This window comes from Oncorhynchus clarkii, chromosome 13 (assembly GCF_045791955.1).
Source record: "Oncorhynchus clarkii lewisi isolate Uvic-CL-2024 chromosome 13, UVic_Ocla_1.0, whole genome shotgun sequence".
NCBI classification, from domain to species: Eukaryota; Metazoa; Chordata; class Actinopteri; order Salmoniformes; family Salmonidae; genus Oncorhynchus; species Oncorhynchus clarkii.
Genome location: NC_092159.1, coordinates 61,634,439 through 61,706,527, shown reverse-complemented (window position 1 = coordinate 61,706,527; position 72,089 = coordinate 61,634,439). Strand labels below are relative to the sequence as shown.

At 45.6% G+C, this 72,089-nt stretch overlaps 1 protein-coding gene across 1 annotated transcript; it reads left to right on the top strand.

The window, feature by feature from the left end:
* The first annotated feature begins 22,983 nt into the window (after positions 1–22,983).
* On the top strand, positions 22,984–60,195 carry LOC139424099 (rho GTPase-activating protein 44-like). Its single transcript, XM_071175795.1, has 21 exons — positions 22,984–23,025; positions 23,182–23,304; positions 24,641–24,717; positions 25,116–25,227; positions 27,651–27,727; positions 27,883–28,000; positions 30,078–30,146; positions 31,028–31,109; positions 31,257–31,384; positions 33,228–33,339; positions 37,327–37,408; positions 38,542–38,622; positions 40,112–40,231; positions 40,758–40,849; positions 41,145–41,328; positions 45,481–45,501; positions 47,026–47,223; positions 50,925–51,494; positions 55,084–55,229; positions 56,595–57,023; positions 59,997–60,195. The coding sequence occupies exons 3-21, from the start codon at positions 24,674–24,676 to the stop codon at positions 60,185–60,187; spliced, it is 2,856 nt and encodes a 951-aa protein (XP_071031896.1). The 5' UTR covers positions 22,984–23,025; positions 23,182–23,304; positions 24,641–24,673; the 3' UTR covers positions 60,188–60,195.
* The last annotated feature ends 11,894 nt before the right edge of the window (positions 60,196–72,089 follow it).

The window sequence follows — 72,089 nt, the reverse complement described above, 5'->3', positions numbered from 1 at the left end:
GTCAAAGACAGGATTATGTCGAGGCACAGATCTGGGGAAGGGTACCAAAACATTTCTGCAGCATTGAAGGTCCCCAAGAACACAGTGGCCTCCATCATTCTTAAGTGGAACATTTTGGAACCACCAAGACTTTTCCTTAAGCAGAGTTCCTCTGTGGAGATGGGAGAACCTTCCAGAAGGACATCCATCTCTGTAGCACTCCACCAATAATACCTTTATGGTAGAGTGGCCTGACAGAATCCACTCCTCAATAAAAGGCACATGACAGCCCGCTTGGTGTTTGCCAAAAGGCACCTAAAGACTCCCAGACCATGAAAAACAAGATTCTCTGGTCTGATGAAACCAAGATTGAACTCTTTGGCCTGAATGCCAAGCATCACGTCTGGAGGAAACCTGGCACCATCCCTACGATGACGCATGGTGGTGGCAGCATCATGCTGTGGGGATGTTTTTCAGCGAAATGGAGCGGGAGACTAGTCAGGATCGAGTGAAAGATGAATGGAGCAAAGAACAGAAAACCTGCTCCAGAGCACTCAGGCCCTCAGAAAAGTGTCCTTGAGTGGCCCAGCTAGAGCGCTCAGGCCCTCAGACAAGTGTCCTTGAGTGGCCCAGCCAGAGCACTCAGGCCCTCAGACAAGTGTCCTTGAGTGACCCAGCCAGAGCGCTGACTTGAACCCGATCGAACATCTCGGGAGAGACCTGAAAATAGCTGTGCAGCGACACTCCCCATCCAACCTGACAGAGCTTGAGAGGATCTGCAGAGCAGAATGGGAGAAACTCCCCAAATACAGGTGTGCCGAACTTGTAGTGTCATACCCAAGAAGACTTGAGGCTGTAATCGCTGCCAAAGGTGCTTCAACAAAGTACTGAGTAAAGGTTCAGAAGACTTATGGAAATGGGATATTTCAACAAAAAATGTTTTATACATTTACAACATTTCTAAAACCTGTTTCTGCTTTGTCATTATGGGGTATTGTGATGTCATTATGGGGTATTGTGATGTCATTATGGGGTATTGTGATGTCATTATGGGGTATTGTGATGTCATTATGGGGTATTGTGATGTCATTATGGGATATTTGTGTTTGTAGATTGATGAGGGAAGAAAACAATTTAATCCATTTTAGAATAAGGCTGTAATGTAACAAAATGTTGAAAAAGTCAAGGGGTCTGAACACTTTAAGGATGCACTGTATGTAATTTCATACATACATGTAGATGCATTTCCATAGATAGAGGATGTGTAGTCTATATTGAGTCATCAGTCGACCCAGGTAGAACAGTGAACAGATGGTACAGTAGAGATTAAACCTGGACGCACACGCACAAACACACACACACACACACACACACACACACACACACACACACACACACACACACACACACACACACACACACACACACACACACACACACACACACACACACACACACAGCATGGTATAGTAGCAGTAAGACATGCATAGACCTGCATGGTTTCATCATGTGCCCTCTCCTCACCTATCTCCTCTCCTCTCCTCTCCTCTCCTCTCCTCTCCTCTCCTCTCCTCTCCTCTCCTCTCCTCTCCTCTCCTCTCCTCTCCTCTCCTCTCCTCTCCTCTCCCTCAGCACAGCTCAGCGCATAGGACTGCCAACATTAACCCTACTAGGTTGCGTCCTTAATGGCAAGCTGATTTACATGATGATCCATAGTCCTATAGGTCCAAGCAGTTCCATCACTTCCTGCTTTCCAGGCATGTTGTTTCATCGCTGGCCCATGATAGGCTGATTAAGTGTACCAACGTTGATATCCTGAGAGGAAATGTGTCTGTGGTATACAAAGCACTTCAAAGAGCAGCATGGACGTCTGACTGTCCCTGAACAGATCTGTGCTGATAGGACGTCTGACTGTCCCTGAACAGATCTGTGCTGATAGGACGTCTGACTGTCCCTGAACAGATCTGTGCTGATAGGACGTCTGACTGTCCCTGAACAGATCAGTGCTGATAGGCCGTCTGACTGTCCCTGAACAGATCTGTGCTGATAGGACGTCTGACTGTCCCTGAACAGATCTGTGCTGATTGGACGTCTGACTGTCCCTGAACAGATCTGTGCTGATAGGCCGTCTGACTGTCCCTGAACAGATCTGTGCTGATAGGCCGTCTGACTGTCCCTGAACAGATCTGTGCTGATAGGACGTCTGACTGTCCCTGAACAGATCTGTGCTGATAGGCCGTCTGACTGTCCCTGAACAGATCTGTGCTGATAGGACGTCTGACTGTCCCTGAACAGATCTGTGCTGATAGGTCGTCTTTCCTTTGATCCCAGCTGGAAGGATCCTGAGAGGCTGTGTTCACTGGGAGCTCAGCCAGCTGTTCATGGTGCTGCTGTCCCCTGTGTTGATAAACTCTACATTCTAGGAATGTTATTGTAGCTCTCACACTGTCTCCTGTGTTGATAAACTCTACATTCTAGGAATGTTATTGTAGCTCTCACACTGTCTCCTGTGTTGATAAACTCTACATTCTAGGAATGTTATTGTAGCTCTCACACTGTCTCCTGTGTTGATAAACTCTACATTCTAGGAATGTTATTGTAGCTCTCACACTGTCTCCTGTGTTGATAAACTCTACATTCTAGGAATGTTATTGTAGCTCTCACACTGTCTCCTGTGTTGATAAACTCTACATTCTAGGAATGTTATTGTAGCTCTCACACTGTCTCCTGCTTGCCGTGTTCAATTAATAAACCTCCTCCACATAGACCAGAGGGGAAGGACTAACACCTGCTGTTAACACAGACCCTCCACATAGACCAGAGGGGAAGGACTAACACCTGCTGTTAACACAGACCCTCCACATAGACCAAAGGGGAAGGACTAACACCTGCTGTTAACACAGACCCTCCATATAGACCAGAGGGGAAGGACTAACACCTGCTGTTAACACAGACCCTCCACATAGACCAGAGGGGAAGGACTAACACCTTCTGTTAACACAGACCCTCCACATAGACCAGAGGGGAAGGACTAACACCTGCTGTTAACACAGACCCTCCACATAGACCAGAGGGGAAGGACTAACACCTGCTGTTAACACAGACCCTCCACATAGACCAGAGGGGAAGGACTAACACCTGCTGTTAACACAGACCCTCCACATAGACCAGAGGGGAAGGACTAACACCTGCTGTTAACACAGACCCTCCACATAGACCAGAGGGGAAGGACTAACACCTGCTGTTAACACAGACCCTCCACATAGACCAGAGGGGAAGGACTAACACCTGCTGTTAACACAGACCCTCCACATAGACCAGAGGGGAAGGACTAACACCTGCTGTTAACACAGACCCTCCATATAGACCAGAGGGGAAGGACTAACACCTGCTGTTAACACAGACCCTCCACATAGACCAGAGGGGAAGGACTAACACCTGCTGTTAACACAGACCCTCCACATAGACCAGAGGGGAAGGACTAACACCTGCTGTTAACACAGACCCTCAACATAGACCAGAGGGGAAGGACTAACACCTGGTGTTAACACAGACCCTCCATATAGACCAGAGGGGAAGGACTAACACCTGCTGTTAACACAGACCCTCCACATAGACCAGAGGGGAAGGACTAACACCTGCTGTTAACACAGACCCTCCACATAGACCAGAGGGGAAGGACTAACACCTGCTGTTAACACAGACCCTCCATATAGACCAGAGGGGAAGGACTAACACCTGCTGTTAACACAGACCCTCCACATAGACCAGAGGGGAAGGACTAACACCTGCTGTTAACACAGACCCTCCACATAGACCAGAGGGGAAGGACTAACACCTGCTGTTAACACAGACCCTCCACATAGACCAGAGGGGAAGGACTAACACCTGCTGTTAACACAGACCCTCCACATAGACCAGAGGGGAAGGACTAACACCTGCTGTTAACACAGACCCTCCATATAGACCAGAGGGGAAGGACTAACACCTGCTGTTAACACAGACCCTCCACATAGACCAGAGGGGAAGGACTAACACCTGCTGTTAACACAGACCCTCCACATAGACCAGAGGGGAAGGACTAACACCTGCTGTTAACACAGACCCTCCACATAGACCAGAGGGGAAGGACTAACACCTGCTGTTAACACAGACCATCCCTCCTCTAGACTGTAACACCTGCTGTTAACACAGACCCTCCTCTAGACTGTAACATGAGGCTGTTAACACAGACCCTCCCTCCTCTAGACTGTAACATGAGGCTGTTAACACAGACCCTCCCTCCTCTAGACTGTAACATGAGGCTGTTAACACAGACCCTCCCTCCTCTAGACTGTAACATGAGGCTGTTAACACAGACCCTCCCTCCTCTAGACTGTAACATGAGGCTGTTAACACAGACCCTCCCTCATCTAGACTGTAACATGAGGCTGTTAACACAGACCCTCCCTCCTCTAGACTGTAACATGAGGCTGTTAACACAGACCCTCCTCTAGACTGTAACATGAGGCTGTTAACACAGACCCTCCTCTAGACTGTAACACCTGCTGTTAACACAGACCCTCCCTCCTCTAGACTGTAACACCTGCTGTTAACACAGACCCTCCTCTAGACTATAACACCTGCTGTTAACACAGACCCTCCCTCCTCTAGACTGTAACATGAGGCTGTTAACACAGACCCTCCCTCCTCTAGACTATAACACCTGCTGTTAACACAGACCCTCCTCTAGACTGTAACATGAGGCTGTTAACACAGACCCTCCCTCCTCTAGACTGTAACATGAGGCTGTTAACACAGACCCTCCCTCCTCTAGACTGTAACATGAGGCTGTTAACACAGACCCTCCCTCCTCTAGACTGTAACATGAGGCTGTTAACACAGACCCTCCTCTAGACTGTAACACCTGCTGTTAACACAGACCCTCCTCTAGACTGTAACATGAGGCTGTTAACACAGACCCTCCCTCCTCTAGACTGTAACATGAGGCTGTTAACACAGACCCTCCCTCCTCTAGACTGTAACATGAGGCTGTTAACACAGACCCTCCTCTAGACTGTAACATGAGGCTGTTAACACAGACCCTCCCTCCTCTAGACTGTAACATGAGGCTGTTAACACAGACCCTCCCTCCTCTAGACTGTAACACCTGCTGTTAACACAGACCCTCCTCTAGACTGTAACACCTGCTGTTAACACAGACCCTCCCTCCTCTAGACTGTAACATGAGGCTGTTAACACAGACCCTCCCTCCTCTAGACTGTAACACCTGCTGTTAACACAGACCCTCCTCTAGACTATAACACCTGCTGTTAACACAGACCCTCCCTCCTCTAGACTGTAACATGAGGCTGTTAACACAGACCCTCCTCTAGACTGTAACACCTGCTGTTAACACAGACCCTCCCTCCTCTAGACTGTAACATGAGGCTGTTAACACAGACCCTCCTCTATACTGTAACATGAGGCTGTTAACACAGACCCTCCCTCCTCTAGACTGTAACATGAGGCTGTTAACACAGACCCTCCTCTAGACTGTAACATGAAGCTGTTAACACAGACCCTCCCTCCTCTAGACTGTAACATGAGGCTGTTAACACAGACCCTCCCTCCTCTAGACTGTAACACCTGCTGTTAACACAGACCCTCCTCTAGACTGTAACATGAGGCTGTTAACACAGACCCTCCCTCCTCTATACTGTAACATGAGGCTGTTAACACAGACCCTCCCTCCTCTAGACTGTAACATGAGGCTGTTAACACAGACCCTCCCTCCTCTATACTGTAACATGAGGCTGTTAACACAGACCCTCCCTCCTCTAGACTGTAACATGAGGCTGTTAACACAGACCCTCCCTCCTCTATACTGTAACATGAGGCTGTTAACACAGACCCTCCCTCCTCTAGACTGTAACATGAGGCTGTTAACACAGACCCTCCCTCCTCTAGACTGTAACATGAGGCTGTTAACACAGACCCTCCTCTAGACTGTAACATGAGGCTGTTAACACAGACCCTCCTCTAGACTGTAACACCTGCTGTTAACACAGACCCTCCCTCCTCTAGACTGTAACATGAGGCTGTTAACACAGACCCTCCCTCCTCTAGACTGTAACATGAGGCTGTTAACACAGACCCTCCTCTAGACTGTAACATGAGGCTGTTAACACAGACCCTCCTCTAGACTGTAACACCTGCTGTTAACACAGACCCTCCCTCCTCTAGACTGTAACACCTGCTGTTAACACAGACCCTCCCTCCTCTAGACTGTAACATGAGGCTGTTAACACAGACCCTCCTCTAGACTGTAACATGAGGCTGTTAACACAGACCCTCCTCTAGACTGTAACACCTGCTGTTAACACAGACCCTCCTCTAGACTGTAACATGAGGCTGTTAACACAGACCCTCCTCTAGACTGTAACACCTGCTGTTAACACAGACCCTCCTCTAGACTGTAACATGAGGCTGTTAACACAGACCCTCCCTCCTCTAGACTGTAACATGAGGCTGTTAACACAGACCCTCCTCTAGACTGTAACACCTGCTGTTAACACAGACCCTCCTCTAGACTGTAACATGAGGCTGTTAACACAGACCCTCCTCTAGATGGTTGTTTCCACTACAGTATCTTAATTGTGTTGATACAGTACAGTATATTAGTTGTGTTGATACAGTACAGTATATTAGTTGTGTTGATACAGTACAGTATATTAGTTGTGTTGATACAGTACAGTATATTAGTTGTGTTGATATAGTACAGTATATTATTTGTGTTAATACAGTACAGTATATTATTTGTGTTGATACAGTACAGTATATGAATTGTGTTGATACAGTACAGTATATTAGTTGTGTTGATACAGTACAGTATATTATTTGTGTTGATACAGTACAGTATATTAGTTGTGTTGATACAGTACAGTACAGTATATTAGTTGTGTTGTTACAGTACAGTATATTAGTTGTGTTGATACAGTACAGTACAGTATATTAGTTGTGTTGATACAGTACAGTATATTAGTTGTGTTGATACAGTACAGTACAGTATATTAGTTGTGTTGATACAGTACAGTATATTAGTTGTGTTGATACAGTACAGTATATTAATTGTGTTGATACAGTACAGTATATTAGTTGTGTTGTTACAGTACAGTACAGTATATTAGTTGTATTGATACAGTACAGTATATTAGTTGTGTTGATACAGTACAGTATATTAGTTGTGTTGATACAGTACAGTACAGTATATTAGTTGTGTTGATACAGTATAGTATATTAGTTGTATTGATACAGTACAGTATATTAGTTGTGTTGATACAGTACAGTATATTAGTTGTGTTGATACAGTACAGTACAGTATATTAGTTGTGTTGTTACAGTACAGTATATTAGTTGTGTTGATACAGTACAGTATATTAGTTGTGTTGATACAGTACAGTATATTAGTTGTGTTGATACAGTACAGTATATTATTTGTGTTAATACAGTACAGTATATTAGTTGTGTTGATACAGTACAGTATATTAGTTGTGTTGATACAGTACAGTACAGTATATTAGTTGTGTTGATACAGTACAGTATATTAGTTGTGTTGATACAGTACAGTACAGTATATTAGTTGTGTTGATACAGTACAGTATATTAGTTGTGTTGATACAGTACAGTATATTAGTTGTGTTGATACCATACAGTATATTAGTTGTGTTGATACAGTACAGTATATTAGTTGTGTTGATACAGTACAGTATATTAGTTGTATTGATACAGTACAGTACATTAGTTGTGTTGATACAGTACAGTATATTAGTTGTGTTGATACAGTACAGTACAGTATATTAGTTGTGTTGATACAGTACAGTATATTAGTTGTGTTGATACAGTACAGTATATTAGTTGTGTTGATATAGTACAGTATATTAGTTGTGTTGATACAGTACAGTATATTAGTTGTGTTGATACAGTACAGTATATTAGTTGTGTTGATATAGTACAGTATATTCGTTGTGTTGATACAGTACAGTATATTAGTTGTGTTGATACAGTACAGTACAGTATATTAGTTGTGTTGATACAGTACAGTACAGTATATTAGTTGTGTTGATACAGTACAGTATATTAGTTGTGTTGATACAGTACAGTACAGTATATTAGTTGTGTTGATACAGTACAGTATATTAGTTGTGTTGATACAGTACAGTATATTAGTTGTGTTGATACAGGACAGTACAGTATATTAGTTGTGTTGATACAGTACAGTATATTAGTTGTGTTGATACAGTACAGTATATTAGTTGTATTGATACAGTACAGTATATTAGTTGTGTTGATACAGTACAGTACATTAGTTGTGTTGATACAGTACAGTATATTAGTTGTGTTGATACAGTACAGTATATTAGTTGTGTTGATACAGTACAGTACAGTATATTAGTTGTGTTGTTACAGTACAGTATATTAGTTGTGTTGATACGGTACAGTACAGTACATTAGTTGTGTTGATACAGTACAGTACATTAGTTGCGTTGATACAGTACAGTACAGTATATTAGTTGTGTTGATACAGTACAGTATATTAGTTGTGTTGATACAGTACAGTATATTAGTTGTGTTGATACAGTACAGTACAGTATATTATTTGTGTTAATACAGTACAGTATATTAGTTGTGTTGATACAGTACAGTATATTAGTTGTGTTGATACAGTACAGTATATTAGTTGTGTTGATACAGTACAGTACAGTATATTATTTGTGTTAATACAGTACAGTATATTAGTTGTGTTGATACAGTACAGTATATTAGTTGTGTTGATACAGTACAGTATATTAGTTGTGTTGATACAGTACAGTATATTAGTTGTGTTGATACAGTACAGTATATTAGTTGTGTTGATACAGTACAGTATATTAGTTGTATTGATACAGTACAGTATATTAGTTGTGTTGATACAGTACAGTATATTAGTTGTATTGATACAGTACAGTATATTAGTTGTGTTGAATATAAATAGGGATACTGAACATACATTATGAGTCTGTGTTCATGTCATCGTCATGTATGAAGATACCAGTGGAAGTAGAAGTGTCTTTTTTCGATTTTGGGAAATTATCTGCAATCTTAGTCTCCACAATCACACATCCAGCATTGTACACCTTAATCAATCTTACCCTCTCTCTCTCTCTCTCTCTCTCTCTCTCTCTCTCTCAGCACAGCTCCAGCTAACAGAGCAGTTTTCCAACAGGCTGGTTCTGATTAGAGTTATTGGTGTATTCTGGAATGACCCCGTTCCCATGCCTCTCTGCTCTCTGTGTTCTCCGTTATTCGTTCTGTGCTCTGTGCTCTGTTCTCTGTAGGACTAATCAGCGTTCTCCTCTTGACTCTGTTCTCTGTAGGACTAATCAGTGTTCTCCTCTTGACTCTGTTCTCTGTAGGACTAATCAGTGTTCTCCTCTTGACTCTGTTCTCCGTAGGACTAATCAGTGTTCTCCTCTTGACTCTGTTCTCTGTAGGACTAATCAGTGTTCTCCTCTTGACTCTGTTCTCTGTAGGACTAATCAGTGTTCTCCTCTTGACTCTGTTCTCTGTAGGACTAATCAGTGTTCTCCTCTTGACTCTGTTCTCTGTAGGACTAATCAGTGTTCTCCTCTTGACTGTTCTCTGTAGGACTAATCAGTGTTCTCCTCTTGACTCTGTTCTCTGTAGGACTAATCAGTGTTCTCCTCTTGACTCTGTTCTCTGTAGGACTAATCAGTGTTCTCCTCTTGACTCTGTTCTCTGTAGGACTAATCAGTGTTCTCCTCTTGACTCTGTTCTCTGTAGGACTAATCAGTGTTCTCCTCTTGACTCTGTTCTCTGTAGGACTAATCAGTGTTCTCCTCTTGACTCTGTTCTCTGTAGGACTAATCAGTGTTTTCCTCTTGACTCTGGAACTATAGGACTAATCAGTGTTCTCCTCTTGACTCTGTTCTCTGTAGGACTAATCAGTGTTCTCCTCTTGACTCTGTTCTCTGTAGGACTAATCAGTGTTCTCCTCTTGACTCTGGAACTGTAGGACTAATCAGTGTTCTCCTCTTGACTCTGTTCTCTGTAGGACTAATCAGTGTTCTCCTCTTGACTCTGTTCTCTGTAGGACTAATCAGTGTTCTCCTCTTGACTCTGTTCTCTGTAGGACTAATCAGTGTTCTCCTCTTGACTCTGGAACTGTAGGACTAATCAGTGTTCTCCTCTTGACTCTGGAACTATAGGACTAATCAGTGTTCTCCTCTTGACTCTGGAACTATAGGACTAATCAGTGTTCTCCTCTTGACTCTGTTCTCTGTAGGACTAATCAGTGTTCTCCTCTTGACTCTGTTCTCTGTAGGACTAATCAGTGTTTTCCTCTTGACTCTGGAACTGTAGGACTAATCAGTGTTCTCCTCTTGACTCTGGAACTATAGAACTAATCAGTGTTCTCCTCTTGACTCTGTTCTCTGTAGGACTAATCAGTGTTCTCCTCTTGACTCTGTTCTCTGTAGGACTAATCAGTGTTATCCTCTTGACTCTGGACCTGTAGGACTAATCAGTGTTCTCCTCTTGACTCTGGCCCTGTAGGACTAATCAGTGTTCTCCTCTTGACTCTGGCCCTGTAGGACTAATCAGTGTTCTCCTCTTGACCCTGTTCTCTGTAGGACTAATCAGTGTTCTCCTCTTGACTCTGTTCTCTGTAGGACTAATCAGTGTTTGATGGGGCTATGGGCCGACGAGGTCTTCTGTATCGGGTATCAAACCAACACAGGGTTTGATGGGGCTATGGGCCGACCAGGGGTTCTGTATCGGGTATCAAACCAACACAGGGTTTGATGGGGCTATGGGCCGACCAGGGGTTCTGTATCGGGTATCAAACCAACACAGGGTTTGATGGGGCTATGGGCCGACCAGGGGTTCTGTATCGGGTATCAAACCAACACAGCGTTTGATGGGGCTATTGGCTGACCAGTGGTTCTAGTTGGTAACATATTTGGCCCTTTTGTTGGCCATGTATTTTTGGCTCATTGTTGAATACTAAAACAGAAACAGTATTATAATCTTACTCTAAACTCATTCTCTGTTTTACCGACAAGATAAAGTCTAATTTTGTTCTTAAATAACTGAGACATAATGGCTATGATGCTGATTGGCCTGTAGCTGGCACAGAGGTCTGGCTGGGGCACAATACAAGGAAGTGGCTGTGCAGACTGAGACAGAGACAGGGAGGAGTAGTAGTGTAGTAGTGGAGAGAGAGAGAGAGAGAGAGAGAGAGAGAGAGAGAGAGAGAGAGAGAGAGAGAGAGAGAGAGAGAGAGAGAGAGAGAGGAGGGAGAGAGGGAGGTGTAGTAATGTAGTGTGGAGAGAGAGAGGGAGGTAGTAATGTAGTGTGGAGAGAGAGAGAGAGGTGTAGTAATGTAGTGTGGAGAGAGAGAGGGAGGTAGTAATGTAGTGTGGAGAGAGAGAGAGAGGTGTAGTAATGTAGTGTGGAGAGAGAGAGGGAGGTAGTAATGTAGTGTGGAGAGAGAGAGAGAGAGAGAGAGAGAGAGAGGTGTAGTAATGTAGTGTGGAGAGAGAGAGGGAGGTAGTAATGTAGTGTGAGAGAGAGAGAGAGAGAGAGAGAGAGAGAGAGAGAGAGAGAGAGGGAGGTGTAGTAATGTAGTGTGGAGAGAGAGAGGGAGGTAGTAATGTAGTGTGGAGAGAGAGAGAGAGGTGTAGTAATGTAGTGTGGAGAGAGAGAGGGAGGTAGTAATGTAGTGTGGAGAGAGAGAGAGAGGTGTAGTAATGTAGTGTGAGAGAGAGAGAGAGAGAGAGAGAGAGAGAGAGAGAGAGAGAGAGGGAGGTGTAGTAATGTAGTGTGGAGAGAGAGAGGGAGGTAGTAATGTAGTGTGGAGAGAGAGAGAGAGGTGTAGTAATGTAGTGTGGAGAGAGAGAGGGAGGTAGTAATGTAGTGTGGAGAGAGAGAGAGAGGTGTAGTAATGTAGTGTGGAGAGAGAGAGGGAGGTAGTAATGTAGTGTGAGAGAGAGAGAGAGAGAGAGAGAGAGAGAGAGGTGTAGTAATGTAGTGTGGAGAGAGAGAGGGAGGTAGTAATGTAGTGTGGAGAGAGAGAGAGAGAGAGAGAGAGAGAGAGAGAGAGGTGTAGTAATGTAGTGTGGAGAGAGAGAGAGAGAGAGAGAGAGAGAGAGAGGTGTAGTAATGTAGTGTGGAGAGAGAGAGGGAGAGAGGTAGTAATGTAGTGTGGAGAGAGAGAGAGAGGTAGTAATGTAGTGTGGAGAGAGAGAGAGAGAGAGAGAGAGAGAGAGAGAGGTGTAGTAATGTAGTGTGGAGAGAGAGAGAGAGAGAGAGAGAGAGGTGTAGTAATGTAATGTGGAGAGAGAGAGAGAGAGAGAGAGAGAGAGAGAGAGAGGTGTAGTAATGTAGTGTGGAGAGAGAGAGAGAGAGAGAGAGAGGTAGTAATGTAGTGTGGAGAGAGAGAGAGGTGTAGGAATGTAGTGTGAGAGAGAGAGAGAGAGAGAGAGAGAGAGAGAGAGAGAGAGAGAGAGAGAGAGAGAGAGAGAGAGAGAGAGAGAGGTGTAGTAATGTTGTGTGGAGAGAGAGAGAGAGAGAGGTGTAGTAATGTAGTGTGGAGAGAGAGAGGGAGGTAGTAATGTAGTGTGGAGAGAGAGAGAGAGAGAGAGAGAGAGAGAGAGAGGTGTAGTAATGTAGTGTGGAGAGAGAGAGAGAGAGAGAGAGAGAGAGAGAGAGAGAGAGAGAGAGGTGTAGTAATGTAGTGTGGAGAGAGAGAGAGAGAGAGAGAGAGAGAGAGAGAGAGAGAGAGAGGTGTAGTAATGTAGTGTGGAGAGAGACATTGTAAATACAACCCATATTCATGTTTATTTTTTTTCCCTTTTTTTACTTTAACTATTTGCACATAATTATGACATTTGAAATGTCTTTATTCTTTTGTAACTTCTGTGAGTGTAATGTTTACTGTTCATTTTTATTGTTTATTTCACATTTGTTTATTATCTATTTCACTTGCTTTGGCAATGTTAACATATGTTACTGTCTCAGTGGTGGGCCACAAAGCTTGACTGGGAAGCCAACCTACACTCAGTATACAGTAGTCTGGTCCACCCATCACAGAATGTAATGTTGACTTGAACATAATTCTGTGTTCTACAGGGCATTCTAGTCATTCTAATTCTTTGTTCTACAGGGCATTCTAGTCATTCTAATTCTTTGTTCTACAGGGCATTCTAGTCATTCTAATTCTATGTTCTACAGGGCATTCTAGTCATTATAAATCTATAGTCTACTACAGGCCTAGAGTATTGGCCGGGTCCACTGGTCAGACGGGCCGGCCGCCGTGGTGCTTCCTGCTGTGTCAGCCAGCAGCCCATACACACAGAAAGTACCCGTGTCCCCCTTAGCTCTGATTGGACAGTTTGGTCAGGCTGCCTTGGAATGCTGAGGCAGATTGTGGTGTGTGAGCTCCTTACAGAACGGAATGGAGAGAGAGAGAGTTTTCATTCATCCTGTTTTGTTAAGAACACACAGCTTGTGTTCCAAATGGAACCCTGTTCCCTATATAGTGCACTATTTTAGACCAGGACCCAGAGATTCCCTATATTGTGCCCCACTTTAGACCAGCACCTGTCCATGGGCAGTACGGCTCATACAAGGCTACTTAGAAAGGGACTAGGTTGCCGTTTGGGATGCAGACATAGCGAGGCATCATGGACCAGCACACATTGTGCCCTCAATACTTCTGGAACAGATGACTCTGTTTATCATAGCATTCATATGCCTAAATTAACTGTTTGTTGGCATGTTGTGCTTTATCATGTCATTCTCAACATGATGAACAAGCCGTTTCTTCAGTAAATGTGCTCTCAGTGTAAGAGCTCCTCTCATCCGACATGCATCTGTGAAAAAACAAAGGGCCATTTTATTCATCATTAAACGTCAGGGAGTTCCAACCCGAACGTCCTCAGAGATCAGTCCTACTTCCTGGTCATCATGTTTCATAGCACCCTAGTGGTGGGTGCTGTTCTAAGCTGATGGGTCATTCAGTGTTCTGGCTCACTGCTCTCATCTGACTGATGCACTACCCTTCAGTCATGGGGTCTATCTCAATACTCTAGAAGGGGCTTCCTCTTCTCGTCTCCTTTCCCCCATGTACTCTGATGAGCTGAACGTGGACAGAAGAGTCTTTTAGTAGGCTGTGTAATAGGCAGCCATCCTTCATATTGCTTAGACACATCCTGTGTTTTCAGATCAGTAGAACCCTCAGTGGAAAAGGTTCTACCTGGAACCAAAAGGGTTCTACCTGGAACCAAAAGGGTTCTACCTGGAACCAAAAGGGTTCTACCTGGAACCTAAAGGGTTCTACCTGGAACCAAAAGGGTTCTACCTGGAACCAAAAGGGTTCTACCTGGAACCAAAAGGGTTCTACCTGGAACCAAAAGGGTTCTACCTGGAACCAAAAGGGTTATAACTGGAACCAAAAGGGTTATAACTGGAACCAAAAGGGTTATAACTGAAACCTAAAGGGTTCTAACTGGAACCAAAATGGTTATAACTGGAACCTAAAGGGTTATAACTGGAACCAAAAGGGTTATAACTGGAACCAAAAGGGTTATAACTGAAACCTAAAGGGTTCTAACTGGAACCAAAAGGGTTCTAACTGGAACCAAAAGGGTTATATCTGGAACCTAAAGGGTTCTAACTGGAACCAAAAGGGTTCTACCTGGAACCAAAAGGGTTATAACTGGAACCTAAAGAGTTATAACTGGAACCTAAAGGGTTCTAACTGGAACCAAAAGGGTTATAACTGGAACCTAAAGGGTTATAACTGGAACCTAAAGAGTTATAACTGGAACCTAAAGGGTTCTAACTGGAACCAAAAGGGTTATAACTGGAACCTAAAGGGTTATAACTGGAACCTAAAGGGTTCTAACTGGAACCAAAAGGGTTATAACTGGAACCTAAAAGGTTATAACTGGAACCAAAAGGGTTATAACTGGAACCAAAAGGGTTATAACTGGAACCAAAAGGGTTATAACTGGAACCTAAAGGGTTATTACTGGAACCTAAAGGGTTCTACCTGGAACCAAAAGGGTTATAACTGGAACCAAAAGGGTTCTAACTGGAACCTAAAGGGTTATAACTGGAACCTAAAGGGTTATAACTGGAACCTAAAGGATTATAACTGGAACCAAAAGGGTTATAACTGGAACCAAAAGGGTTATAACTGGAACCAAAAGGGTTATAACTGGAACCAAAAGGGTCTAATCAGCAGGGTGTCTAATCAGCAGGGTTCTAATTAGCAGGGTTCTAATCAGCAGGGTCTAATCAGCAGGGTCTAATCAGCAGGGTGTCTAATCAGCAGGGTCTAATCAGCAGGGGTCTAATCAGCAGAGGTCTAATCAACAGGGTGTCTAATCAGCAGGGTCCAATCAGCAGGGTTCTAATCAGCAGGGGTCTAATCAGCAGGGGTCTAATCAGCAGGGTCCAATCAGCAGGGTTCTAATCAGCAGAGGTCTAATCAGCAGTAGTCTAATCAGCAGGGGTCTAATCAGCAGGGTTCTAATCAGCAGGGGTCTAATCAGCAGGGTGTCTAATCAGCAGTGTCTAATCAGCAGGGGTCTAATCAGCAGGGTCTAATCAGCAGGGGTCTAATCAGCAGTGGTCTAATCAGCAGGGTCTAACCAGCAGTTGTCTAATCAGCAGGGTTCTAATTAGCAGGGTTCTAATCAGCAGTTGTCTAATCAGCAGGGGTCTAATCAGCAGGGTTCTAATCAGCAGTTGTCTAATCAGCAGGGGTCTAATCAGCAGGGTTCTAATCAGCAGTTGTCTAATCAGCAGGGTTCTAATCAGCAGTTGTCTAATCAGCAGGGTTCTAATCAGCAGTTGTCTAATCAGCAGGGTCTAATCAGCAGGGTTCTAATCAGCAGGGTTCTAATCAGCAGTTGTCTAATTAGCAGGGTTCTAATCACCAGGGTTCTAATTAGCAGGGTTCTAATAAGCAATTGTCTAATTAGCAGGGTTCTAATCAGCAGTTGTCTAATCAGCAGGGTTCTAATCAGCAGGGTTCTAATCAGCAGGGGTCTAATCAGCAGTTGTCTAATCAGCAGGGTTCTAATCAGCAGGGTTCTAATCAGCAGGGTTCTAATTAGCAGGGTTCTATTCAGCAGTTGTCTAATCAGCAGTTGTCTAATCAGCAGGGTTCTAATCAGCAGTGATCATTGAGATTGACATTGACATCATTGATATCAGTAGACTGTATTCACTGCTCTGTTCGTCCGTCCTGTTTGTTTCTCTGCTGCAATTGGACTTGAAGCATCTGCTGTTGGCAGCTTGGAAAATTAGTTCATTATTTATTTATTATTATTTAGTTTATTTATTGACTTGAAGCATGAGGCAGATCCATGGCCTGAGGGGATGTTCATAGGGGCACAGTCCCCCCCCCCCCACACACACACACACCATCCAAACACTCGCCTTCTGAGATTAGAGACCTAGATTGTGTTCAGTAGGAAACACTATAACTACATTAGTTAACGGGGAAAAAAGTACACGGTTCAAATCTTCTTTGACAACTTCAGGTAGTATCTCCCCGACAGGACACGACGCTGATCGCTGAAATATGGAAACCTTTGTCCTCTATCCTGCTCAGCCTAGTCAACAATACCCTTTCAGTTTGATACGGATACACACAAATAAATAAGTCATTCAAAACAGCTGGCCTTGCTTCCATTAAACTGGATCGAACTGCTCAGTTTTTCATTAGAGTTGGATGGGTTCACTCTTACCACTCCAATACTCTAAAACACATGCGCCCCAGAGAGCTATAGAGCTCTTATAGACATATATAGCTCCCTGTATAGCTCTTATAGACATATATATAGTTGGGCAAAAAAGTATTTAGTCACCAATTGTGCAAGTTCTCCCACTTAAAAATACTTATTTTCCACCATCATTTGCAAATAAATTCATAAAAAATCCTACAATGTGATTTTTCTGGATTTTTTTTCTCATTTTGTCTGTCATAGTTGAAGTGTACCTATGATGAAAATTACAGGCCTCTCTCATCTTTTTAAGTGGGAGAACTTGCACAATTGGTGGCTGACTAAATACTTTTTTGCCCCACTGTATCTCACCATACAGCTCTTATAGACATATATATATCACCATACAGCTCTTATAGACATATATATATCACCATATAGCTCTTATAGACATATATATCTCACCATACAGCTCTTATAGACATATATATCTCTTCATAATGGTCTTATTACCAGGTTTTTAGAAATGTTTGCAAATGTACATAGCCCCCCAGAATGATAAAATACAAATATTAATGATAATATAGCTCCCCATATTGCTCTTATAGCCATATATACAGTACATTCTGAAAATATTCAGACCCATGGACTTTTTCTACATTTTGTTGCATTACAGCCTTATTCTAAAATGGATAAAATAGTTTTTACCCCCCCATCAATCTACACACAATACCCCATAATGACAAAGCGAAAACAGATTTTTAGACATGTTTGCAAATGTACAGTCGTGGGCAACAGTTTTGAAAATAACACAAATATTCATTCTCACAAAGTCTGCTGCCTCAGTTTGTATGATGGTAATTTGCATATACTCCAGAATGTTATTAAGAGATCAGATGAATTGATATTAATTGCAAAGTCCCTCTTAGCCATGCAAGTTAAATGAATCCCCAAAAAACATTTCCACTGCATTTCAGCCCTGCCACAAAAGGACCAGCTGACATCATGTCAGTGATTCTCTCGTTAACACAGGTGTGAGTGTTGACGAGGACAAGGCTGGAGATCACTCTGTCATGCTGATTGAGTTCGAATAACAGACTGGAAGCTTCAAAAGGAGGGTGGTGCTTGGAATCATTGTTCTTCCTCTGTCAATCATGGTTACCTGCAAGGAAACACGTGCCATCATCATTGCTTTGCACAAAAAGGGCTTCACAGGCAAGGATATTGCTGCCAGTAAGATTGCACCTAAATCAACCATTTATCGGATCATCAATAACTTCAAAGAGAGCGGTTCAATTGTTGTGAAGAAGACTTCAGGGAGCCGAAGAAAGTCCAGCAAGCACCAGGACCATCTCCTAAAGTTGATACAGCTGCGGGATTGGGGCACCACCAGTACAGAGCTTGCTCAGGAATGGCAGCAGGCAGGTGTGAGTGCATCTGCACGCACAATGAGGTGAAGACTTTTGGAGGATGACCTGGTGTCAAGAAGGGCAGCAAAGAAGCCATTTCTCTCCAGGAAAAACATCAGGGACGGACTGATATTCTGCAAAAGGTACAGGGATTGGACTGCTGAGGACTGGGGTAAAGTCATTTTCTTTGATATATCCCCTTTCCGATTGTTTGGGGCATCCGGAAAAAAGCTTGTCCGGAGAAGACAAGGTGAGCGCTACCATCAGTCCTGTGTCATGTCAACAGTAAAGCATCCTGAGACCATTCATGTGTGGGGTTGCTTCTCAGCCAAGGGAGTGAGCTCACTCACAATTTTGCCTAAGAACACAGCCATGAATAAAGAATGGTACCAACACATCCTCCGAGAGCAACTTCTCCCAACCATCCAGGAACAGTTTGGTGACGAACAATGCCTTTCCATTATGATGGAGCACCTTGCCATAAGGCAAAGGTGATAACAAAACATTTATATTTTGGGTCCATGGCCAGGAAACTCCCCAGATCTTAATCCCATTGAGAACCTGTGGTCAATCCTCAAGAGGCGGGTGGACAAACAAAAACCCACAAATTCTGACAAACTCCAAATGGGTTGCCATCAGTCAGGATGTGGCCCAGAAGTTAATTGACAGCATGCCAGGGCTAATTGCAGAGGTCTTGAAAAACAAGGGTCAACACTGCAAATATTGACTCTGCATCAACTTCATGTAATTGTCAAGAAAAGCCTTTGACACTTATGAAATGCTTGTAATTATAATTCAGTATTCCATAGTAACATCTGACAAAAATATCTAAAGACAGTGAAGCAGCAAACTTTGTGGAAATTAATATTTGTGTCATTCTCAAAACTTTTGGCCACGACTGTATATATAAAAAACTGAAAAATTACATTTACATAAGTATTCAGACCCTTTACTCAGTACTTTGTTGAAACACCTTTGGCAGCGATTACAGCCTCGAGTCTTCTTGGATATGACACTACAAGCCTGGCAAGCCTGTATTTGAGGTCCTGAGCGCTCTGGAGACGGTTTTCATCAAGGATCTCTCTGATCATCTTTCCCTCAATCCTGACTAGTCTCCCAGTCCCTGCCTCTGAAAAACATCCCCACAGCATGATGCTGCCACCACCATGCATCACCGTAGAAATGGTGCCAGGTTTCCTCCAGACGTGATGCTTGGCATTCAGGCCGAAGAGTTCAATCTTGCTTTCATCAGACCAGAGAATCTTGTTTTTCATGGTCTGAGAGTCTTTAGGTATCTTTTGGCAAACACCAAGCGGGCTGTCATGTGGCTTTTACTGAGGAGTGCCTTCTGTCTGGCCACAGAGGAACATGGGAGAACACAGTGGCCACTTCAATGTTACAGATATTTTGTTGGTAACCCTCCCCAGATCTGTTCCTCGACACAATCCTGTCTCGGTGCTCTACAGACAGTTCCTTCAACCTCATGGCTTGGTTTTTTTCTCTGACATGTACTTTCAACTGTGGAACCTTATATAGACAAATCATGTCCAATCAATTGAATTTACCACAGAGCTCAATTCCAAGTCTCACAGCAAAGGGTCTGAATAGTTACTTTCTTATGTACATTTAGAAAAACACTGTTTTCGCTTTGTCAATATGGGGTATTGTGTGTAGATTGATGAGGGAATCATAGTGGACAGAGCATAGTGGTGGCTGCGTCATGTTATGGATATGCTTGTAATCGTTAAGGACTGGGGAGATTTTTCAGGATAAAAAATGGATGGATCTAAGCACACAATCCTAGAGGAAAACCTGGTTCAGTCTGCTTTCCACCAGACACTGGGAGATGAATTCACCTTTCAGCAGGACAATAACCTAAAACACAAGGCCAAATATACACTGGAGTTGCTTACCAAGAAGACAGTGAATGTTCCTGAGTGGCCGAGTTACAGTTTTGACTGAAATGTACTTGAAAATCTATGGCAAAACCTGGAAATGGTTGTCTAGCAATGATCAACAACCAATTTGAAGAGCTTGAAGAATGATGGGTAAATATTGCACAATCCAGGTGTGGAATGCTCTCAGAAACCCAGAAAGACTCACAGCTGTAATCGCTGTCAAAGGTGCTTCTATATGTAAATAACATATTTATACATTTAATTTTCAATAAATTTGCTAAGATTTCTAAAAGCATGTTTTCACTTTGTCATTATGGGGTATTGTGTGGAGATGGGTGAGAGAAAAAGACATTTAACCCATTTTTAATTGAGGTTGTAACAAAACAACATGTGGAGTAAGTCAAGGAGTATGAATACTGTCTGAAGGCTCTGTAACTTGATTAAAATAACTACATAAAGTACTGAAGGAGATTCCCCAGAGGCTTGTTGAGTGTGTTCTTGTTAAATCATTCAAACCCTCTCCACCCTAACCCAATCCTGACTGGTATGTTTTCTCCTTCTATCCTCTCCACCCTAACCCAATCCCAACTGGTATGTTTTCTCCTTCTATCCTCTCCACCCTAACCCAATCCTGACTGGTATGTTTTCTCCTTCTACTCTTTCCACCCTAACCCAATCCTGACTGGTATGTTTTCTCCTTCTATCCTCTCCACCCTAACCCAATCCCAACTGGTATGTTTTCTCCTATCCTCTCCACCCTAACCCAATCCTGACTGGTATGTTTTCTCCTTCTATCCTCTCCACCCTAACCCAATCCTGACTGGTATGTTTTCTCCTTCTATCCTCTCAACCCTAACCCAATCCTGACTGGTATGTTTTCTCCTTCTATCCTCTCCACCCTAACCCAATCCTGACTGGTATGTTTTCTCCTTCTATCCTCTCCACCCTAACCCAATCCTGACTGGTATGTTTTCTCCTTCTATCCTCTCCACCCTAACCCAATCCTGACTGGTATGTTTTCTCCTTCTATCCTCTCCACCCTAACCCAATCCTGACTGGTATGTTTTCTCCTTCTATCCTCTCCACCCTAACCCAATCCTGACTGGTATGTTTTCTCCTTCTATCCTCTCCACCCTAACCCAATCCTGACTGGTATGTTTTCTCCTTCTATCCTCTCCACCCTAACCCAATCCTGACTGGTATGTTTTCTCCTTCTATCCTCTCCACCCTAACCCAATCCTGACTGGTATGTTTTCTCCTTCTCTCTCCACCCTAACCCAATCCTGACTGGTATGTTTTCTCCTTCTATCCTCTCCACCCTAACCCAATCCTGACTGGTATGTTTTCTCCTTATATCCTCTCCACCCTAACCCAATCCTGACTGGTATGTTTTCTCCTTCTATCCTCTCCACCCTAACCCAATCCTGACTGGTATGTTTTCTCCTATCCTCTCCACCCTAACCCAATCCTGACTGGTATGTTTTCTCCTTCTATCCTCTCCACCCTAACCCAATCCTGACTGGTATGTTTTCTCCTTCTATCCTCTCCACCCTAACCCAATCCCAACTGGTATGTTTTCTCCTATCCTCTCCACCCTAACCCAATCCTGACTGGTATGTTTTCTCCTTCTATCCTCTCCACCCTAACCCAATCCTGACTGGTATGTTTTCTCCTTCTATCCTCTCCACCCTAACCCAATCCTGACTGGTATGTTTTCTCCTTCTCTCTCCACCCTAACCCAATCCTGACTGGTATGTTTTCTCCATCTATCCTCTCCACCCTAACCCAATCCTGACTGGTATGTTTTCTCCTTCTATCCTCTCAACCCTAACCCAATCCTGACTGGTATGTTTTCTCCTTCTATCCTCTCCACCCTAACCCAATCCTGACTGGTATGTTTTCTCCTTCTCTCTCCACCCTAACCCAATCCTGACTGGTATGTTTTCTCCTTCTATCCTCTCCACCCTAACCCAATCCTGACTGGTATGTTTTCTCCATCTATCCTCTCCACCCTAACCCAATCCTGACTGGTATGTTTTCTCCTTCTATCCTCTCCACCCTAACCCAATCCTGACTGGTATGTTTTCTCCTTCTATCCTCTCCACCCTAACCCAATCCTGACTGGTATGTTTTCTCCTTCTATCCTCTCTACCCTAACCCAATCCTGACTGGTATGTTTTCTCCTTCTATCCTCTCCACCCTAACCCAATCCTGACTGGTATGTTTTCTCCTTCTCTCTCCACCCTAACCCAATCCTGACTGGTATGTTTTCTCCTTCTATCCTCTCCACCCTAACCCAATCCTGACTGGTATGTTTTCTCCTTCTATCCTCTCCACCCTAACCCAATCCTGACTGGTATGTTTTCTCCTTCTATCTCCACCCTAACCCAATCCTGACTGGTATGTTTTCTCCTATCCTCTCCACCCTAACCCAATCCTGACTGGTATGTTTTCTCCTTCTATCTCCACCCTAACCCAATCCTGACTGGTATGTTTTCTCCTTCTCTCTCCACCCTAACACAATCCTGACTGGTATGTTTTTTCCTTCTCTCTCCACCCTAACACAATCCTGACTGGTATGTTTTCTCCTTCTCTCTCCACCCTAACCCAATCCTGACTGGTATGTTTTCTCCTTCTATCCTCTCCACCCTAACCCAATCCTGACTGGTATGTTTTCTCCTTCTATCCTCTCCACCCTAACCCAATCCTGACTGGTATGTTTTATCCTTCTATCCTCTCCACCCTAACCCAATCCTGACTGGTATGTTTTCTCCTTCTATCCTCTCCACCCTAACCCAATCCTGACTGGTATGTTTTATCCTTCTATCCTCTCCACCCTAACCCAATCCTGACTGGTATGTTTTCTCCTTCTATCCTCTCCACCCTAACCCAATCCTTACTGGTATGTTTTCTCCTTCTAGGGCAGAAAAAACTGAAGTGTTAAGCGACGATCTTCTGCAGGTAAATAAGTGTGTGTGTGTGTGTGTGTGTGTGTGTGTGTGTGTGTGTGCGTGCGTTCCTGCCTGTTTTTGTGTGTGTGTGAGTGCCTATGTGTGTGTCTGATTTCTGACCTTCTTGTTAGCATGGTGTCTGATACGTGTTGCTGTGCTGGTCTAGGTGGAGAAGCGGTTGGACCTGGTCAAACAGGTGACCCACAGCACTCACAAGAAGCTGACCGCCTGCCTGCAGGGCCAGCAAGGGGCTGAAGAGAGAGAGAAGAAATCAGTCAAGTCTCCCTCGGTAAGGACCTATCAGATTCTTCTTCATTTAATGTGTCAGTGAGTCCTGTCCTATTCAAATAAACCAGGAATAAATAAAAGTCCATAATATCCCCATTCACAGTGACAGAGGAACATGTTCTGCTACCTTGTGTGGTGATATGATATGGTATGGTGATATGATATGGTATGGTATGATGATATGGTATGGTATGATGATATGGAATGGTGATATGATATGGTATGATGATATGATATGGTATGGTATGATGATATGGTATGGTATGATGATATGGAATGGTGATATGATATGGTATGATGATATGATATGGTATGGTGATATGATATGGAATGGTGATATGATTTGGTATGGTGATATGATATGGAATGGTGATATGATATGGTGATATGATATGCTATGCTATGGTGATATGATATGGTATGGTGATATGATTTGGTATGGTGATATGAAATGGAATGGTGATATGATATGGTGATATGATATGGTGATATGATATGGTATGGTGATATGATTTGGTATGGTGATATGATATGGAATGGTGATATGATATGGTGATATGATATGGTATGGTGATATGATTTGGTATGGTGATATGATATGGTATGGTGATATGATATGGAATGGTGATATGATATGGTGATATGATATGCTATGGTGATATGATATGGTATGGTGAAATGATATGATATGGTGATATGGTATGGTGATATGATATGATATGATGATATGTTATGGTGATATGTTATGGTGATATGTTATGGTGATATGATATTGTATGGTGATATGATATGGTATGCTGATATGGTATGCTGATATGATATGATGATATGATATGGTGATATGATATGGTATGGTGATATGATATGGTGATATGATATGGTGTGGTGATATGATATGGTGTGGTGATATGATATGGTATGGTGATATGATATGGTGATATGATATGGTGTGGTGATATGATATGGTGATATGATATGGTGTGGTGATATGGTGTGGTGATATGATATGGTATGGTGATATGATATGGTGATATGATATGGTATGGTGATATGATATGGTATGGTGATATGATATGGTGATATGATATGGTGATATGATATGGTGATATGGTATGGTGATATGATATGGTGATATGATATGGTATGGTGATATGATATGGTGATATGATATGGTGATATGATATGGTGTGGTGATATGATATGGTATGGTGATATGATATGGTGATATGATATGGTGTGGTGATATGATATGGTGTGGTGATATGATATGGTGATATGATATGGTGTGGTGATATGATATGAAATACCATATGTTAATACTTGCTGTCTTGTATCAGAAAAAGCTTCCACTAACCATCCTGGCACAATGTATGGTAGAAGGAGCTGCTGTGTTGGGGGACGACTCTCTACTAGGGTGAGTCCCTGTATACGCACTCGCTCACTCACTCGCTCACTCACTCACTCACTCACTCACTCACTCACTCACTCACTCACACTCTCACTCACACTCTCACTCACGCACGCACGCACGCACGCACTCACTCACTCACTCACTCACTCACCTTTTTTATGTTGATTCTACCATAATTCCACTCTGTCCTCTTTGACCTTGTTCTCTATCTGATGCATTCTGATTAGCTGAAGCCGGGTCCTAGCCGACGTGATTGGCTATGGCTGCGTCCTATCTGACGTTGTGATTGCTTGTGGCCGGATCCTAGCTGATGTTGTGATTGACTGGGACCTAGCTGACAATGTGATTGGCTGTGTGCAGGGACCCATATGATGTTTTGATTGGCTCTGTTCCCCTAACAGGAAGATGCTGAACCTGTGTGGGGAGACAGAGGAGAAGCTGGCCCAGGAACTGATTCAGTTTGAGTTCCAGATAGAGAAAGATGTGGTGGAGCCTCTCTATGAGCTGGCTGAGGTGAGTCCTACTGTCACTATGATGAGGTGAGTCCTACTGTCACTATGATGAGGTGAGTCCTACTGTCACTATGATGAGGTGGGTCCGACTGGCTCTATGATGAGGTTAGTTCTACTGTCACTATGATGAGGTGAGTCCTACTGGCTCTATGATGAGGTGAGTCCTACTGGCTCTATGATGAGGTGAGTCCTACTGTCACTATGATGAGGTGAGTCCTACTGTGACTATGATGAGGTGAGTCCTACTGTCACTATGATGAGGTGAGGCCTACTGTCACTATGATGAGGTGAGTCCTACTGTCACTATGATGAGGTGAGTCCTACTGTCCCTATGATGAGGTGAGTCCTACTGTCCCTAATGATGAGGTGAGTCCTACTGTCCCTAATGATGAGGTGAGTCCTACTGTCCCTATGATGAGGTGAGTCCTACTGGCTCTATGCTGAGGTGAGTCCTACTGTCACTATGATGAGGTGAGTCCTACTGTCCCTATGACGAGGTGAGTCCTACTGTCACTATGACGAGGTGAGTCCTACTGTCACTATGACGAGGTGAGTCCTACTGTCCCTATGATGAGGTGAGTCCTACTGTCACTATGATGAGGTGAGTCCTACTGTCACTATGATGAGGTGAGTCCTACTGGCTCTATGATGAGGTGAGTCCTACTGTCACTATGATGAGTTGAGTCCTACTGTCACTATGATGAGGTGAGTCCTACTGTCTCTATGATGAGGTGAGTCCTACTGTCCCTATGATGAGGTGAGTCCTACTGTCCCTATGATGAGGTGAGTCCTACTGTCTCTATGATGAGGTGAGTCCTACTGTCACTATGATGAGGTGAGTCCTACTGTCACTATGATGAGGTGAGTCCTACTGGCTCTATGATGAGGTGAGTCCTACTGTCCCTATGATGAGGTGAGTCCTACTGTCACCATGATGAGGTGAGTCCTACTGTCTCTATGATGAGGTGAGTCCTACTGTCTCTATGATGAGGTGAGTCCTACTGTCTCTATGATGAGGTGAGTCCTACTGTCCCTATGATGAGGTGAGTCCTACTGTCACTATGATGAGGTGAGTCCTACTGTCACTATGATGAGGTGAGTCCTACTGTCACTATGATGAGGTGAGTCCTACTGGCTCTATGATGAGGTGAGTCCTACTGTCTCTATGATGAGGTGAGTCCTACTGTCACCATGATGAGGTGAGTCCTACTGTCTCTATGATGAGGTGAGTCCTACTGTCCCTATGATGAGGTGAGTCCTACTGTCACCATGATGAGGTGAGTCCTACTGTCTCTATGATGAGGTGAGTCCTACTGTCACTATGATGAGGTGAGTCCTACTGGCTCTATGATGAGGTGAGTCCTACTGTCACCATGATGAGGTGAGTCCTACTGTCACCATGATGAGGTGAGTCCTACTGTCTCTATGATGAGGTGAGTCCTACTGGCTCTATGATGAGGTGAGTCCTACTGGCTCTATGATGAGGTGAGTCCTACTGTCCCTATGATGAGGTGAGTCCTACTGTCACCATGATGAGATGAGTCCTACTGTCTCTATGATGAGATGAGTCCTACTGTCTCTATGATGAGGTGAGTCCTACTGTCCCTATGATGAGGTGAGTCCTACTGTCACCATGATGAGGTGAGTCCTACTGTCTCTATGATGAGGTGAGTCCTACTGTCTCTATGATGAGGTGAGTCCTACTGTCTCTATGATGAGGTGAGTCCTACTGTCTCTATGATGAGGTGAGTCCTACTGTCTCTATGATGAGGTGAGTCCTACTGTCTCTATGATGAGGTGAGTCCTACTGTCTCTATGATGAGGTGAGTCCTACTGTCCCTAGCCATACATTATTTGAAGTTATAATTGTTATAATTGTCTGTCCAGAGGCTGCCCACAACATTCACCGTTACTATCTCTGACTGAACATGATCGTTAAGACACAATGTCAGCATGTTCATTATTGTCTATTAACGTCAGTATGGTGGAATATTCCTCCCCATGTCCACTCCCAGATAACCAGTAGATAACTGAATGTAGTGGAGATATTAACGTCAGTATGGTGGAATATTCCTCCCCATGTCCACTCCCAGATAACTAGTAGATAACTGAATGTAGTGGAGATACATTATGTTCATTATTGTCTATTAACGTCAGTATGGTGGAATATTCCTCCCCACGTCCACTCCCAGATAACTAGTAGATAACTGAATGTAGTGTAGATATTAACGTCAGGATGGTGGAATATTCCTCCCCACATCCACAACTAGTAGATAACTGAATGTAGTGGAGATACCTGATAGAGGAGGGTTGATGTGTTCCCTGTCTCTTCCCAGGTGGACATTCCCAGATAACTAGTAGATAACTGAATGTAGTGGAGATACATGATAGAGGAGGGTTGATGTGTTCCCTGTCTCTTCCCAGGTGGACATTCCTAACATCCAGAAACAGAGGAAACATTTAGCCAAGCTGGTCCTGGACATGGACTCTGCTCGCACACGGTGAGGGATGGACTGTTAACGTACAGGCTGGGACCTGATGCTCTCTTCACTGGTCTTCACCTCTTAAAGACATGCTCACGTTTAGAATAATGCTTAGACCAGCATGTTCCATCCCTCCTCCTAAACTCTTCTTCTGTCTCCTCCTTAATCTGTAGGTTTCACCAGTCGTCCAAGTCCTCCAGTCACCCTAGCAACCTGCAGGCGGGCGGGGCCAAGGGGGAGGCCCTCAGAGAGGAGATGGAAGAGGCAGCCAATAGGATGGAGATCTGCAGGGTGAGTCACAGGGTTCTAGAGGTTCAGGCTCCTCCTCCTTCACCAACTGTAATCCCCTCCCCCACACCACGAAGCTACATTAACCACTACAAGGTTACAGACTGTATTAAGGTTACAGACTGTATTAACCACTACAAGGTTACAGACTGTATTAACCACTACAAGGATACAGGCTGTATTAAGGTTACAGACTGTATTAAGGTTACAGACTGTATTAACCACTACACGGTTACAGACTGTATTAACCACTACAAGGTTACAGACTGTATTAAGGTTACAGACTGTATTAACCACTACAAGGTTACAGACTGTATTAAGGTTACAGACTGTATTAACCACTACAAGGTTACAGACTGTATTAACAACTACAAGGTTACAGGCTGTATTAAGGTTGCAGACTGTATTAACCACTACACGGTTACAGACTGTATTAAGGTTACAGACTGTATTAACCACTACAAGGTTACAGACTGTATTAAGGTTACAGACTGTATTAACCACTACAAGGTTACAGACTGTATTAACCACTACAAGGTTACAGGCTGTATTAAGGTTACAGACTGTATTAAGGTTACAGACTGTATTAATGTTACAGACTGTATTAAGGTTACAGACTGTATTAACCACTACAAGGTTACAGACTGTATTAACCACTACAAGGTTACAGACTGTATTAAGGTTACAGACTGTATTAACCACTACAAGGTTACAGGCTGTATTAACCACTACAAGGTTACAGGCTGTATTAAGGTTACAGACTGTATTAACCACTACAAGGTTACAGACTGTATTAACCACTACAAGGTTACAGGCTGTATTAAGGTTACAGACTGTATTACGTTTACAGACTGTATCAATGTTACAGACTGTATTAAGGTTACAGACTGTATTAAGGTTACAGACTGTATTAAGGTTACAGACTGTATTAACCACTACAAGGTTACAGACTGTATTAAGGTTACAGACTGTATTAAGGTTACAGACTGTATTAACCACTACAAGGTTACAGACTGTATTAAGGTTACAGACTGTATTAAGGTTACAGACTGTATTAACCACTACAAGGTTACAGACTGTATTAAGGTTACAGACTGTATTAACCACTACAAGGTTACAGACTGTATTAAGGTTACAGACTGTATTAAGGTTACAGACTGTATTAACCACTACAAGGTTACAGACTGTATTAAGGTTACAGACTGTATTAAGGTTACAGACTGTATTAAGGTTACAGACTGTATTAAGGTTACAGACTGTATTAACCACTACAAGGTTACAGACTGTATTAAGGTTACAGACTGTATTAAGGTTACAGACTGTATTAACCACTACAAGGTTACAGACTGTATTAAGGTTACAGACTGTATTAACCACTACAAGGTTACAGACTGTATTAAGGTTACAGACTGTATTAAGGTTACAGACTGTATTAAGGTTACAGACTGTATTAACCACTACAAGGTTACTGACTGTATTAAGGTTACAGACTGTATTAAGGTTACAGACTGTATTAACCACTACAAGGTTACAGACTGTATTAAGGTTACAGACTGTATTAACCACTACAAGGTTACAGACTGTATTAAGGTTACAGACTGTATTAAGGTTACAGACTGTATTAAGGTTACAGACTGTATTAAGGTTACAGACTGTATTAACCACTACAAGGTTACAGACTGTATTAAGGTTACAGAATGTATTAAGGTTACAGACTGTATTAACCACTACAAGGTTACAGACTGTATTAACCACTACAAGGTTACAGACTGTATTAAGGTTACAGACTGTATTAAGGTTACAGACTGTATTAAGGTTACAGACTGTATTAACCACTACAAGGTTACAGACTGTATTAAGGTTACAGACTGTATTAAGGTTACAGACTGTATTAACCACTACAAGGTTACAGACTGTATTAACCACTACAAGGTTACAGACTGTATTAAGGTTACAGACTGTATTAACCACCACAAGGTTAAAGACTGTATTAAGGTTACAGGCTGTATTAAGGTTACAGGCTGTATTAAGGTTACAGGCTGCAATAAGGTTAAAGGTCATTTCTTATTCTCTTTTCCAGGATCAACTATCAGCGGATATGTATAATTTTGTGGCCAAAGAAATAGACTATGCAAACTACTTTCAGACGGTTAGTACGTTTTCTGTATCATTGTATTTGCCCTTCAGATGACATTGACTCCCTTTACAGTCATATAGCTGAGCGGCTGTTTAAACCTCACCTTTTTACCCCTCTGTCCCTCTGTGTCTCTCTGTCCTTCTGTCACCCTCTGTCCTTCTGTGTCTCTCTGTCTCCCTCTGTTTCCTTACATGTCTCTCTGTCTCCCTCTGTTTCCTTACATGTCTCTCTGTCTTTCTCTGTTTCCTTACATGTCTCTCTGTCTCCCTCTGTTTCCTTCTGTGTCTCTCTGTCTCCCTCTGTTTCCTTCTGTGTCTCTCTGTCTCCCTCTGTTTCCTTACGTGTCTCTCTGTCTCCCTCTGTTTCCTTACATGTCTCTCTGTCTCCCTCTGTTTCCTTACGTGTCTCTCTGTCTCCCTCTTTGTCCCTGTGTCTCTGTCCCTGTGTCTCTGTCCCCCTCTCCTTCCATTTGTCTCTGTCCCCCTCTCTGTCCCTGTGTCTCTGTCCCCCTCTCTGTCCCTGTGTCTCTGTGCCCCTCTCTGTCCCCCTCTCCTTCCATGTGTCTCTGTCCCCCTCTCTGTCTCTGTCCCCCTCTCTGTCTCTGTGTCTCTGTCCCCCTCTCTGTCCCTGTGTCTCTGTCCCCCTTTCCTTCCCTGTGTCTCTGTCCCCCTCTCTGTCCCTGTGTCTCTGTCCCCCTCTCTGTCCCTGTGTCTCTGTCCCCCTCTCTGTCTCTGTGTCTCTGTCCCCCTCTCTGTCTCTGTGTCTCTGTCCCCCTCTCTGTCCCTGTGTCTCTGTCCCTGTGTCTCTGTCCCCCTCTCTGTCCCTGTGTCTCTGTCCCCCTCTCTGTCCCTGTGTCTCTGTCCCCCTCTCTGTCTCTGTGTGTCTCCCTGTAGCTCATAGAGATCCAGGCAGAATATCACAGGAAGTCTCTAGAGATCCTCCAGAGTGTCCTGCCCACCATTAAGGCTCACCAGGGTGAGTAATGTGTGTGTGTGTGTGCGTGTGTGTGTGTGTGTGTGTGTGTGTGAGAGAGAGAGAGAGCTCGTCCATGCCTGCACAGGTACACATGCCTGTCTGCTCCTCGTGTGTCTAACTGTTGTATAATGTGTTGTTCTGCCACAGAGGCGTGGGTGGAGAAGCCTTCGTATGGCAAGGCCCTGGAGGAACACCTGACCATCAGCAGCAGAGAGATCGCCTTCCCCATCGAGGCCTGTGTCACAATGCTGCTGGAGTGTGGCATGCAGGAGGAGGTATAGAAAAAGTTGAAGCCTGCTTTACACTAGCTTTCCCAGACCCAGATGAAGCCTACTTAACAATACATTTCCCAGACCCAGATGAAGCCTACTTAACACTACTAAGTTTCCCAGACCCAGATGAAGCCTACTTAACGCTAATAAGTTTCCCAGACCCAGCTGATGCCTACTTAAAACTACTAAATTTCCCAGACCCAGATGAAGCCTACTTAACACTACTAAGTTTCCCAGACCCAGATGAAGCCTACTTAACACTACTAAGTTTCCCAGACCCAGATGAAGCCTACTTAACACTACTAAGTTTCCCAGACCCAGATGAAGCCTACTTAACACTACTAAGTTTCCCAGACCCAGATGAAGCCTACTTAATACTAAGTTTCCCAGACCCAGATGAAGCCTACTTAACACTAAGTTTCCCAGACCCAGATGAAGCCTACTTAACGCTAATAAGTTTCCCAGACCCAGCTGATGCCTACTTAACACTACTATGTTTCCCAGACCCAGATGAAGCCTACTTAACAATACGTTTCCCAGACCCAGATGAAGCCTACTTAACACTACTAAGTTTCCCAGACCCAGATGAAGGCTACTTAACACTAAGTTTCCCAGACCCAGATGAAGCCTACTTAACAATACGTTTCCCAGACCCAGATGAAGCCTACTTAACACTAAGTTTCCCAGACCCAGATGAAGCCTAATTAACACTACTAAGTTTCCCAGACCCAGATGAAGCCTACTTAACACTACTAAGTTTCCCAGACCCAGATGAAGCCTACTTAACACTAAGTTCCCCACACCCAGATGAAGCCTACTTAACACTAAGTTTCCCAGACCCAGATGAAGCCTACTTAACACTACTAAGTTTCCCAGACCCAGATGAAGCCTAATTAACACTACTAAATTTCCCAGACCCAGATGAAGCCTACTTAACAATAAGTTCCCCATACCCAGATGAAGCCTACTTAATACGAAGTTTCCCATACCCAGATGAAGCCTACTTAATACTAAGTTTCCCAGACCCAGATGAAGCCTACTTAACACTACTAAGTTTCCCAGACCCAGATGAAGCCTAATTAACACTACTAAGTTTCCCAGACCCAGCTGATGCCTACTTAACACTACTAAGTTTCCCAGACCCAGATGAAGCCTAATTAACACTACTAAGTTTCCCAGACCCAGATGATGCCTAATTAACACTACTAAACATTCTGATTACAGAGTAGCGTTAATATAGGATTTAGCCGTTAGAGTGTGTTTATTGTAGACAAAGTTACAGTATGTACTCGATTTATATTTCACTATTTATCTCTATGATGACCCTGATCTGGTTCCCTGACTTCCTGACTCCCTGTCTTCCTGACTCCCTGTCTTCCTGACTCCCTGTCTTCCTGATTCCCTGTCTTCCTGACTCCCTGTCTTCCTGACTCCCTGTCTTCTTGACTCCCTGTCTTCCTGACTCCCTGTCTTCTTGAGTCCCTGTCTTCCTGACTCCCTGTCTTCCTGACTCCCTGTTTTCCTGACTCCCTGTCTTCCTGACTCCCTGTCTTCCTGTGTGTGTAGGGTCTGTTCAGAGTTGCTCCCTGTCTTCCTGACTCCCTGTCTTCCTGACTCCCTGTGTGTGTAGGGTCTGTTCAGAGTGGCTCCCTGTCTTCCTGACTCCCTGTCTTCCTGACTCCCTGTCTTCCTGACTCCCTGTGTGTGTAGGGTCTGTTCAGAGCGGCTCCCTGACTCCCTGTCTTCCTGACTTCCTGTCTTCCTGACTCCCTGTCTTCCTGTGTGTGTAGGGTCTGTTCAGAGTTGCTCCCTGACTCCCTGTCTTCCTGACTCCCTGTGTGTGTAGGGTCTGTTCAGAGTTGCTCCCTCGACCTCCAAGCTGAAGAAGCTGAAGGCCTCCCTGGACTGTGGTGTTATGGACGTACAGGAGTTTTCAGCTGACCCCCACGCCATCGCAGGTTACCTTACACACCCACACACACATACACCCACACACACAGACACACACACCCACACACAGACACACAGACACACACCCACACATACAGACATACACACCCACACACACAGACACCCACACATACAGACACACACACCCACACGTACAGACACACACACCCACACATACAGACACACACACCCACACACAGTATATGAAAACACTTAAATTCACTCCCATGCATTTAACCCCGGTATTTGTAAATAGTATTTGAAATAAGTATTTAAAAATACCCTCAAATATAATTTGATAGACTATTTCGTTTTTACAAATAACTATTAAAATACTCAAAATTACTACAGTGTACAGATAAATAAACGCATCATGTAAAGTGTTGGTCCCGTGTTTCATGAGCTGAAATAAAAAATCCCAGAAATGTTCTACACGCACAAAAAGCTTATTTCTCTCAAATGTTGTGCTCAAATTTGTTCACATCCCTGTTAGTGAGTATTTCTCCTTTGCCAAGAGAACACATCCATCCACCTGACAGGTGTGGCATATCAAGAAGCTGATTAAACAGCATGATCATTACACAGGTGCACCTTGTGCTGGGAACAATAAAAGGCCACTATAAAATGTGCAGTTTTGTTACACAACACAATGCCACAGATGTCTCAAATTTCGAGTGAGTGTGCAATTGGCATGCTAACTGCAGGAATGTCCACCAGAGAATTGAATGTTAGTTTCTCTATCATAAGCCGCCCTCCAACAGCGTTTGAGAAAATATGTTCAACCGGCTTTACAACCGCAGACCATTTGTACGGCGTTGTGTGGGCGAGCAGTTTGCTGATGTCAATGTTGTGAACAGTGGTCCCCATGGTGGCGGTGGTGTTATGGTATGGGCAGACATTAGCTACGGACAACGAACACGATTGCATTTTACCCATAGCAATTTGAATGTACAGGGATACCGGGGCAAGATCTTGAGGCCCATTGTCTTGCCATTCATCCAACCACCATCATGTTTCAGCATGATAATGCACAGCCCCATGTTGCAAGGATCTGTACACAATTCTGAAAATGTCCCAGTTATTCCATGGCCTGCATACTCACCAGACATGTCACCCATTGAGCATGTTTGGGATGCTCTGGATCAACGTGTACGACAGCGCGTTCCAGTTCCCGACACTATCCAGCAACTTTGCACAGCCATTGAAGAGGAGTGGGACAACATTCCACAGGCCACAACCAACAGCCTGATCAACTCTATGGGAAGGTGATGTCGCGCTGCATGAGGCAAATGGTCCCACCAGATACTGACTGGTTTTCTGATCCACTCCCCCAATTATTTTTTAAAGGTAACTGTGACCAACAGATGCATGTCTGTATTCCCAGTCATGTGACATCCGTAGATTAGGGCCCAATGAATGTATTTACATTGACCGGTTTCCTCATATTAACTGTAACTCAGTAAAATATTTGAAATGATTGCAGGTTAGGTTTATATTTTTGTTCAGTATAGATACTTAAATACACAGGTATTTGAACCCAGGTCTGACACGCACACGCACACACCATCGCAGATGAATTCACACCCCTGCACGCCTCTTACCTCTCTCTCTCTCTCTCTCTGGCTCTGGCTCTGGTCTCCATAACAACGAGCCTTTAGCTAGCTCCGTTGTCTATATATAACCATTAGATATAACTCTGCTTTCAGGAGATTCTCGCCTCCAGAAATACATACATCAATGTTCGGTCAACACAATCAAGGCTTCTTGTGTTTGTGGAAGACTGTAATCTTTCACACCTTGTTGCCTATTTCCTTTACACCTTGTTGCCTATTTCCTTTACACCTTGTTGCCTATTTCCTTGTTGCCTATTTCCTAACATTCTCCTCCAGTAGTGAGCTGGTTTGTGTCCCAAACGACATCATATTCCCTATTTAGTGCACTACAGTTGACCAGGACCCATATGTTTCTGGTCAAAAGTAGTGCACTATATGGGGAATAGGGGCCCTGGTCAAAAGTAGTGCACTATATAGGGAATAGGGGCCCTGGTCTAAAGTAGTGCTCTATATAGGGAATAGGGGACGGTCATCATGAAGTGCTTTGAGAGGCTGGTCATGGCCCACATCAAGGCCAGCATGCCAGGCACACTGGTCATGGCCCACATCAAGGCCAGCATGCCAGGCACACTGGTCATGGCCCACATCAAGGCCAGCATGCCAGGCACACTGGTCATGGCCCACATCAAGGCCAGCATGCCAGGCACACTGGACCCAGTCCAGTTAGAATACCGCTCCAACAGAACCGAGGAAGATGCCATTTCCATCACTATTCACGTGGCCGTAACACATCTGGACAAGAGGAACACCTGTGTGAGAATGCTGTTCCTTGACTACAGTTCAGCATTCCACACTATTGTTCCCTCCAAGCTCGACACCAAGCTCAGAGCGTCCTCAGTCCTCTGCTGTACTTCCTGTTCACCCACGGCCACGTGGCTTTGCAAGACACCAACTCCATCATCTAGTTTGCTGACGGCACAGCGGTTGTAGGCCTGATAATCAACAGCGATGAGTCAGCCAATAGGGAGGAGCTAAGTGAACTGACATTATGGTGCCAGGACAACACCCTCCACATCAGCAAAACAAACGAGTTGATTGTTGAACTTCAGGAAGTAGAGGAGGGAACCAGCTCCGATCCACATCGACAGGACTGCAGTGGAGAGGATCAGCAGTTTGAGTTCACAGTTCACAGTTCCTCTGTGTCCCCATCAGAGGACTGGACATGGACCAACACCACCAGGACCAACACCACCAGGACCAACACCACCAGGACCAACACCACCAGGACCAACACCACCAGGACCAACAACACCAGGACCAACACCACCAGGACCAACACCACCAGGACCAACACCACCCCCCCCTGTTGTCCAGAGGCTGCGACTGCATCTTAACTTCCATAGGCGGCTGAAGAAATTTGGCGTGTCACCCCGGGTCCTCTCCAAATACTACTGCTGCACCGTGGAGAGTGTTCTGACCGGCTGCATCACGGCCTGGTACGGGAACGGCTCCGTCCACAACCACAAGGCCCAGTACATCACTGGGACCGTGCTCCCACCAATCCAGGACATCTATTAGAAAGTGCTCTGATTCTCGGTACATTAGCACACACACTCACACACACACTCTCTCACACACACACACACAGACATTTACAGACATATATACACACACACACACACACACACACACACACACACACACACACACACACACACACAGACATTTACAGACATACACACACACACAAACACAGACACACACACACACACACACACACACACACACATACTGGTCTATAATATTGGACTATACATTGTTCCTTCCTGTATTATAACTGATGCTAAAATGTCTCTTCTATTCTACTGAGACATTTACTTTATGTTGGTAGTCTTATCATGTATTATTTCTTATTGCTGTTGCATTGTCCAGTAAGGAGCCTGCAAGTCAGCATTTCATTGGACGGTGTACACCATGGGCATCCCGTACATACCACTAATACAACTTGAAAGGTGAAACTGGATTTGGCCCTGGAGTTTAGTTCAGCTGTGGGGCGAGAGGATCACATCCCTTAACATCTCCCAAGTCGTCTGCTTGTGTTTTGCCCAAGACGCTCTCTGTCCTTAAGGCTTCCTTGTAATGTTGCTGTCCACTTCCTTGAGTAATCTGAGGGTGGCAGCGTTGTGTGTATTCTCATTAGTATTCTGAACAGAGAAAACCACACCTCCATTAGGCCTAATGAGATGATGTCTCTCTCTCATCCCTCTTCCTCCCTTTCTCACTTCATCTCTCCTTCTCCATCCCGCTGTCCCCCCCTCTCTCTCTCTTATCATATCTCTCTCCCTTCCTCCCTCCCTCCCCCTCTCTCTCCATCCCATTCTCTCTCTCTCTGCCTCTCTCTCTCCCTCCCTCCCTCTGTCTCTCCATCCTTCTCTTCCTCAGGGGCTCTGAAATCATACCTCCGTGAGCTTCCAGAGCCACTGATGACCAGTGAACTTTACGAGGACTGGATTCAGGCATCAAAGTGAGTAGAAATTCCCTTCATAACCTCAGCATCTCTACTACAGATAACAGATCCCCTCATAACCTCAGCATCTCTACTACAGATCCCTACATAACCTCAGCATCTCTACTACAGATCCCCTCATAACCTCAGCATCTCTACTACAGATCCCCTCATAACCTCAGCATCTCTACTACAGATCCCCTCATAACCTCAGCATCTCTACTACAGATCCCCTCATAACCTCAGCATCTCTACTACAGATAACAGATCCCCTCATAACCTCAGCATCTCTACTACAGATAACAGATCCCCTCATAACCTCAGCATCTCTACTACAGATCCCCTCATAACCTCAGCATCTCTACTACAGATAACAGATCCCCTCATAACCTCAGCATCTCTACTACAGATCCCTACATAACCTCAGCATCTCTACTACAGATCCCCTCATAACCTCAGCATCTCTACTACAGATCCCCTCATAACCTCAGCATCTCTACTACAGATCCCCTCATAACCTCATCATCTCTACTACAGATCCCCTCATAACCTCAGCATCTCTACTACAGATAACAGATCCCCTCATAACCTCAGCATCTCTACTACAGATAACAGATCCCTACATAACCTCAGCATCTCTACTACAGATAACAGATTCCCTACATAACCTCAGCATCTCTACTACAGATAACAGATCCCTTCATAACCTCAGCATCTCTACTACAGATAACAGATCCCTTCATAACCTCAGCATCTCTACTACAGATCCCCTCATAACCTCAGCATCTCTACTACAGATAACAGATCCCTTTGAGTCATGTTGAAGAGCTGGAGATCACTTTCCTATGTCTATAGGGAGAGCTCCACACAGAAGGGAACAAACTGTACCATAGTGACAGAACAGACAGTGACCGTTATCACAGTAATAGACATTGTTAACACAGTGTTTGTCAACCTCTGGCCCGTGGTTCGGCACTGGTCCCTGGGTTCTGGATTACCGGTCCCTCAGATGGTTAGCTGACACCAATTAGTCTCTCAATGACCATACACTGTAGCCTGCTGGTCTCCCTGGTAGGAAACAACACTGAGAAAAACACTGCCTTGACTACAACACACCCTGAGCCCTGTTCACCGTTGTCTTCCTCATCCAGTATTCAGGATATGGACAAGAGACTACAAGCTCTGCTGGCGGCGTGCGAAAAACTACCAACTGACAACTTCAACAACTTCAGGTCAGTACCCATCTCTCCCTCCCTCTCTACAGTCTACGTAGACCTACTGCCAGCAGGACCCTCCAGTGAGGATCTGTTTTATATGCTTGGGTTGTTGCCAGGCTGAAGTTTCCTCTAGGTTCAGATCTAGGATCAGCTTCCCCTCCCCCACTCTGAACCTTAACCATTAGTGGGGGGAATTTCAAAACTGACCCAAGGTCAGCGTCTAGGGTCAACTTCAACCTACTAATGTTGTTTAGATTGTGTTTTAGCTGGGTGTTAAAGTTCTGAGTCTGTGACACTATGTTTACACAGGCAGAGCAATCTTATATCACTAATTGGTCAGATCAGAGCTCTGAAAAAGATCTGATGTCAAAAAGACCTGATGTGATTGGTCAAAATAACAATTAGTGGAGATCAGAATGGAGCTGCCTGTGTAGACGCAGCCTGTGACTTGGACCTCCTATCAGGGATAGAATCCCTGTGACTTGGACCTCCTATCGGGGATAGAGTCTCTGTGACTTGGACCTCCTATCAGGGATAGAATCCCTGTGACTTGGACCTCCTATCAGGGATAGAATCCCTGTGACTTGGACCTCCTATCAGGGCTAGAGTCTCTGTGACTTGGACTTCCTATCAGGGCTAGAGTCTCTGTGACTTGGACCTCCTATCAGGGCTAGAGTTTCTGTGACTTGGATTCCAGGTCTGGTTACTGTGATTCTGCTTGGTCTTTAAGGGTTCCAGGTCTGGTTACTGTGATGCTGCTTGGTCTTTAAGGGTTCCAGGTCTGGCTACTGTGATGCTGCTTGGGCTTTATGGTTCCAGGTCTGGTTACTGTGATGCTGCTTGATCTTTAGGTTCCAGGTCTGGTTACTGTGATGCTGCTTGGTATTTAGGGTTCCAGGTCTGGTTACTGTGATGCTGCTTGGTCTTTAGGGTTCCAGGTCTGATTACTGTAATGCTGCTTGGTCTTAAACCAGGTCTGGTTACTGTGATGCTGCTTGGGCTTGATGGTTCCAGGTCTGGTTACTGTGATGCTGCTTGATCTTTAAGGGTTCCAGGTCTGGTTACTGTGATGCTGCTTGGTCTTTAGGGTTCCAGGTCTAGTTACTGTGATGCTGCTTGGTCTTTAGGTTCCAGGTCTGGTTACTGTGATGCTGCTTGGTCTTTAGGGTTCCAGGTCTGGTTACTGTGATGCTGCTTGGTCTTTAGGGATCCAGGTCTGGTTACTGTGATGCTGCTTGGTCTTTAGGGATCCAGGTCTGGTTACTGTGATGCTGCTTGGGCTTGATGGTTCCAGGTCTGGTTACTGTGATGCTGCTTGATCTTTAAGGGTTCCAGGTCTGGTTACTGTGATGCTGCTTGGTCTTTAGGGTTCCAGGTCTGGTTACTGTGATGCTGCTTGGTCTTTAGGGTTCCAGGTCTGGCTACTGTAAAGCATGTGGTGATTGAGTGATTTATTGATTGATAGATTGATTGATTGAGTGTGTATTTCTCCTCTTCCTATCAGATACTTAATCAAGTTCCTAGCCAAGCTAGGAGATTATCAGGACTCCAACAAGATGACTCCTGGTAACATGGCCATAGTTCTGGGTCCCAACCTGCTCTGGACCCACTCCAACGAGAGTGGGTATGTGTCCTGTCCTCCCTTCTCTCTCTCTCTCTCTCTCTCTCTCTCTCTCTCTCTCTCTCTCTCTCTCTCTCTCTCTCTCTCTCTCTCTCTCTCTCTCTCTCTCTCTCTCTCTCTCTCTCTCTCTCTCTCTCTCTCTCTCTCTCTCTCTCTCTCTCTCTCGCGCTCTCTCTCTCTCTCTCTCTCCCCCCCCCCCCCCCCTCTCTCTCTGTATCTCTCTCTGTATCTCTGTATCTCTGTCTCTCTCTCTGTGTCTCTCTCTCTCTCTCTCTCTCTGTATCTCTCTGTCTCTCTCTCTCTCTGTCTGTCTCTCTCTTTCTCTCTCTCTCTCTCTCTGTCTCTCTCCTCAAAATACGCTACCTTATCAGTCAACATTTTAGTGGTCTTTTGACTGTCTGCGGAGGGAACTTTGAAATACTTTTGAAGCATGTGGTTCACTTAACTCGGTAACCTATTGAATAGTCCCAAAAGCGCAAACTCCCAAGTTAAATCAAGTGCTGTCTCACTGGGTGTGTGTTGTTTCCAGGAACATGACAGAGATGATGACCACAGTGTCTCTTCAGATAGTGGGGATCATAGAACCCATCATACAGCACGCTGACTGGTTCTTCCCTGGAGGTGAGACACACACACACACGCACGCTCACTCACTCACACACACTTATATGCACCCACCCACGCATGCATGCACGCTCACTCACTCACTCACTCACTCACTCACTCACTCACTCACACACGCTCACTGACACACACACACATACATACCTGCAAACACACACGCAGGCACACACACCTCACACACACACTCACATGCATGCACGCTTAAACACACACATACACACACACATACCTGCAACACACACTGTCTTTAGGATCCTGACCTAATTGGTTCCTCTCTCTTCCTCTCCTATAGATATTGAGTTTAATCTGACGGGCTGCTACGGCAGTCCTGTCCACACCAACCACAACTCAAACTACAGCTCCATGCCTTCGCCAGACATGGACCAATCAGAACGCAAGCTGCCGCATGACCATGGCAGACGCCCACTCAGCGTTGCCACTGACAACATGATGCTGGAATTCTACAAGAAGGATGGGTAGGCTGCTGCTGAGTGCAAGCTGGTCGATCCTTCCTCCCTCGTTCTCTCTCTCTGTTTCTCTCATCACTCTCTCTGTTTCTCTCTTCTCTCTCTCCCTGTCTCTCTTCTCTGTCTCTCTCTGTTTCTCTCTCTTCCTCCCTCTCTCCTTCTCTGTTTCTCTCTCTTCCTCCCTCCCTCTCTCCTCTCTCTCTCTTCCTCCCTCCCTCTCTCCTTCTCTTTCTCTCTCTCTTTCTCTCTCTCTCTCTCTCTGTCTCTCTCACTTCCTCCTTTCTCTGTCTCTCTCTTCTCATGCAGCATCTAAACCCACGTACTGTCACCCACTCCTTCTCTTCTCTCTGTTGGTTTTTTAAAGTCTTGAGCCAGAACCTCGAGGAACAGATTGCTAGTTTGTTAAAGACACACGACTCAGAGAGTATTTACATAATGAACTAGATCTTTAAAGGTTTAACGAAGTATCTTTGGAAAAAAAAACTAAATTCATTCTATGAAGGTGTTATGAAGGTGTTATGAAGGTAAAGTTAAAGGGGCATGCACCAAACCAGCGCTTCTCATAAAGCCTTTTAAAGGGGCACTTCTCCAGCACCAAACCAGCGTCTACATACAGTGTTTTTGAAGGCTTCTTAAAGCCTTTTAAAGGGGCACTTCTCCAGCACCAAACCAGCGTCTACATACAGTGTTTTCTGAAGGCTTCTTAAAGCCTTTAAAGGGGCACTTCTCCAGCACCAAACCAGCGTCTACATACAGTGTTTTCTGAAGGCTTCATAAAGCCTTTTAAAGGGGCACTTCTCCAGCACCAAACCAGCGTCTACATACAGTGTTTTCTGAAGGCTTCATAAAGCCTTTTAAAGGGGCACTTCTCCAGCACCAAACCAGCGTCTACATACAGTGTTTTCTGAAGGCTTCATAAAGCCTTTTAAAGGGGCACTTCTCCAGCACCAAACCAGCGTCTACATACAGTGTTTTCTGAAGGCTTCATAAAGCCTTTTAAAGGGGCACTTCTCCAGCACCAAACCAGCGTCTACATACAGTGTTTTCTGAAGGCTTCATAAAGCCTTTTAAAGGGGCACTTCTCCAGCACCAAACCAGCATCTACATACAGTGTGTGAAAACACCGCGTCTCTGTGATCTGTGGTTAAAAAGTCTAGAAGCCCTTTAAAAAGGCTTTGTGACATCACAGGGTAGGTTTAAAGTTAAAAACAGTGATTTTCAAAACCGCCATTTATTTTCGAGCTCCAAACGTCACTGAGAATCTCATAGTGTTTGAAGATCACCTTTTTTTTAAAAATGTTTAAACTTTTGATGATGTCATCGGGTAGAACTTAATACTTTTTTTTTCGACAAAACTGCGCCTTTTTCACAAAGTAGTGGAATAGCCCTTTAAGTGGTTGTTCATCTACACTGCTCTGATTTAGAGGTCTCAGTAGAACACAGAAAGAAGGTAGATCTCTGCCCTGTCAATCATCCTCTCACCCAGTTAGCTGTCAGCTTTATCAGCCCTCATCTAGAGAGGAGGGATACCATAGGAATGCAAACACACATTATTTGAATAGTCTACACACACCTTGTTGAAATAGTCCCGGCCCGGTGAGTGGCACCGTCTCTATGGCAACACGGCGGCAGTGATAGAGGTTGTTTCTAGTTGCTTCTTCGCATTCTCCTGAGATCTACACACACACACACACACGCGCACACACACGCACTCGCGCACTCACACCATGCACACAAACACAAACTCACACCACACACGCACATGCTCACACCTAGCCTATCCTTCTCAGTCTGGAACGTCACCTGCCCTCCCTGACTCACCAGGTGGAAAATCACTGGCAGACAGGCCAAAATCCTCCCTCACAGAAATTGTCTCGGAGAACCAGACATTGGAGCAACGTTGGAGCAACGGCACAAGATCTGGGCAGAATATCAGATTCTCTCTGACATTTAGAAAGGGGAAAACAGACAGACGACTCTCCCAACGAATCACAGGCTTGGGTAGGCGGAGTTTAAAATGTGGGCGGGAGTTATGCTCATGTTTAGCGAGGGCAACCAGCGGATACAGCAGTGACGTCACCGCTGACCCACTCCCCATTTACAATTCAACACCTCTGTCCCAACTGACGGCCAAACTTCTAGAGACCTGTAAACCCGTAACGTTGGAACATTGAGGGAGGCAACCCATCTGTCACAGAGAGACTGTCCAGAGAGACTGTCCAGAGAGACTGTCACAGAGAGACTGTCACAGAGAGACTGTCACGGAGAGACTGTCCAGAGAGACTGTCACAGAGAGACTGTCCAGAGAGACTGTCACAGAGAGACTGTCACAGAGAGACTGCCCAGAGAGACTGTCACAGAGAGACTGTCACAGAGAGACTGTCCAGAGAGACTGTCACAGAGAGACTGTCACAGAGAGACTGTCACAGAGATACTGTCACAGAGAGACTGTCACAGAGAGACTGTCACAGAGATACTGCCCAGAGAGACTGTCCAGAGAGACTGTCACAGAGAGACTGTCACAGAGGAGACAGACAGATTTACTTTCCAATTGATATATAATTTTGTCACCACACACTTCAACCCCACACAGTTCTCCATGTGAGACGCTGGTAGAAAATACAGTTATTATCCACTCAGTAAATGATCAGTTTTGTAACTGTGGTGGTTATCGAAGGCAGGCTGTTGTTCCTGGACTGAGGAGAGTTGTGACGACGTGTTTGTCTCTGCGTGTGAGTCCACTCCGGAGAACTCAGCTTGGCTTAATTACTGTATTAACTAACGAGGCACTCATTTCCTCTTGGTAGGACAGTGCAGGCTAGTCATTTGGTCTGGCATGTCCCAATACCTCTGAAACCCTCTATGCCCTGTCACTGTGAATCTCATCCCCAGAATACGGACTACACTGTAGCCCACTAGCCTTCCACACAAGCCACTTCCAATGGTCCCCTCTGTAGCCCACTAGCCTTCCACACTAGCCCCTTCTACAGGTCCCCTCTGTAGCCCCCTAGACTTCTACACTAGCCCCTTCTATTGGTCCCCTATGTAGGCCCCTAGACTTCTACACTAGCCCCTTCTATTGGTCCCCTCTGTAGCCCCCTAGGCTTCTACACTAGCCCCTTCTACAGGTCCCCTATGTAGGCCCCTAGACTTCTACACTAGCCCCTTCTATTGGTCCCCTCTGTAGCCCCCTAGACTTCTACACTAGCCCCTTCTACACTCAGCACATTTCAATCTCCACACTAGTCACTGGCCTAGACCTCTATGTAGCTCCCTAGCCATCTATGTAGCTCCCTAGCCCTCTATGTAGCTCCCTAGCCATCTATGTAGCTCCCTAGCCCTCTATGTAGCTCCCTAGCCCTCTATGTAGCTCCCTAGACCTCTATGTAGCTCCCTAGCCATCTATGTAGCTCCCTAACCCTCTATGTAGCTCCCCAGCCCTCTATGTATCTCCCTAACCCTCTATATAGCTCCCTAACCCTCTATGTAGCTCCCTAACCCTATTTGTGGTTCCCTAACCTCTATGTAGCTCCCTAACCCTCTATGTATCTCCCTAGCCATCTATGGAGCTCCCTAACCCTCTGTGTAGCTCCCTAACCCTCTATGTAGCTCCCTAGCCCTCTATGTAGCTCCCTAGCCCTCTATGTAGCTCCCTAACCCTCTATGTATCTCCCTAGCCATCTATGTAGCTCCCTAACCCACTATGTAGCTCCCTAACCCACTATATAGCTCCCTAACCCACTATGTAGCTCCCTAACCCTCTATGTATCTCCCTAGCCATCTATGTAGCTCCCTAACCCACTATGTAGCTCCCTAACCCACTATGTAGCTCCCTAACCCTCTATGTAGCTCCCTAACCCTCTATATAGCTCCCTAACCCACTATATAGCTCCCTAACCCACTATGTAGCTCCCTAACCCTCTATGTATCTCCCTAGCCATCTATGTAGCTCCCTAACCCACTATGTAGCTCCCTAACCCTCTATATAGCTCCCTAACCCACTATATAGCTCCCTAACCCACTATGTAGCTCCCTAACCCACTATGTAGCTCCCTAATCCTCTATCTAGCTCCATAGCCCTCTAAACTAGACTCTGTGTATGAATAGAAAATGAACAGAATGTGTCTCTTACGTGCCTCTCATTTCTTTGCCCCGTCAAAGCAGCATAAGGAAAATACAAAGGTACTGTATGGTTCCTCCTCTAGTCCTGACCTCCTCTAGTCATCACCTCCTCTAGTCCTGACCTCCTCTAGTCCTGACCTCCTCTAGTCATCACCTCCTCTAGTCCTGACCTCCTCTAGTCCTGACCTCCTCTAGTCCTGACCTCCTCTAGTCCCCTGACCTCCTCTAATCCTGACCTCCTCTAGTCCTGACCTCCTCTAGTCCTGACCTCCTCTAGTCCTGACCTCCTCTAGTCATCACCTCCTCTAGTCATCACCTCCTCTAGTCCTGACCTCCTCTAGTCCTGACCTCCTCTAGTCCTGACCTCCTCTAGTCCTGACCTCCTCTAGTCCCCTGACACCTCCTCCTCTAGTCCTGACCTCCTCTAGTTATCACCTCCTCTAGTCCTGACCTCCTCTAGTCCTGACCTCTAGTCATCACCTCCTCTAGTCCCCTGACCTCCTCTAGTCCTGACCTCCTCTAGTCCTGACCTCCTCTAGTCATCACCTCCTCTAGTCCTGACCTCCTCCTCCTCTAGTCCTGACCTCCTCTAGTCCTGACCTCCTATAGTCATCACCTCCTCTAGTCCCCTGACCTCCTCTAGTCCCCTGACCTCCTCTAGTCCTGACCTCCTCTAGTCCTGACCTCCTCTAGTCCCCTGACACCTCCTCCTCTAGTCCTGACCTCCTCTAGTCCTGACCTCCTCTAGTCCCCTGACACCTCCTCCTCTAGTCCTGACCTCCTCTAGTCCTGACCTCCTCCTCTAGTCCTGACCTCCTCCTCTAGTCCTGACCTCCTCCTCTAGTCCTGACCTCCTCCTCTAGTCCTGACCTCCTCCTCTAGTCTTGACCTCCTCCTCTAGTCCTGACCTCCTCCTCTAGTCCTGACCTCCTCCTCTAGTCCTGACCTCCTCCTCTAGTCTTGACCTCCTCCTCTAGTCTTGACCTCCTCCTCTAGTCCTGACCTCCTCCTCTAGTCCTGACCTCCTCCTCTAGTCCTGACCTCCTCTAGTCCTGACCTCCTCCTCTAGTCCTGACCTCCTCCTCTAGTCTTGACCTCCTCCTCTAGTCCTGACCTCCTCCTCTAGTCCTGACCTCCTCCTCTAGTCCTGACCTCCTCCTCTAGTCTTGACCTCCTCCTCTAGTCCTGACCTCCTCTAGTCCTGACCTTCTCCTCTAGTCCTGACCTCCTCCTCTAGTCCTGACCTCCTCCTCTAGTCTTGACCTCCTCCTCTAGTCTTGACCTCCTCCTCTAGTCCTGACCTCCTCCTCTAGTCCTGACCTCCTCCTCTAGTCCTGACCTCCTCTAGTCCTGACCTCCTCCTCTAGTCCTCACCTCCTCCTCTAGTCCTGACCTCCTCCTCTAGTCCTGAACTCCTCCTCTAGTCCTGGCCTCCTCCTCTAGTCCTGGCCTCCTCCTCTAGTCCTGACCTCCTCCTCTAGTCCTGACCTCCTCCTCTCAACTCTCTATTTCTCTACAGTTTGTTTTGTTTTTTAATTGTCTCATCTGACTGTCTCTTGTTTTATGCATCTCTGTCCCTCTCAGTATGGGTGTCCGGGTGATGGACACATCCTGGGTGTCCCGTAAGGGTTCGTCCACCCTGGCCCGTAAGGCCTCGTCCACCCCTCCCAGTGTCCAGGGTCCAGGCTCCCCTGCTGACCACTCCCTCATCCTGGAGCAGCCTGGAGAGCTGGCCCAGTCTCCCTCACCCCCACCTCAACCTGGGGAGAGGGACCGGATCGGGTAAGTCCCCACCACCACCACCACCACGGAGGATTCCTCATCTCCACCTTCCTCCCGTCTTCACCATCATCATCATCTTCACCAGCTCTCCATGACTTGTCTTGAAGTGTTTGAGCCGTTGTTGTTGTTGTTGTGTTGTTGTTGTTGTTATATGTCTCACAGACTTGTTAAACTCCTCTCCTCTCTGACATGATTTGGGGTTCTTTCCTGTTGGCCTATTTTTCCTCATCGTCTGTCCCTCCACTTCACCGTTGTTGTTCAGTCTGTCAGGTTTCTGTCACTGTGGGAGCTAATGAAGAGGGGCTAGCTAACGTTCCTTCAGGTTTGAGAGGGTACACAGGTTTATATCCCACCGTTGTTGTCTAGTCTGTCAGGTTTCTGTCACTATGGGAGCTAATGAAGAGGGGCTAGCTAACGTTCCTTCAGGTTTGAGAGGGTACACAGGTTTATATCCCACCGTTGTTGTTCAGTCTGTCAGGTTTCTGTCACTGTGGGAGCTAATGAAGAGGGGCTAGCTAACGTTCCTTCAGGTTTGAGAGGTTACACAGGTTTATATCCCACCCTTGTTGTCTAGTCTGTCAGGTTTCTGTCACTGTGGGAGCTAATGAAGAGGGGCTAGTCTGTCAGGTTTCTGTCACTGTGGGAGCTAATGAAGAGGGGCTAGTCTGTCAGGTTTCTGTCACTGTGGGAGCTAATGAAGAGGGGCTAGCTAACGTTCCTTCAGGTTTGAGAGGGTTCACAGGTTTATATCCCACCGTTGTTGTCTAGTCTGTCAGGTTTCTGTCACTGTGGGAGCTAATGAAGAGGGGCTAGCTAACGTTCCTTCAGGTTTGAGAGGGTACACAGGTTTATATCCCACCGTTGTTGTCTAGTCTGTCAGGTTTCTGTCACTGTGGGAGCTAATGAAGAGGGGCTAGCTAACGTTCCTTCAGGTTTGAGAGGGTACACAGGTTTATATCCCACCGTTGTTGTCTAGTCTGTCAGGTTTCTGTCACTGTGGGAGCTAATGAAGAGGGGCTAGCTAACGTTCCTTCAGGTTTGAGAGGTTTCACAGGTTTATATCCCACCTCAAGTTTTCATGAACAGTACATACGTCTACGTCTTCTTTATTTAAACGTCACATTTCATTTCACTCCACCAAGTCTCTGACAGCATGTAAATCATTCAACCTGATCCCTGTGACGCGGTGTGGCTCGAGGTGACCTCTGTTGCCATGGCTACAGCATGTAAATCATTCAACCTGATCCCTGTGACGCGGTGTGGCTCGAGGTGACCTCTGTTGCCATGGCTACAGCATGTAAATCATTCAACCTGATCCCTGTGACGCGGTGTGGCTCGAGGTGACCTCTGTTGCCATGGCTACAGCATGTAAATCATTCAACCTGATCCCTGCCACGCGGTGTGGCTCGAGGTGACCTCTGTTGCCATGGCTACAGTGTTTTCTGCTGACACACACCGAGTGACTTTTGACCGTTTTGTTTTCTACTCTCATCTCTTAAAACCGCAGCATTTATTAGTACAATCCATCACCAGTTAATATCACATTAAAAGTGGCAGTCTGGGATTGATACATCCATTTTGTTCCTGTTTGAATTAATAATGGCTGCGTCCATGTGAAATGTTGCAGAAAAGTTGTTTATAAAGATATGCTTGGTTCTGGCTTGTGATTGGCTTGTTCTCCTTCCTGCTCTGTTGCTCTTTCAGCCAATGAGATGAAAGGGTTTTGTGTCTGTCTCACACTGCCCTGGGCTGGCTGAGGGAACCCTACAACATTATATGTTGCATTTTTGTCAGAGTGGGCCCATATTAGAGTCATTAAACATCTCAGAGTAGGAGTGATGGTCTAAGATCAGTTTAGCCTTTTAGCTCGTAATTATTATTATTACCTGAACAGGGTGACCTGATCCTAGATCAGCACTCCTACTCTGAGACGCTTTCTGAATGTGTGCCGTGGTCTAACATGAAGGTCAATCTCAGGCTACTAGATTCTGTAGAGGTCAAAGCCATTTGGGTTGTCCTCCCTTCCAGTTGGTTAAAGCCTGTTTCACCATGACTAGCCTCTTGCAGTGTGAAGACACAAGGTGATCACAGAGGGAGTTTTACAGGCTCCACCCTCTTTTCTTTCCTTTGGGAATCCCCTTTGCTTTGCTGTTCATTCTGCTTGATGTTTCTCTTCACAAAGCTGACTGCAGTCTGTGTGCTAAGCTTGTTTTCGTCCCCACCGTCTGCTTGCCCTCTCCGCACCAGAAAACAAACGCTGATTTTTAGTTTTAATCTGGATTAGACACTAACTACCAACCTAACGAACACCTCAGTAATCACAACAAGATAACCATCTCACCGCCACCACCACTACCACTACTACCACCGCCACCACCACCGCTACCACCACTACCACTACTACCACCGCCACCACCACCGCCACCACCACCGCTACCACCACTACCACTACTACCACCGCCACCGCTACCACCACCGCTACCACCACTACTACCACCACTACCACTACTACTAACACCACTACCGTCACTACTACCGCCACCACCACTACCACCACCACTACCACCACTACCGTCACTACCACCACCACTACCGCCACCACCGCTAACCACCACCATCGCTACCACAACTACCACCACCACCGCCACCACCACCGCCACCACTACCACCACTATCACTACCACCGCCACCGCTAACGTCACTACCACCACTACCGTCACTACCACCACCACCACTACCACCACTACCACCACCGCCACCACCACCACTACTACCGCCACCACCACTACCACCACTACCACCACCACTACCACCACTACCACCACCACTACCACCACTACCGTCACTACTACCGCCACTACCACCACCACTACCACCACTACCGTCACTACCACCACCACTACCGCCTCCACCACTAACCACCACCACCGCTACCACCACTACCACCACCACTACCACCGCTACCACCACTACTACCACCACTACCGTCACTACCACCACCACTACCGCCACCACCACTAACCACCACCACCGCTACCACCACTACCACCACTACCACCACCACCACTACCACTACTACCACCACCGCTACCACCACCACCACCGCTACCACCACTACCACCACCGCCACCACTACCACCGCTACCACCACTACTACCACTACTACCACTACTACCACCACCACCACCACGACCACCACTACCACCACTACTACCACTACTACCACCACCACCGCCACCGCTAACGTCACTACCACCACTACCGTCACTACCACCACCACCACTACCACCACCACCACTACCACCGCCACCGCTAACGTCACTACCACCACCGCCACCACCACTACCACCACCACCGCTACCACTACCACCACCACCGCCACCACTACCACCACCACCACCACCACTACCACCGCCACCACCACTACCACTGCTACCACCACCACCGCCACCACCACTACCACCACCACCGCCACCACGACCACCACCACCACCACCACTACCACCGCCACCACCACTACCACTGCTACCACCACCACCTCCACCACTACCACTGCTACCACCACCACCGCCACCACCACCACCACCACCACTACCACTGCTACCACCACCACCACCACCACCGCCCTGTCTCCCTCCCTCTGTTCAGCTACAGCTACATACAGCTCTTTCTTCTTTGTTCTGTTCTTTATATACCTACAGCTCAGACGACGTGTCGCCCAATCGTCCGGACTCCTCTCATGTCTACCCTCCCCCTGGGCCAGGGGAGGAGCGGCCGCCCCCTCCCTACCCCACCTCCACCCTACCCCACCCCGCCCCCCACCACTTCTACCCCCACCCCAAGGTCCTACCCTGTCCTCGCCCCGTGGCCCCAGGGCCAGAGTCCCAGCCCCCCGGCTCCCCTCCTCTCCCGCAGCGATGGTCTGGCTTCACCCCCCCTCTCCCCCCTCCCACCTCCTCCTCTTCCTCCTCCTCTTCCTCGCTTGACATCAACTCGAACCCCAAGCCCAGCTGCCTGCATTTCCCCTCCAAACACGTCCTCCCGCACGGCCACCCGCTGCCAGGTGACATGTCGCTGCCCCCTCATGCTCCCTTGCCCCCCGATATGGGTAAGGCCTCGCCCCTCTACATGAAAACCCCCTTGGTACTGGCCCGTCATGACCTGTCCCTGGGCATGAGCATGGGCAACCCCCCTAGCTTGCTGTCCTCCGCCCCCCCGCTGTGGGCTACATGTCCCTGTGCCAGAGAGAGAGGACTCCCCAGGCTGACTAGGTAAATACAATGCCTGCCTGCCAGCCTGCCTCGCCAGTCCTGCCTACCTGCTGCCTGCCCTGACACTGAGACAGACATACATACAGGCAAACAGATGCAGGAGGGTATGGAGACACCACCCACTACACCACAGAGAGAGAGAGAGCAGAGAGAGGTCAGAGAGAGAGAGAGGACAGAGAGAGAGAGAGTGGGCTTACCAGCTCTTCTTCCAGGTGGCCACATGTCCTGTCCATGTCCTTTATCTCGCTGGCTCATATTTGTGTGTGTTTGCTGATCTCCAATCCCATATCTCAGAATCTGTAATTCACGTTGCCAGGGGATGCGCCTCTCCATGGAGTTGCCTAGCAACTGAGGATGTTACTGCCTTTTGCATAGAGCAGAAAATCAATACATGAATAACACTGAATATGGTTATCTACAAGCATATTAATGTATTACTAATGTAGTTTCAATCATAGTGAAGGTTTTTCTGGTCAACTGATGCACAACTTTTGGATATTCCAAACGTATAATTGTTTACTATATCAAGTCAATCAGAAGACCAGGAAGTCAATCAGAAGACCAGGAAGTCAATCCGGATACCAGGAAATCAATGAGAAGATCAGGAAGTCATTCAGAAGACCAGGAAGTCAATCAGGAGATCAGGAAATCAATGAGAAGACCAGGAAGTCAATCAAGAGACCAGGAAGTCAATCAGGAGACCAGGAAATCAATCAGAAGACCAAGAAGTCAATCAGTAGATCAGGAAATCAATCAGTAGACCAGGAAGTCAATCAGTAGATCAGGAAGTCAATCAGTAGACCAGGAAGTCAATCAGTAGATCAGGAAATGAATGAGAAGACCAGGAAACCATCCAGTGACCTGGGAGTGGGAAGTTCAGGCTCATCAATCCACAGTTACCATCCAGTGACCTGGGAGTGGGAAGTTCAGGCTCATCAATCCACAGTTACCATCCAGTGACCTGGGAGTGGGAAGTTCAGGCTCATCAATCCACAGTTACCATCCAGTGACCTGGGAGTGGGAAGTTCAGGCTCATCATGAGTGTATATATAGTCTTGTGAGTGTATATATAGTCTAGTGAGTGTGTATATAGTCTAGTGAGTGTGTATATATAGTCTAGTGAGTGTATATATAGTCTTGTGAGTGTGTGTATATAGTCTAGTGAGTGTATATATAGTCTAGTGAGTGTGTATATAGTCTAGTGAGTGTATATATAGTCTAGTGAGTGTATATATAGTCTAGTGAGTGTATATATAGTCTAGTGAGTGTATATATAGTCTAGTGAGTGTATATATAGTCTTGTGAGTGTATATATAGTCTAGTGAGTGCGTATATATAGTCTTGTGAGTGTATATATAGTCTAGTGAGTGTATATATATAGTCTAGTGACTGTATATATAGTCTAGTGAGTGTATATATAGTCTAGTGAGTGTGTATATATAGTCTAGTGAGTGTGTATATATAGTCTTGTGAGTGTATATATAGTTTAGTGAGTGTGTATATATAGTCTTGAGAGTTTATATATAGTCTAGTGAGTGTATATATAGTCTAGTGAGTGTGTATATAGTCTAGTGAGTGTATATATAGTCTAGTGAGTGTATATATAGTCTAGTGAGTGTGTATATATAGTATTGTGAGTGTATATATAGTCTAGTGAGTGTATATATAGTCTAGTGAGTGTGTATATATAGTCTAGTGAGTGTATATATAGTCTAGTGACTGTATATATAGTCTAGTGACTGTATGTGACTGTAAGGGTTAGGGTTAGGGTTATATAGTCTAGTGAGTGTGTATATAGTCTAGTGAGTGTATATATAGTCTAGTGACTGTATATATAGTCTAGTGAGTGTATATATATACATAGTCTAGTGAGTGTGTGTCAGGTCAGTGCAGATAGTTTGGGTAACCATTAATTGACTATTTAGCAGTGTCCCTTGTCCAGTGTCCAGTGTCCCCTGTCCAGTGTCCAGTGTCCAGTGAGTCAATACCACTAGACGAAGTAGGGCAGCAGGAGTCATAATACCAATTATGTCAGTCTCAAATGGCACCCTATTCCGTACATAGTGCACTACTTTCGACAAGGGGCCATAGAGATCTGGTCAAAAGTAGTGCACTATGTAGTGAATAGGGTGCCACTTGGGGCTCAACCTGCCTGGTGATGTTCCCTTCCGCTCTCTGTGATTCCTCATTCACACAAACCCCTATACTGTTCACCCTGGTAGACTCTAGTGTCCCCTATACTGTTCACCCTGGTAGACTCTAGTGTCCCCTATACTGTTCACCCTGGTAGACTCTAGTGTCCCCTATACTGTTCACCCTGGTAGACTCTAGTGTCCCCTATACTGTTCACCCTGGTAGACTCTAATGTCCCCTATACTCTTCACCCTGGTAGACTCTAGTGTCCCCTATACTGTTCACCCTGGTAGACTCTAGTGTCCCCTATACTCTCTGAAGTACACACTCTCTAGTGACCCCTATACCCTCTGACGTACACACTGTCTAGTGACCCCTATACCCTCTGACGTACACACTGTCTAGTGACCCCTATACCCTCTGAAGTACACACTGTGTAGTCCCCTATACTCTCTGAAGTACACACTGTCTAGTGACCCCTATACCCTCTGAAGTACACACTGTGTAGTGACCCCTATACCCTCTGACGTACACACTTTCTAGTGACCCCTATACCCTCTGAAGTACACACTGTCTAGTGACCCCTATACCCTCTGAAGTACACACTGTCTAGTGACCCCTAAACCCTCTGACGTACACACTGTCTAGTGACCCCTATACCCTCTGAAGTACACACTGTTTAGTGTCCCCTATACCCTCTGAAGTACACACGGTCTAGTGACCCCTATACCCTCTGACGTACACACTGTCTAGTGACCCCTATACCCTCTGAAGTACACACTGTCTAGTGACCCTATACCCTCTGAAGTACACACTGTCTAGTGACCCCTATACCCTCTGACGTACTCACTGTCTAGTGACCCCTATACCCTCTGAAGTACACACTGTCTAGTGACCCCTATATAGGTGTTGAAGGCCTGATGTGATGGGAGCTATTATTATTATTATCAGTCAGATACTACAGCAACACAACAGACTACTATGTAGTAGGTTGGAGCAACACAACAGACCCAGATACTATGTAGTAGGTTGGAGCAACACAACAGACCCAGATACTATGTAGTAGGTTGGAGCAACACAACAGACCCAGATACTATGTAGTAGGTTGGAGCAACACAACAGACCCAGATACTATGTAGTAGGTTGGAGCAACAGAACAGACCCAGATACTATGTAGTAGGTTGGAGCAACACAACAGACCCAGATACGATGTATTAGGTTGGAGACCACTGACATTGATTAAGGTTATATGATGATGAGGATGATGATGATGATGATGATGACAATTAAGAAGGGCTCCCTTGTAAAAGAGACCTTATTCTCAGTGGACCCTGTTAAAATAATGGTCAAATAAATGAAGAAGGACATTTTCTGTAGCGATGATGTTGAGATGTAGTTTGACATCTGTCTATAAGTGGACAGTGACAACAGCCTGACATCCTCTCTCCTTCACCAGTACACTGAGGAGTAAGGAGAGCTCTCCAGTGATTGGTCACAAGGGGGTGCAGGTGGCAGGTCCGACGGTGCCCCCTGGTGTTGGCCAGCAGAGCTGCAGCCAGTCGCCCCACTCCACAGAACACAGCCCACACACCATGCGCAAAGGTCAGTGGTTCAACGTCACAGTCGGATCCATATCTTTTGTATTCTTGTTGTTTTACCTAGACAGCAAATGTATGACTTTGAGCGGGTTCTAGAAGGATTCATAGTAAGCCTGTTGCTGGATTAAGTCCTAAACACGTTCCATGTAGATTCTCCATTCAACATGGTCCAGAAAACAGACACTTCATTTATTATACATGTCTAATCTGATTTGTTGGTTATCAAAATGTTTATATTAATTTGTTTTACTGTATAAAACTGGGGTTGGAACCAAAATTATTTTTCCAATCGTTTTTGTTCTGAACTGAACTGAATCATTTGGGGCGGCAGGGTAGCCTAGTGGTTAGAGTGTAGAGGCGGCAGGGTAGCCTAGTGGTTAGAGCGTTGGACTAGTAACCAGTTTATGTCGTTCCTTTTTGTTCCTTTATACATTTAGCTCGACATTAAATTACTTCACCAATCAGTGCGGATAGAGAAGCTTGCTTGCGGAGCGAGTAAGCAATTTAATCTGAATCGGAAAATAGTTAAGAGCAAATTATATTTTGCCGTAACAGCATGGTTTAATCATAATGAAAGACAGACACACACACACACTGTGCAAGTCACAGCGTAGGGCACAAGATGCAACTGAAATGTTGAGGGTGAGGAGAGAGTGAGAGATGATGGAGGAAGCTTGCTTTGAAGCGCTGGCCATCTTGTTATGACATGCATTATCTGAATTAGGCTCAAATAAATTATGCCTACAGAGGAGAGCCTTCTATGGAGGAACGTAGCAAGCTAGCTAACAAGCTTGTGTGTGCAGAGCAGCACTAGATTTAAGAACACGTCTTACCTTCTTATGGTTAATAAATCCAATGTGAAACACGATAACAATAGTATCCTTAACCAACGTTGAAAAGTCAATCCATTCTTCTCCAATTCTGAATCATGCTTGTAACATTGTCAGTAGGCTACAGTACCTGCTTCAGAGGGGAGGGGCAGGTAACCTACATACAGCCACACCCACTGGAAAAGATTTCCAGCTGGCAGGCAGACGCTGGAATAGGTTTCTGAGTGACAGAGTGAGGGCTTTGCATAGGCGCTTTGTTGCGATTTTTGTGGGACTGGAATAAAAATGCCCGGAACGTAAAATAACGTTATTAACCGGTTCCCATGTTTTTAAAATAATGGTTCTGTCCTGGAACAGTATAGATCACTTTTGTTTTTGGTTCGGGTTCTGTTCCTCAAATAATTTCTTTATTTTCCGGTTTTCGGTTCTTTTCCCTGAACCGGTTCCAACCCCTGGTATAAAGAGAGGCTTAGTTTTAGATGTGTTAATTTACTTTAGATATTCATGTTCATGTTAACTCTCTTCTTTTCTGTGTCCAGGCTCTAAGAAGCCGGCCCCTATCCCTCCAAAGGTTCCAGCTGGGTATGGCCAGTCGGGAGGTTCTGGTGGGATTTCGGACCAGTCCACAGGTCAGCCGTCGCCGGTCAGCCTGTCCCCCACCCCTCCGAGCACCCCCTCGCCCTATGGACTGGCCGGTCCCCCACAGGCCCCTGGAGGACTAGGGGCCTCCTCCCCTGGTCAGACCCCTCTCTGTGGTTCCCTAGGGTCCCTGGGGTCCCTGTCCTCCCCCCCTTCTCTGACCGGCACGCTGGGCAAGTCTCGGCCCACCCCTAAGCCCCGGCAGAGGCCCAGCCTGCCCCCTCCTCAGCCGCCCACCGTTCCTCAGCCGGGGGCCACAGCTGTTGGCCCTGGGCCCCTGGAGCAGGGCATCCTGGACGGACTGTCCCCCGGGGAGAGCATGTCCACAGGTAAACAGCATGATGATCACGTAACCACGGCAACGACACCACCACTACCACCGCAGGTGGGGTCAGGGACGATGCAGCCGCGCCCGGCTCTCAGACTGGCTGTGGCGCTGTCCAATGGAGACGGTGGACAGGTGTAGCTAGTAGGACTAGGGAAATCAGCATCCTATCACTACTGACTCACCCGTTCTATAAAATAATGTGTTATTGAATAACGGTGGCCTTTATTTAGACAGACAGACGCAGTCGTCCCGAGAAGAACAATATGTTGTAAATATTAACATTTTGTTGTACATTGTAGAGAGAAAACTACACTATGTATCCATTGCTTGTGTTATGTGCTGATGTTTCTAAGTATTGTGAGGAAACATCAGGGAAGCATAGCGATGTCCTGCTTGTATGGAAGTTTCCATTAGATTCATCATGTGCTTCCTCTCTGTTTATCCCTCATACAGTACGCCAGAGCTAGGTAGGTCCCAGGCTTACACGCATAGAAATAGAATGACTAGAACAGAACAATCCCCCTCATACCATGGCAATTTGACAGTGTATTCACCGTCATTTGGTGGCGTCGTGCGTTGTTATGAACGCCTCAGCCATTGTGGTGCCTGAAAGTCGAGTGATGCCCAGTAATTCTGAACGGAGGCTAATGACTGTTTAGTCTAAATTACACTATAGATTACACTATAGTGGCCTGGAAATACGACAATATTGCTAAAGTCAGCAAATAATTAGTAGGAAACGAGTTTGCCATCATTAGGATGTCGTAAAATTCACTTTAGAGAGATTAGCTATCAAAGTTAGTCAGAAATGTCTAGCAATGCTAACGTTAGCTAGCAAAAACCCAGGACTGTCCCTCAATCTCAGCCAGCTAGGTAAAGTTATATTGCATCTAAGGTCAATATGGCTTCATCACAGTGATAAGAAAAGGTTTTCTTACTAATTGCTTATCTCCTTTTGAAATATCATTGGGTTTACCAAGCCCAGTATAATGCACGTTAGGCTAGATCTTCATCAGTGCCCATTGACAATGCATTGACCTTCAGTAGGGCACCAGGGCTCAAGAGAATCTTCATAACGATGTTGTGACGCAACGTGCATCCATGAATATAGCCAACATTGTTCCACTCATCATGGAATGTTGACTGGAAAGGGGAATGTCTATTCTAGTCATTCTAATTCTATGCTTACTCTCTCAGGACAAACATGGCTCATTCTAGGCTGGTCCCAGACCTGTTTGTGCTCTTACCAACCCCATTGCACATTGGCAAGCAGTTCCATAAGGAGTTGGCAAGAGAGCAGAAACAGACTGGCAACCAGGCTTATTGAAGAAGTGGTCACTCAGATAGGCCTACTTCTTGTCTGATGTCATAATCATGATCTGAGGTGTTCCATAGAAATCTAATTCTAATATTCTATGAGGTTCTCTGTTCTACCTGTCAGTATCAATACCAGTCATTCTCTCTGTGTCCCTGTGTTCTATTCATGATTCTCTTGTTCCCCTGCTCTGCTCTACCTGCTACTATGTTGTGTACCAGCCGTGTGAGGCCAGGGGAGTCAGTGTGGTGTGGGCTAAGTGTGAGGGGGCCGTTTAGGGTAAGCCAGATTTGACCTCGCCCGCCAGTAACGTTACCGTACTACGCTCCATCTCTCACCGCTCCGCCCGCCTCGCCCCGCCTGGCCTGGTGCTGTGGCTGCCTCTGGGTTCTCCTGCAGCCTGCTTCATGCATACATCTTGTACCTGTTAGCTAAACAGCTAGCTATCAGCCAGCCATGCTAACGCTAGCTAGCTGCCCCATTCTGTTTGTGTCACAGTATCAGCCATGCTAACACTAGCTATCTGCCCAATTCTGTTGGTGTTACAGTATCAGCCATGCTAACAGTAGCTAGCTGCCCCATCAGTGGGTTTACAATATCAGCCATGCTAACGCTAGCTAGCTGCCCAATTCTGTTGGTGTTACAGTATCAGCCATGCTAACAGTAGCTAGCTGCCCCATCAGTGGGTTTACAATATCAGCCATGCTAACGCTAGCTAGCTGCCCAATTCTGTTGGTGTTACAGTATCAGCCATGCTAACAGTAGCTAGCTGCCCCATCAGTGGGTTTACAATATCAGCCATGCTAACGCTAGCTAGCTGCCCAATTCTGTTGGTGTTACAGTATCAGCCATGCTAACAGTAGCTAGCTGCCCCATCAGTGGGTTTACAATATCAGCCATGCTAACGCTAGCTGCCCAATTCTGTTGGTGTTACAGTATCAGCCAGGCTAACGCTAGCTAGCTGCCCCATTCTGTTGATGTTACTTTAGTCGGCATGCTGTTGTTCAGACTGTACGTACTGTATGCATGGCTTATGGACTTCCTAGAGCGCATCACGTACACTGCAGCGCTCACCATTGCAGACGCCGTCGGTTCCCCCGAAGGTCCATCTTTAACGCTTCGGCCCTTTTTACCATCCCCATGGCAACAAACGTCGCCCCTGCTACAGGACAGGCGTGTGGGCTCCACAGGTAACCCCCAGGTGACCTCCATCCCAGACCCATGGCTTCAAGACAGACCCATCTGTTTCACTGCCCTCCCTCTGACAGCATCGCCTCCTGCTCCGTCTGTTTCACTGCTTTCCCTCCAGAGGTCATGTTATACCTACTAGCCCAGTAACACAGTATGACTCCCTCCCTGTTATAGACCTAGCTTCTCCAGAGGTCTCTGGTGTTATACCTACTAGCCCAGTAACACAGTATGACTCCCTCCCTGTGTAGAATGTGTCAGAGACCAACATACTTACCTGCTGCTGCTTTCTTCAAACAACAACAACAGTTTTTTCTGACTCAAAAAACTAAATTTCCTTTCTGCTTTATTCCTTTTTTTACACACCATCATCACCTCCTCCTCTTCATGCTTCTCTTCACCACCGCCACACCATAATAATCACATCCCACCTCTGTCGCCATGCCAACCCGCTAACCATGCCATCATTAGATTACTTCAATTATGAAATCCCCTCCATCAATGTGAACCTGGACAGCCTCATCGACGAGTTCAGCGGTGCTGCCCCCTGCAGGCGCTACGGAGCGGTGACACACTCTCCTCCCCCGCGGAGAGACGATAACCCCGACCACGACCCCTACGCCGTGCCTGAGGACGACGAACCCCAGGACACCACCTTATGACATCGTTACTCTGAGACAGCGCTATGATGTGACATCATCAGAGCTTTTCCCGAGGCTGGCACCGTGGCGCTCCTACATCCAGCTAGCTTTACATACTGTTAGAGACTGTAATGCTCGCTCGCTCACACCGCACTGCCACGACGCTCCCAGACAAAACGAACAAACAAAGCTTCTTCTTATACACCACAATGCTCACCTGACCTTTGACCTGAAACTCCAAGTCTGAACAATGACCTCTGACCTGGAACTCCAGGACTGAACCTTGACCTCTGACCTGAAACTCCAGGTCTGAACCATGACCTCTGACCTGAAACTCCAGGTCTGAACCATGACCTCTGACCTGGAACTCCAGGACTGAACCTTGACCTCTGACCTGGAACTCCAGGACTGAACCCCCCTCCCTCACATTATGCTATACCTGCAGGCTGCAAGCAAAACTCATCTCTTAGAAATACTACGCAAATAGTAATGTAAACTCAATGTGAGCAAACAATAACACACCACATGCCATATAGAGGAGGACCAGTTGCCTTTGGAAGGAAGAAGACATATGGATTATATGGAGGAGTATTAAATGCCATGTTCAGTATTATATTTTTGCTTTGTGGATACTACAGTTTTTTCCTCTCTTTGAAACAGTGATCAGTATTTTTTGTGACTTTTTAAGTAATTTTTTTGCCTTATATGAAAAGCCTGCACTTAAATTGCAATACATGCATCGCATACTCACAAATAGTTTGGCCTGACCCTAAAGGAAAGAAACTCTTAACCTGACTGGTTGGGTAGATGTGTGGGTAAAGTGGGTCTGATTGGTTGGGTAGATGTGTGGGTAAAGTGGGTCTGACTGGTTGGGTAGATGTGTGGTTAGTGGGTCTGATTGGTTGGGTAGATGTGTGGGTAAAGTGGGTCTGATTGGTTGGGTAGATGTGTGGGTAAAGTGGATCAGATTGGTTGGGTAGATGTGTGGTTAGTGGGTCTTCAGGGTCATGGTGTGTAGTGTACTGTATTCCTAACAGGGTAATATGATAAGAGAGTTATTAGTCCTAGTTTTCTGCACACTATAGAGATGACGATGAACAGAGTCTATTGAATAATGCAGTATGAAATGCATAACTAACCCTATTCTGCGGAGGGTTTGGATCCATTCCATTTCAATTCAGTCAATTTAGGAAGTAAAAACTGTTTACTTTCTGAATGAATGAATTGAAATGGAATGGACCCCAACCCTGATGTCTGTGTCAACCCTGTCCCCAGTCCCTATTCTTCCCACTTCTCCCCCATGTACACATATCTGCATTGATACACAGTTAGGAGACATCTGTAGGATTGCTTTGTAAGTAGCAATAATTTATTTGTACAGGGTTAAAGATGAATTCATGCACATATTTCCACCAGCACAGTATTAGAATGTCTATGGAATAGAACATAGTGCGTTGTTGCTGTTCTCAGAAGGGGTTTTCAACTATCAAACTGTATCGTTCGACAATAATGATGCACATGAAATATGTTTTCGAGTTGGGTCCAGAATACTAACTAGTCATTTGATTTATGTTCCCAAAATGAAGGCCCCTTATTGTTTAAAACCTTTATGGATCCAATAGCAGAGCTGTGCTCACAGAGACTGAGGAGTGACATCATACCTTTCAGACTGAGTGACGTCATACCTTTCAGACTGAGTGACGTCATACCTTTCAGACTGAGTGACATCATACCTTTCAGACTGAGTGACATCATACCTTTCAGACTGAGTGACATCATACCTTTCAGACTGGGGAGTGACATTACACCTTTCAGACTGGGAAGAGATATCACACCTTTCAGACTAAGGAGTGACATCACACATTTCAGACTTGTGAGTGACATCATATCTTTCAGACTGGGGAGTGACATCACACCTTTCAGACTGAGGGAGAGACATCACACCTTTCACACTTCTGTGCTGAGCAGAACCAAGCTGTATTGTTTGGCCTGGTTACACCTCTACTAAAGCTGCTGGATCCCATGCTGGAAAGAACCTTTTAAAAGGACAATATCCAAGCCAGCACAATACTGTTTGGGTTTGCAAGATAGTGTGAAAAGGGTATTAGAGCTTGATACAGAAGGGGCAATCTGAGAGGACCAATTATGTTGCTCCTCAAAACTGCTCATAAAACAAGATCCAAAGGTTCCAAAGACTGCTTCCGGTTCTAAAGATGTTTCTCTCTTAACTCAAGGCTCTGTAGTTCAGGCTCTGTAGGCCAGGCTCTATAGTTCAGGCTCTGTAGTTCAGGCTCTGTAGGCCAGGCTCTGTAGTTCAGGCTCTGTAGGCCAGGCTCTGTAGTCCAGGCTCTGTAGTCCAGGCTCTGTAGTCCAGACTCTGTAGTTCAGACTCTGTAGTCCAGGCTTTGTAGTTCAGGCTCTGTAGTCCAGACTCTGTATCAGGCTCTGTAGTCTAGGCTCTGTAGTCCAGGCTTTGTAGTTCAGGCTCTGTAGTTCAGGCTCTGTAGTTCAGGCTCTGTCGTCCAGACTCTGTAGTCCAGGCTCTGTAGTCCAGGCTCTGTATCAGGCTCTGTAGTCCAGGCTCTGTAGTTCAGACTCTGTATCAGGCTCTGTAGTCCAGGCTCTGTAGTCCAGGCTCTGTAGTCCAGGCTCTGTAGTTCAGACTCTGTATCAGGCTCTGTAGTCCAGGCTCTGTAGTTCAGGCTCTGTAGTTCAGACTCTGTAGTCCAGGCTCTGTAGTTCAGGCTCTGTAGTCCAGGCTCTGTAGTTCAGGCTCTGTAGTCCAGGCTCTGTAGTCCAGGCTCTGTAGTCCAGGCTCTGTATCAGGCTCTGTAGTTCAGGCTCTGTAGTCCAGGCTCTGTAGTCCAGGCTCTGTATCAGGCTCTGTAGTTCAGGCTCTGTAGTCCAGGCTCTGTAGTTCAGACTCTGTAGTTCAGGCTCTGTAGTTCAGGCTCTGTAGTCCAGGCTCTGTTGTTCAGGCTCTGTAGTTCAGACTCTGTAGTCCAGGCTCTGTAGTTCAGACTCTGTATCAGGCTCTGTAGTCCAGGCTTTGTAGTTCAGGCTCTGTAGTCCAGGCTCTGTAGTCCAGGCTCTGTAGTCCAGGCTCTGTAGTTCAGACTCTGTAGTCCAGGCTCTGTAGTTCAGACTCTGTGGTCCAGACTCTGTAGTCCAGGCTCTGTAGTTCAGGCTCTGTAGTTCAGGCTCTGTAGTCCAGGCTCTGTAGTCCAGGCTCTGTAGTTCAGGCTCTGTAGTCCAGGCTCTGTAGTTCAGACTCTGTAGTCCAGGCTCTGTAGTCCAGGCTCTGTAGTTCAGACTCTGTAGTCCAGGCTCTGTAGTCCAGACTCTGTAGTTCAGGCTCTGTAGTCCAGGCTCTGTAGTCCAGGCTCTGTAGTTCAGGCTCTGTAGTCCAGGCTCTGTAGTCCAGGCTCTGTAGTCCAGGCTCTGTATCAGGCTCTGTAGTTCAGGCTCTGTAGTCCAGGCTCTGTAGTCCAGGCTCTGCATCAGGCTCTGTAGTTCAGGCTCTGTAGTCCAGGCTCTGTAGTCCAGGCTCTGTAGTCCAGGCTCTGTAGTTCAGGCTCTGTAGTCCAGGCTCTGTAGTCCAGGCTCTGTAGTCCAGGCTCTGTAGTTCAGACTCTGTAGTCCAGGCTCTGTAGTTCAGACTCTGTATCAGGCTCTGTAGTCCAGGCTCTGTAGTTCAGACTCTGTGGTCCAGACTCTGTAGTCCAGGCTCTGTAGTTCAGGCTCTGTAGTTCAGGCTCTGTAGTCCAGGCTCTGTAGTCCAGGCTCTGTAGTTCAGGCTCTGTAGTCCAGGCTCTGTAGTTCAGACTCTGTAGTCCAGGCTCTGTAGTCCAGGCTCTGTAGTTCAGACTCTGTAGTCCAGGCTCTGTAGTCCAGACTCTGTAGTTCAGACTCTGTAGTTCAGACTCTGTAGTTCAGGCTCTGTAGTCCGGGCTCTGTAGTCCAGGCTCTGTCGTCCAGGCTCTGTCGTCCAGGCTCTGTCGTCCAGGCTCTGTAGTCCGGGCTCTGTAGTCCAGGCTCTGTCGTCCAGGCTCTGTAGTCCAGGCTCTGTAGTCCAGGCTCTGTAGTCCAGGCTCTGTCGTCCAGGCTCTGTCGTCCAGGCTAGGTATTTCAGGCTCTGTGATCTTCGACCCTATAGTGTAAATACAAAGAACTGTACATAAATATGTGTATAAACTTAAGAGGTAAAGAGTAATGTAAAGGCAAATCTATTATTATACATATATATTAATATATGTGATGATATATTTATTATGTGTAGAGAAATGAAATGATAAATAATGTGATGTTTATTTTTGTCCCCCTGCACACGATTATTACCAGATTCACACACAGCAACACAACAGACATGTGACTCTGCAGAAACACGAGTGAAGAAAGATATTACTGTTCTGGGAGGGGCCTCTGAGTAAATCACCAAGAAATGCTCGCTCAAAAAAGCCATCTTTATAAAAAAAAAATATATATACCCTGCATTGGAACGCTGTACTCATATAGAGGAAGAAGTTGCGGTTTACTGATTTGTTTTTTTGGGGGGAAGATATGTTGCCAAGGATAGTCCAGATAATATGAGGAATCAATCCGAGATGGTGATGGACAGGTGGGTCGGTCCACCCTTATGGTGCCTTTTGAGAAGTGTCACTTGGACAAAGGAAACATTTGATTTGACCTCGTTTTCACATCCTGTCATGAAAAACACATTTTCCCGTCTCAAGAGGTTAAATAAATAAAACACTACTATAGTAAGTGCCTATTCCGTGCCAAATAAAGTATCAGGGTTGTGCCTGACAGGCTTGACGATTTCTTCTTAAATCAGCCATGAATCCCCGTGTGACATGGAGGAATGGACGTGTGTTGTGTGCAACAGGGAGGGAGAGGCAATTGAATGTAACACTTAAACTATTAGAAATTGTTCAAACATTTCAAGCTTGTCTATCTATGGGTAACAGGGTGTTCTGCTGGACCGGCTCGGTTTCCCACCACAAAACACCAGAAGATGACCAGAAACAGTCCAACCGGTGTTTACTCTATGATTTGGCTATTAGATGTTCAAAGTTTCTTCCCCTGTTTCAGCATTATTAAAACGAGAGTTCAGTTCCCGCCAGGCTTAAGCTTAAACATTAGGGACATATGTAAATTAATCACTATATCACATAATAATAATTTTCAGAAATGACTTTGTCAAAGTAACAAATTAAACTAAAGGCTTTATGACGATGTTGAAACTTTGAGACATTTTGGGGGGGATTAAACTGGTTAAAATCTTTCTAAAAGTGACACAGGGTTGACGGAGGGACATGTCGAAAATTGTGATTTTATTAAATATATTAAAGGAAACTTCATTTAATATGAGAGGCTTTTCAATATTGGTGCACAATATCTCTACTTCATATATCCAAGGGGCCGAAAAGGCACTCTTTCCGTGGAACGACCCAGTTGTATTTGACACAGTGCCCGCCTAACACTGGAAATACACCATTCAGCCTGTTATCTTAGATTCCTCTGCGTCTTCTAAACAACCACCAGGACAGCTTGGGGAGAACCGTCACAGACAGCTGCTATGACATCATCACAGCACATACATTTCCTCAATTCAAAGTGCCATTATGTTGTTTACTTTCATACCATCAGAGTCAAAAAGAGACCCCACCCTACCCTACAGTAGAGACCCCACCCTACCCTACAGTAAAGACCCCACCCTACCCTACAGTAGAGACCCCACCCTACCCTACAGTAGAGACCCCACCCTACCCTACAGTAAAGACCCCACCCTACCCTACAGTAAAGACCCCATCCTACACTACAGTATAGACCCCATCCTACACTACAGTATAGACCCCATCCTACACTACAGTATAGACCCCATCCTACACTACAGTATAGACCCCATCCTACCCTACAGTAAAGACCCCACCCTACCCTACAGTAAAGACCCCATCCTACACTACAGTATAGACCCCATCCTACACTACAGTATAGACCCCACCATACCCTACAGTAAATACCCCACCCTACCCTACAATATAGACCCCAACCTACCCTACAGTAAAGACCCCAACCTACCCTACAGTATAGACCCCAACCTACCCTACAATATAGACCCCACCCTACCCTACAATATAGACCCCAACCTACCCTAAAGACCCCATCCTACCCTACAGTATAGACCCCACCATACCCTACTGTAAAGACTCCACCCTACTCTACAGTAAAGACTCCACCCTACCCTACAGTAAAGACCCCATCCTACACTACAGTATAGACCCCATCCTACACTACAGTATAGACCCCATCCTACACTACAGTATAGACCCCATCCTACACTACAGTATAGACCCCATCCTACCCTACAGTAAAGACCCCACCCTACCCTACAGTAAAGACCCCATCCTACACTACAGTATAGACCCCATCCTACACTACAGTATAGACCCCACCATACCCTACAGTAAATACCCCACCCTACCCTACAATATAGACCCCAACCTACCCTACAGTATAGACCCCAACCTACCCTACAGTATAGACCCCAACCTACCCTACAATATAGACCCCACCCTACCCTACAATATAGACCCCAACCTACCCTAAAGACCCCATCCTACCCTACAGTATAGACCCCACCATACCCTACTGTAAAGACTCCACCCTACTCTACAGTAAAGACTCCACCCTACCCTACAGTATAGACCCCACCCTACCCTACAGTATAGACCCCAACCTACCCTACAGTATAGACCCCAACCTACCCTACAATATAGACCCCACCCTACCCTACAATATAGACCCCAACCTACCCTAAAGACCCCATCCTACCCTACAGTATAGACCCCACCATACCCTACTGTAAAGACTCCACCCTACTCTACAGTAAAGACTCCACCCTACCCTACAGTATAGACCCCACCCTAATCTACAGTATTGACCCTACCCTACAGTATAGACCCCATCCTATCCTACAGTAAAGACCCCACCCTACCCTACAGTATAGACCCCACCCTACCCTATAGTATAGACTCCACCCTACCCTACAGTATAGACCCTACCCTACCCTACAGTATAGACCCCACCCTACCCTACAGTATAGACCCTACCCTACTCTACAGTATAGACCCCACCCTACATTACAGTATAGACCCCACCCTACTCTATAGTATAGACCCCACCCTACCCTACAGTAAATACCCCACCCTACAGTATAGACCCCACCCTATTTTACAGTAAAGACCCCACCCTACCCTACCCTACAGTAAATACACCAACCTACCCTACAGTAAAGACCCCAAACTACCCTACAGTAAATACACCAACCTACCCTACAGTAAAGTGCTCCAACAAGTGTAATGAGTTCAATATCAGGAGTCGAGGAATATAGTCGCCTTCATTAGAAAGGTAACATTCTACTATTTTATACTGTAGTACCTCCATGAACCCCCAGGGGGAGGGGGATGAACCCCCGGGGGGAGGGGGGTGGTGAACCCCCGGGTGAATACCTCTGCAGTGTTGTTTGGTATGCCTCAGTCCGTATGTGTTCTTGTCAATGAACTACGATGTTTATGTAGATCTCGGTGATGAAACACTGAGTCGTATTGATAGTGGTGGTGATTATACAGTATGACAAAGTGCCCTCACATGGGTTATTTATGTTTAGAATTTACAAGGTGATATTTTAATTGTGTTCTAAAGAGTTTACTGTCTGTGCCGGATTCATATATTTTCTGTGAGGATGTGGGGCAGCGTTGTCTTTCAAACTACTATATTACTGTGTTAACTACCAACCCCAAACCTCATGTCAGTTCATCCTGTCTGTTAACTACCAACCCCAAACCTCATGTCCGTTCATCCTGTCTGTGTTAACTACCAACCCCAAACCTCACGTCAGTTCATCCTGTCTGTTAACTACCAACCCCAAACCTCATGTCAGTTAACTACCAACCCCAAACCTCATGTCAGTTAACTACCAACCCCAAACCTCATGTCAGTTCATCCTGTCTGTTAACTACCAACCCCAAACCTCATCTCAGTTCATCCTGTCTGTTAACTACCAACCCCAAACCTCATCTCAGTTCATCCTGTCTGTTAACTACCAACCCCAAACCTCACGTCAGTTCATCCTGTCTGTTAACTACCAACCCCAAACCTCACGTTACAGATCAACTTGTTTACATGTCGTTTTTGAGGTTTATTCTGATTCATGGGAAAGATGTGAAAATGTGACAATGTCATGGATTTAGGTCGTGTTTTGATAATCCATGACGCGTCAATCACTGTCTTTTTATGGATTTAGTGATAATCAACTGTTTCAGGGGCACCTACAAAAATACAACGTGATATTATAGATGAAATGTGGAAATTGGTTGACGTGCTTTGATTGGTCAAGATGAGTTGATGACGACGAGGGCGTCAAGGGTTGAAAGAGGAATGGCTGTTGCCCTGGAGTTGGAGGAGAGTGAAGTTGGCATTAGACGCTGACCCTGGGTCAGTTTAACATTTCCCCAAACATATGGTTAATGCTAGGAATGGGGGAAGGGGTAGCTGACCCTACATCAGTATCCTGTACCTAGGGGAATCTTCACCTTCATGGGAGCTGTTGCCCATTGGATGTACTGCCTCCTCCCTTCTTCTGCTTTTCATAACCAGTGTAGAAACAAACCTGCTGTCCCTCCCGCTCGGCAAGACCACCGCCACACCCCGCCTCCACAACGCTAAGCCCCGCCTCCACAGCGCTAAGCCCCGCCTCCACAACGCTAAGCCCCGCCTCCACCGTGCTAAGCCCCACCTCCACAACACTAAGCCCCGCCTCCACAACGCTAAGCCCCGCCTCCACAACGCTAAGCCCCGCCCGCCCCTTCTCCTCTGCTTAGCATATAAAGTGGAACACGGTCAGTGTGTACTGTGAAGCCTACCGCAATCCTTATCAGAATGTCAAGAATAAATAAATATATATTAAACTCTACATTTTGAATAACCCCACCTGGTCCGTGTGGTTCTATGTGTGTGTGTGTGTGTGTGTGTGTGTGTGTGTGTGTGTGTGTGTGTGTGTGTGTGTGTGTGTGTGTGTGTGTGTGTGTGTGTGTGTTTGTGTGTGTGTGTGTGTGTGTGTGTGTGTGTGTGTGTGTGTGTGTTTGTGTGTGTGTGTGTGTATGTGTGTGTGTGTGTGTGTGGACGTGTTTAGCTCTTCTTGTCGGGACCAGAAGTCACCACAAGAATTGTAAACAAACAACAATTTGACCAACTGAGGACATTTTTTTGGTCCCCACAAGGTCAGATGCTGTTTCGAGAGGGTTTAGGGTTCAGGTTAGAATTAGTGTTAGGGTTCAAATTAGGTTAAGGCTCAGGGTTGTGAGCTAGGATTAGTTTTAGGGTTAAGGTTAGATTTTTGGCTTAAGGTTAGGGTTAGGGTAAGAGTACAGGTTATTGTTAGATTTAGGGTTAGGGGTTAGGGTAAGAGTACAGGTTAGGGTTAGATTTAGGGTTAGGGGTTAGGGTAAGAGTACAGGTTAGGGCTAGGGTAAGAGTACAGATTAGGGTTAGGGTAAGAGTACAGGTTAGGGTTAGATTTAGGGTTAGGGTTAGGGGTTAGGGTAAGAGTACAGGTTAGGGATAGATTTAGGGTTAGGGGTTAGGGTAAGAGTACATGTTAGGGTTAGGGTAAGAGGACAGGTTAGGGTTAGGGTAAGAGTACAGGTTAGGGTTAGGGGTTAGGGTAAGAGTACAGGTTAGGGTTAGATTTAGGGTTAGGGGTTAGGGTAAGAGTACAGGTTAGGGTTAGGGGTTAGGGTAAGAGTACAGGTTAGGGTTAGGGGTTAGGGTAAGAGTACAGGTTAGGGTTAGGGGTTAGGGAATATCAGATTCTGAATGGTACTGAACCCTGGATGGTGTTGTATGTTTATTCTCCAGTAGAGGACAGCCTTGCTTCAGATACCACTGAACATCCTACAACCTCCACTTCCTGTTAAACACGTGTCATCTCTGAGCTTCCCAGTCATTCAGCTATTGGTCAGTAGCTGTCTCTCAATCAGAGCCTCAGTCAGGTTCTGACATCATCAGCTTCAACCCAGAGCCATTTTCTTTTCTACCTGTCCATGTCAGAGAGAGAGAACAGGTATTTTCTACATGTCAGAGAGAGAGAGAACAGGTATTTTCTACATGTCAGAGAGAGAGAGAGAGAGAACAGGTATTTTCTACATGTCAGAGAGAGAGAGAGAGAACAGGTATTTTCTACATGTTAGAGAGAGAGAACAGGTATTTTCTACATGTCAGAGAGAGAGAACAGGTATTTTCTACATGTCAGAGAGAGAGAGAACAGATATTTTCTACATGTCAGAGAGAGAGAGAGAGAGAACAGGTATTTTCTACATGTCAGAGAGAGAGAACAGGTATTTTCTACATGTTAGAGAGAGAGAGAGAACAGGTATTTTCTACATGTCAGAGAGAGAGAACAGGTATTTTCTACATGTTAGAGAGAGAGAGAACAGGTATTTTCTACATGTCAGAGAGAGAGAGAGAGAGAGAACAGGTATTTTCTACATGTCAGAGAGAGAGAGAGAGAGAGAGAGAACAGGTATTTTCTACATGTTAGAGAGAGAGAGGACAGGTATTTTCTACATGTCAGAGAGAGAGAGAGAACAGGTATTTTCTACATGTCAGAGAGAGAGAACAGGTATTTTCTACATGTTAGAGAGAGAGAGAGAGAACAGGTATTTTCTACATGTTAGAGAGAGAGAGAGAGAACAGGTATTTTCTACATGTTAGAGAGAGAGAGAACAGGTATTTTCCACATGTCAGAGAGAGAGAGAGAACAGGTATTTTCTACATGTCAGAGAGAGAGAGAGAGAGAGAGAGAGAACAGGTATTTTCTACATGTCAGAGAGAGAGAGAGAACAGGTATTTTCTACATGTCAGAGAGAGAGAGAGAGAACAGGTATTTTCTACATGTCAGAGAGAGAGAACAGGTATTTTCTACATGTCAGAGAGAGAGAACAGGTATTTTCTACATGTCAGAGAGAGAGAGAGAGAACAGGTATTTTCTACATGTCAGAGAGAGCGAGAGAGAACAGGTATTTTCTACATGTCAGAGAGAGAGAACAGGTATGTTCTACATGTCAGAGAGAGAGAACAGGTATTTTCTACATGTTAGAGAGAGAGAACAGGTATTTTCTACATGTCAGAGAGAGAGAACAGGTATTTTCTACATGTTAGAGAGAGAGATAACAGGTATTTTCTACATGTTAGAGAGAGAGAGAGAGAGAGAGAGAGAACAGGTATTTTCTACATGTCAGAGAGAGAGAGAGAGAACAGGTATTTTCTACATGTCAGAGAGAGAGAGAACAGGTATTTTCTACATGTTAGAGAGAGAGAATAGGTATTTTCTACATGTCAGAGAGAGAGAACAGGTATTTTCTACATGTCAGAGAGAGAGAGAGAACAGGTATTTTCTACATGTTAGAGAGAGAGAGAGAGAGAGAGAGAGAACAGGTATTTTCTACATGTTAGAGAGAGAGAACAGGTATTTTCTACATGTCAGAGAGAGAGAGAGAGAACAGGTATTTTCTACATGTCAGAGAGAGAGAACAGGTATTTTCTACATGTCAGAGAGAGAGAACAGGTATTTTCTACATGTCAGAGAGAGAGAACAGGTATTTTCTACATGTCAGAGAGAGAGAGAGAGAACAGGTATTTTCTACATGTCAGAGAGAGAGAACAGGTATTTTCTACATGTTAGAGAGAGAGAGAACAGGTATTTTCTACATGTCAGAGAGAGAGAACAGGTATTTTCTACATGTCAGAGAGAGAGAGAACAGGTATTTTCTACATGTTAGAGAGAGAGAGAGAGAGAACAGGTATTTTCTACATGTCAGAGAGAGAGAGAGAGAACAGGTATTTCCTACATGTTAGAGAGAGA

Coding starts and splice junctions, on each gene's coding strand:
- LOC139424099 (XM_071175795.1), top strand. CDS start 24,674: ATGGTAGAAGGAGCTGCTGTGTTGGGGGACGACTCTCTACTAGG. Junction 28,001..30,077: donor ATAGGATGGAGATCTGCAGG/GTGAGTCACAGG, acceptor TCTCTTTTCCAG/GATCAACTATCAGCGGATAT. Junction 40,232..40,757: donor ACCCACTCCAACGAGAGTGG/GTATGTGTCCTG, acceptor TGTTGTTTCCAG/GAACATGACAGAGATGATGA.